The 60,948-nt window shown below is 45.6% G+C and overlaps 1 protein-coding gene across 1 annotated transcript; it reads right to left on the bottom strand.

The window, feature by feature from the left end:
- Positions 1-28,237: 28,237 nt before the first annotated feature.
- Positions 28,238-40,320, bottom strand: E2F1 (E2F transcription factor 1). Its single transcript, XM_069751957.1, has 7 exons — positions 39,257-40,320; positions 36,069-36,159; positions 34,552-34,771; positions 33,708-33,862; positions 32,059-32,171; positions 31,463-31,670; positions 28,238-29,898 (listed from the first exon to the last, which is right to left on the bottom strand). Exons 1-7 carry the CDS (start codon positions 39,494-39,496, stop codon positions 29,663-29,665), a joined length of 1,263 nt encoding a protein of 420 aa, XP_069608058.1. The 5' UTR covers positions 39,497-40,320; the 3' UTR covers positions 28,238-29,662.
- Between the last annotated feature and the right edge of the window lie 20,628 nt (positions 40,321-60,948).

Below are 60,948 nucleotides of genomic sequence, written 5' to 3' on the forward strand. Positions count from 1 at the left end.
ACTACGGAGGACAGAGAATGAACTTCAGTCCAATATTGCAGCCAGCATGCAGCCAGCGGGTAAGGAAAGGGTGAATCAAACACCTGAAAACTCCGCCCATATGACCCAAAACCAGTCCCGCCAAATTCAGGTGACAGGCTCCCTTTAATGGTGACACCCAAATATGTTTCAAATGCTGTGATGTCGCTAAAACTCACTAATTGATCATCAGGGATGCCCAGTGCGGCGTGTATGTTTTTAGAGCGGCTCAGTAAAACAGCATCAGCGACATCCGTGTCGTCCATCAGGGCGCACACACTAGCAGCCAGACACAGATTTGTTGTGTAATTGTTAAAATCATACAGCCATTGTCTCTTTTGTTTAATGATCTGACTGCTCGCTATAGATTTCAAGCGCCTTTTTACACCACCGCGTCGGTTTTTAATGATGGTGACGACTAGCTTTAGCGAATTGGATGATATGCATTCATTGTTACTTTGAAGTGCGCTGGCAACAGCTTTAAAAAAAGATTCAGAATTAAAATCTTCACGGGTTTGTTTTGTAGTGAAAATAGGGTCTAAAGTATCGCCGGCATCAAACCTTAACTGTACAAAGTCGCCAGGTTCAATGTCCCTGATGATTCTATCCAGTAATGCCTGAATGCCTTTATGAACAATATTCATGCCCTCTTCAAATGATCGTACACGCTCCAAGTTTACAAATCTAAAATGATCTGTATGTATATGGCCGTTGAAATTGCGGAGGGCTCTTTCATGATGATGGATGTGTTGCAAAAATACTGCATGATCGGGGCGCCGCACATTACCAGCAGCGTCAGCATCTGAGGCTTGTGAATTTTGTGCAGATGCATGTGCGTCATCTGCAGAGTTGTCTTGACCAACAATTTTAGAGCCCTCTTTATAACTCTAGACCTATTATACCTGGGTAGTGTTAGTTTAGGTGGTTTATGCATGCCGTAGCCGACCATATTTAGTCATAATGGGGTCGCTGTAGTTGTTATCTCGCCATCCAGTAGCAGGCTCCGGAGTGCGTATAGTTCGGCCTTATTAGCCTGTGTTGGGCTTTGTGTTGATAATAATTTTTCAAAAGTATCACAAAAAAACATTATTTTGGGGACCCAGAGTTTGTAGCATAAGTAGCGGGCGAAGTGTTCCTGAAACACAAGCATTTCAGCGGTACCCCAGCTGCGGGATTCATGCGGCAGATTTGTAGCTGGCGCATGAATCCTTGGCTTTTTACACACCTTAACATCCGCCGGCAGCACCCTCTTTGGCCGTTTCTTAACATTAACAGAGTTAGATACACAGACATGAGATGGGGCGCCCAAATTAGAGGCTCCTGAGGGACCGGACCCAGAGGCAGTACAGTTAGACATGTCGCTGCCGCTTGCATAGTGTGGGGCTTACGTATAATGAGCGGTTCTACGGATGCTTGCTTACCATCAGCGAGCTGATCAATCTCGCGATCATGCTCTTCACGAGTCATCGTGGCTGTGGCACCCACGGCACAGGATGTGGTTGGTGGCTCTGTAATATGCTTTCTTTATCGCTTATGTTTTCGGGGTGCCTCGACCACTTCTGGATATAGTAGCGCGGGGTCATTCACCCGGTTGGTCGATGGCTGTCCGGTACTTGAATGGAGTATTTCACGATGGTACGACGGTACAGGGTTTCCTGCGCCCTGCACCACGCAGATCGGTGATAGCGGAGATGTTCTAACAGCTCCATTAGCAGTCTGTATTGCCGGCCACACTGGTACTGCGCCATTCTCGGAGAGCTGTAGCGGCTGTAGAGGTGCTGGAGGTGTTTTTCTCATGACTTTGCGTTTAGCTGCAGGGAAGATTATACATGTGTCAGATATGTGTGAGACCGCCGCAGGTCGCTGCGCCTAGCTGCAGGAAAGATTATACATGTGTCAGATATGTGTGGTCCCTGGATCTCAATGGTGAAGCACGTGTATCATTGATTGTACAGAGACTGTGCATGTATATCAAAATATACACTTACGGGCTAGCGGTGTGTGCTGAATGATTGCCGTGGCGTCTTCTGTAGCTTCTGTGAGGCTCTCCATTAGCTGCGGTATATTCTCTTTTGTGAAAATTCTTCTAGGCTTCAGTTTACAAGCTATAAATAAAGATATAGGTCTTAGTAGAGGCGTGGTGGATTTTCTCAGAGCGGTTGTGCAAAAACACGTTTCACACGATTACCTTTTCCTTTCTTGCCCTCCGGTCCGCGCTGCTTTTTAGGGGCTCTAGAAACAGAGCTGTTTCCCGGTGTGGGGGTCGGATAAAACAGGTCCTCAACAGGCATCTGATTGTGTTCCGAGGTGGTTGGTTCTGGAAACATGTCAACATCTGTAAAGAATTAATATATATATTTTTACACGTCTAAATACTTAAAAGCTATATACACACACACACACACACACATACACGCAGACACACAACGCACCTATGATGTCCTGAGTCAAATCCCACACAGCAGCGTCACCTGCATTAGTGTTACTATACTCAGCTCCAGGTGTATCACACTCCAGAGTAGGCACGCTGAAGCTGTTTAAAAAATCATCGGGAATGTTCCTGATAAATTCATCTACATCATCGGGAATGTGGAAACAGGAACACATGGGCTACTTGCACAGTGAACAAGTCTGTATGATCATGTTCACACACCACCAAGAAACCTGAAGACACAAAAGAGAATAGTAAAACCAAAAACACTCAGTTTGAAAAAATGTTGCAGTAATCCGCAAGTGCTAGTAAAAGATGTAAAAAACAGGGTATTTGGTTGATACGTTTTTTGCAATTATGGAAACAGGAACACATGGGCTACTTGCACAGTGAACAAGTCTGTATGATCATAGAACAATTATGGAAACAGGAACACATGGGCTACTTGCACAGTGAACAAGTCTGTATGATCATGTGGAAACAGGAACACATGGGCTACTTGCACAGTGAACAAGTCTGTATGATCATACAGACTTGTTCACTGTGCAAGTAGCCCATGTGTTCCTGTTTCCATAATTGTTCTCTTGTGTCTACAAGACTGGGGAGTTCCACCACTCCTCTTGGGCTATCTGCACAAAAGCTGTTCTACCCTGTATGCACACATGGATTTTTCCTCTCTGAACCCTGTTCACACAGGTTATATACAGATGATCAGGTTTTTAAATACATCAGATAGGGATTGCATACATTAGTTAGGACTGCTCTGATAAGGGTATACCGTGAAGATTGGTAGAGCAGCTCAGTATACATTTTTTGCAAAAAACGTATCAACCAAATACCCTGTTTTTTACATCTTTTACTAGCACTTGCGGATTACTGCAACATTTTTTCAAACTGAGTGTTTTTGGTTTTACTATTCTCTTTTGTGTCTTCACATCATCGGGGATGTCCCTGATAAATTCATCTTAAACAAGAAAGAATAAACAATATAAAGATAATATATAAAACAGTCCTTACTTAGAATGGGACACTAACAGATACATGTATATAAATCTTGAAACATACCTAATACCGAATCCTCAACTTGGCTGGAAAAAGTCGAAAAATTTTGGGATTCCATCTAAAATAAATTATCTGTGTAAATTTTTTGTGCAATCTATATTAACCACACACCACCACTCGTCAAACTCATTTATATACCCCAACAAATAAAACTGCGCCCCGTGTATAAATATGCTTATACTAAGCAAATCATGGGTAATACGGCTAAGTCTTTCTATATTAATTATGTACCACAAATATGGTTTATGCAGTAAAACTATATTATACAGCGCAACTAAATATGCCGCTACTGTATAAATATGACTATAAATATGTCTATGTTAAACAAAACATAGGTAGTAAGTAAGCGATGAATACGCTAGTTAGGCTGTATTAACAGTTATTAACTACTGTATTACACAAATTATGTTATAATAGCTGCCCGCGGATAAGTCTTTCTATATTAATTATGTACCACAAATATGGTTTATGCAGTAAAACTATATTATACAGCGCTACTAAATATGCAGCTAGCGTCCAGTATAACACTAACTTATTAAACAAATAACATCCTTAATTATGGTTTTAGAGATGCATAGTTAAATATAATTAAGCATTTGCGAATAATAAGACAACTGTCTTATATACTTACATTTAGAATAGCACTGCTTTTAGTCCAGTCTGTCTTCTGTGGATGTCTGCTGTACTGTAGTGGTACAGCCAGCTGTATTTATCCTGAGTGTCAGAAAACAAGTCAGCTGTTAAAACCCAGAAACACACCCAGTTACACCTCATCACACGCCTTCTGTTAACACCCAGAACACAACCATACATGCAATTAATGCATGTATTAACGCACGCATGATATAGCCGGATTAAAACCGGAATTTTTATACAGCTGAATTTCTGAAAGAAGCAGTCTGTTGATTAACGAGACACAATCATTTTAATCAATCATGACGTCTAAATCTTACGATGACATATTAGAAAAACAATATTTTACAACAGTGGCTCCCGGATCATTCTACGGAATTGACAAATTATTTAGAGCGACGAGAGAGCGCGGAATAAAGAAATCTGATGTGATTGCTTGGCTGAATAAGCAAGACGCCTACACGCTACACAAGCCTGCTAGAAAACGCTTTTTGACAAATAAAATTTACGTCTCGGACATTGATGCGCAGTGGCAGGCGGATCTCGTAAGTTTAATTGACTATTCAAGGGAAAATGATAATGTCAAATACATCCTGACGGTGATTGATGTTCTATCGAGATACGCATGGTGCGTGGCCTTGACAAACAAGACAGGCGCTAGTGTCGCCAGATCGTTCGAATTAATATTTCAAAATGATAAGCGCATACCGAAGAAACTGCAGATGGATCGCGGCAAAGAATTTATAAATTCACCACTCAAGCAACTATGTAATATGCATAATATTCATCACTTTTTTACAAACAATGATGTAAAAGCCGCTATGGTCGAGTGTTTTAATCGCACATTAAAAACCCGTATGTGGCGCTATCTTACGCAGCATAATACTGTCGGGGTCGTCACGACAATACCCTTCATCCACCAGTCATTCCAAATCAGATTTAAAGCATGTTTGTACCGGATAAGAATGAGTCAGACACAATGCTGGTTCAAACTCATAGCATGCTCGTGTGTCCACACGTAGTGGGAACGTCACAGCAACTACTGAACTTTATTTCCTAAAACACAATATTACATGATCTATTGGGGGAAGGTGTGCAGAGGGCGGGGATAGGCAGGGGTTAAGCAATGTATCTAGTATTCAGTCCTTCTGATTGGCTCTGGCATCTTCTGATGAATCTTCCTTTGTCTACATCTTGTCCAGATTCGAATTCCAGAGAAATGTTACTTGTCCTTCTGGAATGTGCAACTTGTTCCTTCAGCCTGAAAGTGGGGCAAAGGTGAATACTGGCAGCCATCTTAAATACAGTTAAATTTGCATTTGGCAAGCAAAGGGGAAAAACTTATTGTTTCACAGCATAAGAGTATATAAAAGTACAAAAGTGTATAAAGACATATATTTTTACCTTGACAATCCCCCCTAAACACTAAGTTTTTCCCTAAGAAGAAAGATCCTTTGAGACTGTCCATGTGATGGGGAAAGGGGAGGTGGATTTCTTCATCCAGACACCTCAGAAGCTCTCCCCTTGTGAGAGGCCTCCAGGCAGCTGAACCCTTCACTAGCTTCACATGGAGTTCTCCTGCTGTCCCTAAACTAACTCTCTTAGCATCATCTGAGAGTAAAGGGTATTGTCTATCTTCTTGAGGGGGACGTACTTAGGGATCTCCCCTGGATCAGTGCCATCGTACTCAGGTGAGTCTACTTCTTGGTTGAGAAAGGTGCCAGTCAGAGTTGCCTTAGTGATAATCTTTTTATACAGGGGAATAACACAACAGAGAATTATTGATCCAACTACAAGAAGGGCAATCAGTACCAGACAAGCTTGTTGAAGGAATCCTTTGAGCCCACCCAACCAGCCAGAAAAGAAAGATGTGTCTACTCCAGCATTAGTTTTTAATTCTGCTGCTAACCCATTTATCTTTTTGAGAGCTATCATGGTCTTTCCATTTACCCCAGAGTTCTGAGGGATATAGGTACAACATTCCTCTCCCACCATCCCACAGACTCCTCCTTTCTCAGCTAAGATCATATCAAGGGCTAGTCGGTTTTGGAGGGTCATTCTAGTGTTAGGGCCCAACTCCTCAACTATACCCTGGAAAGCATCACAGGTGAAATTGACAAACCTTTGTTCACTGTAATATATGTAATTGATCCAATCAACATTTTTATTAATCTGCACCTGTGGGATTAAAGAAACAAAGCCAGCATAGATCTGGTTCTGGGCTTTAAATTGGTCAGGCACCCCCCTTGGCACTCCAATGCCATCAATGTACACCAATGGATCTTCTTCATAACTCATATGAAGCTGATCGAGACTTCTCTTCTATCTGGTATATTCATCAGATGTCTCCGGATCCCAAGGTAAAATCTTGAACTGCATAGCTAGTTTAACAAGGGTACATTGACCTGTCCAGGTATTAGGCAACCTAGGATGGAGCTTACCATCTCCACATAACCAATAAATGTCGTACATATACTGTGTATGATTAGCTAGCAAGTCAGTATCCAGGGAACTATTCTCTTTGCAGAAACCTGTCTCGAAGACCCCTACTGGTGTACCTGTAGTGTCGTGGGAATTATAGCAGGTATAATTATCAGCTAATACGGTTATCCCTCCTGGGACCTTTAGTTTAGGTGCTTCATGAATTAGTGGGACATAATCTGAGCAATCAGTGGACTTTAGACCCTTCAACAGATTCATAACACAGGCAGTAGTATTGTCATCAGGAAAAGACAATGCATGTGTGTATAGATGTGTATCCGCTGCAGCACAAGCAATACATCCTACAGAGATATTCTGGACTCGTACATTGTATCTTACCCATTCTAACCATATATATTTTTCCTTGGGGCTGTTCGTGTTTCTATGGAGAAGACTTCTTGCCAACTAAGACCTGGAATGGGGATTGCTTCGTTAACTGTTTTAGCTGTACTGGTAACGGGGGCCTTGGTTGGTCTGAAGCTAATATCCTGGAGCTGTATATGGCCTAAATTCCCATAGTATCCGATACTAAATACACTATGAAAATGCCTTCCCAGTACAAACGTCTGCAGGTCAGCTGATTGGGGACTTTCAAGATTTAGGAGGAGGGGGTGACAGTTTCTACCCCATGTACAGCCTCTAGGTGGTTGTAACAGGGCTGTTAGATGCATTCTCCCACGAAGACTCCTACCCATCCCATCCTTAGGGAATATGGCTTCGCTAGGTCTATATCCCCAATCATCCCCCGTATTCCAGGCAGCATCTGACCAATAATAACAATTATTATTGTTTTCTCTGGTAACACACATATAAAACTGGATAATTCCCTCTACCACCCACCGAGTCTCGGGGCACTTGACAACATCACAGAAATCAAATCTCCAGATATTTATCGGGGCCGTTAGATTTACCCAGAGAATAGTGGCACCGGTATTCTTATTTACAATAGGGGCCGGGGAGGTAGGGTCGAGGATGGCCTCCAGCCTCAGGACCAAAAACAACAGCAACATTTTCCTTTGATCATCACTGTGACTAAGCGCTGGTCCGGTCTCTTTTGCAGTGTGAAGCGTAGATCCAGGTGCTCTTTCCTTCAAGTTTTACTGACATAGCTTTTCACGACCATAAGACCACCAGGCTTCAAATTGTGACAAATATCGGTTTCTGCTGAATCTGGAAGGGAAGAAGAAACTAAAACATGGGTGTTAGCAACATTTTTTTTACAAAGCTGAATAACATATTGAACAGCATGGTCAGTTTCCTCTGACAACTACTGAGACTGAAAATTTACAACTGAGAACCTAGCACGAAACAATATCTCCTATGGGGACAGGCCATGTTTTGCAATAGGGGTAGCATGAATATATAAGAGCCCTGGCCATGGAGCCGTAGTCTCCTGCATCATTTTGGTCAATTGTCCCTTCAGTGTGCCGTTCAGCCTCTTAACTTTCCCACTAGATTGTGGATGGTACGGAGGGCTACAGTGGATCCAAGCATTGTCAGAACCTCCTGATACACATGAGAAGAAAAGTCCGGGCCTTGGTCACTTTCAACAACTTCTGGAACACCATATCTGCATATAACTTCCATCACCGGTTTCTTTGCTGTGGTCTTTGCAGTCACGTTGGTAACGGGGAATACTTCTGGCCAACTGGAGAACATATCGACAACCACCAGACAATATTCATACCTTCCAGACTTAGGCAACGTGATGTAGTCCACCTGGAGCCTTTGGAAAGGATAGTCGGGCTTAGCAAGATGCTTCGGGGGTACACGTTGAAGTTGACCGGGATTGCAGATCTGACAGATACCTCGATGTGTGGGCCCATGCGCCCACGTGGCAATAGCAGGGTACATCCGCTTAGGGAGACACACAAGTTGGTCCTTTTTCCAGCGACCATTGTCCATACGTGCTCCATCAGCTTTCCACTGCTTCACTTCTTCCTTTGGAGACATTCTCTGCATCGTCATTAAGCGGTCTTGCGGGGTCTGGCAGAAAACCTCAGTCTGTCATAGATCATCAGGTTCCTGTAGAGTCAGTGTTTCTTGTAACTGTTTACACTGAGAGCGTGTGGTCACCATAGCTGGTATGGTCAGTTCAACGGGTAAGAAAGCAGCAGCTTTTTGCTTGCATATCTGCAGAGGCGTTACCAACAGTCTGTGGTCTGTTCCTAGGACCGTGCTCCTTAACTTTGATAATGGCCACCTGAGTAGGTAATTTGATTGAGTCCATGAGGGCTTTAACAGCTTCAACGTTCTTCACTGAGTCCCGGCGGTAGTAACAAATCCTCGATTGGTCCATAGAGCTCCGAAATCATGAGCAATACCAAATGCATACTGTGAGTCCGTGTATATTAGCCCGCCTGTCTTTGGCCAGAGTACATGCAGTAGACAGAGCCTGACGTTCTGCTTCTTGTGCTGACAGGGTGGGAGTGAGTGAGTGCAGCTCCGTGCACTACAGTGTCTTCCGTAATAACAGCGTATCCAGTGTGGAGTCTGCCAAAATCATCAGCACATCTTGAACAGTCTTTCAGGGCCTTGTAGAGAAATTGCATTATGCGGGATGCGTCCGGTATCCACTGACAACAATAAGGACATAGTCCAAGGAAACGCTGGAGTTCAGTCTCATCCTTTGTAGCTGACGGCTATTTTCCTTTCTTCTGTGAGGTGTCTGGCACCCTGAAGGAGACAGTGACCCAAAAATATCACTTGACCAAGGCAGAACCGAAGTTTCGAGGCCGAAGCCCGACAGTTCAGATCTGCCAGATACTTGCGAAAACTAACAGTGGCAACAATGGCTTCCTGCTCTGTCTGTATACACAACAAAAACAAAAAAATTACCCACATACTGAAGTAACGTGACATAGGCATAGTCTAACTGACAGGGTTAGAGACACTATCCCCCCTATTTTTTTTTTTTTTTCAAACTGATTGGGAAAGGACATGTGAGATACACATCTCATTATACTCATCTACATAGGGGTTATATAACATAAATACCATCTGACCATCATCTTGGCTCACCAACTCTCTAGGTCTGCTCAGGTGCACTTATACGTCCATCATATTATCTTTGTCTGTAAAATGGGAAAGGTTTGTTCTCAGGGTCAGCCAATTATTTCAGCGTAGCTAGCTAGTCAGAGGGCTTCCAGGGATAATACTCCTGTATCTGTCTTACACTACCTGATGTGGTTAGTTCTCTGGTGGTGGGGGTGACTAGATGACCAGTTGGGGGTGACATGACATGCTGGTCTACAACTCCTTCCCAAAAGGATTACTGTCAGCCTACTCCCAAAATTAATGTCCCCACTAACCACAATCCTGTGTCAGCTTCTTACGTCACTACATGTGATCTTATCTGGACAGGAATCATTGTAATTCACTTAGATTGGGTTGCAGCACAGATTATACAAGTATTTCTCCAGTCTGGGTTTGTCTGACCGCAATATTTACAAATCCATCTGTCCTGTCTTGGTCTGAGAATTAACATGGCGAGGGAGATTTCCAGACACAGGGTTAAAATGAATATTGGAGCGTAAGACTGGATTTGTGTAAGGGAGGGGGAGCTGGAGCTGAAGTCTTCTGCTTCTTGGGCCACTGATAAGGAACCGAGCTGCGAGCCGTGTGTCCTTGAAGCTGCGGGGGCTAGAGAGCGAGTGAGGATCGCTGCAGCTGCTGATACAGACTGGGTTAAGTTCTTCTGGAAACTTTGGCCCCCCTTTCTCTGGCCCGCAGCACAAAGAGGAGAAATCAAAAAACAATTCGCGCAGGGGTTCACCCCTCCCATCAGCTTCAAACACACAGATAAGATTTTACAGCATTCCTCAACACAAAAGAAGAAAAAAAAACAACGCAGCTATTTGACTCCCCCCCCCCCCCATGGGGTGTTTTGGAAAACCACAGTGACGGAATACAGCAATTCTCAGACTCAATTAATTTCTACAAAACCTTCACACAATTCATATACCAAAACACCTTAGAAAAACCAATGATTGAGATATTTTATAACCAAACACGGGCTCTGCATCCTATGATCCTCCCTCTCCATCAACCTCTTTCCATTCCTCGTTCTTTAAGCCTCGCGCAACTCGCAGATGAGCTTGCGCTTGTTCTAACAATCCTTTATCTTTCAACATTCTTGACTGCCTTCTTGCCCTCCCGTGACTCTACTATTGTCTTGACTTCCACAGCATCCTCATCTAACTCGTGGGGCACGGACTTCTTCTGCCATAAGAGACGCAACATGACTCACAGAATACTATGCCCTGCTGCAGCCCAGGATCACTGACAGCGGTAACAACACAGGTTTCCCATCAAAAAAACAACACTGAGCCTCGCGTTCGACGTGTTATGAATAAAGAGCCTCGCGCTCGATATCCTGTCCCTAACCCCTGAACACCCGTGATTAACAGTCTACCCTGTCACGATATTCTAACCAGTCGGGAGGCGGTCTCCTAGTGAGAGCCCTCCACAGAAAAACAGGTGGTCCCCTCTCGGGACATCTTAATTACCTAGTTGGTACAATATCACAGAGGCTACGTCTCCTATCCCTTCCTCAAAGCCGCCCCCAATCCACAAACTTCTCAATCTTTCACTCTATCACTACTAGGCAACAGTCACGGGTAGGGTGGTTGAATGGAGTACAATGACCGGTGGAGGAGGTGTGGTGTACACGAGGACGTGCAGAGTGCGACGTCTCTCAGTTGCTGGTTCGAAGCGTGGCACAGGATCGCGCTCGGTCTCACCACTCGACCGGTCACTCCCCAGACCCAAGGAGACCACAGACTAACCAATAATGGCTGAAACACTAGCAAGTGTGACACATACATAGTATGTGATCTCCACTTACCGTGTTTGGAGGGTGATCAGTCCTCGAGGTCAGCCACTACGGGTGTCGTCCACGGACGTCCAGGTATGGGTCCAGAGGGTCTCGGATCTCACGGGCCACGCCCCACGTTGGTTGCGCCAAATTGTCGGGGTCGTCACGACAATACCCTTCATCCACCAGTCATTCCAAATCAGATTTAAAGCATGTTGGTACCGGATAAGAATGAGTCAGACACAATGCTGGTTCAAACTCATAGCATGCTCGTGTGTCCACACGTAGTGGAAACGTCACAGCAACTACTGAACTTTATTTCCTAAAACACAATATTACATGATCTATTGGGGGAAGGTGTGCAGAGGGCGGGGATAGGCAGGGGTTAAGCAATGTATCTAGTATTCAGTCCTTCTGATTGGCTCTGGCATCTTCTGATGAATCTTCCTTTGTCTACATCTTGTCCAGTTTCGAATTCCAGAGAAATGTTACTTGTCCTTCTGGAATGTGCAACTTGTTCCTTCAGCCTGAAAGTGGGGCAAAGGTGAATACTGGCAGCCATCTTAAATACAGTTAAATTTGCATTTGGCAAGCAAAGGGGAAAAACTTATTGTTTCACAGCATAAGAGTATATAAAAGTACAAAAGTGTATAAAGACATATATTTTTACCTTGACAATACCTTTAGGTATATTGATATTTTACCGGATTTGCTGCATAGCTACAACCATACGTACCACTCAACGATCCGCTGTAGTCCCGCGTCTGTGTCAGAGAGAAACGTGATGCAAATCTGGCGCAATATTTACAGTTCTACTATTACTAATAAACCGATTAAACCGTCTTTAAAGGTTGGGTCTCATGTCAGAATATCGCGCAATAAGGGGCCCTTCTGTAAGGGCTATGAGAAAACGTACAGCGAAGAGATTTTTTTAATTACAGCCGTCTCCAATAAATTTCATAAGCCCCTTTATAAAATCAGTGATTTAGCCGGAGAGGCTGTAGAGGGGTCATTTTATAAGGAAGAGCTGCAAAAAATACCTATGGATGAGGATCGTGTCTACAGAGTAGAAAAGATTTTGAGAAAAAAACGTGTCAGGGGTGTGAGTCACTGCTTTGTCAAATGGCTGGGCTACCCCGAAAAATTCAATAGTTGGGTCCCGGCCTCGGAGTTGACAGATATATAACCATGGAAGCGGGCTCGTTTTTTGTGACATTACCCAGTAATTCTTCAATTAAAATGTACCCCGAAAACACCATATCGGACTACAATACCAAGTTAGCGAGGGCCGTTCATCTTTCAGCAGATTATGAGGTGGCGTTAACGGAAATACAGTACCCCCATACGTGGAACACGTTTGATGCTTTTGAAGGGAGCTTCTACGCGGCTAAACACGACGAGCCGTTAGTACAGTATCACATAAAATCAGGATTTTACTCGACCATTCCTAAGCTAGTTGGCGCGGTCAATGCCCGAATAGAAGCACTGTATTTATCTACGCCTGCCTACAGAATACGGTATGATGAGCTATGCCGAGAGGTGATCCTGCCCGACCCATCCCCTATACAGTTTGCTCTGGGTACTAAGCTAAAATTTATTTTCGGCCTGCAGACCGTCGATGACTCCCCCGTTGCTTTAATGCCGTGGAATCGCTGCTTTTACCCCGATTCAAAAGCTAGTTTTTATTCGCTTTTTGCATACACTGATATAATTCAACATCAGCTTGTAGGTGACAGTTACGTTCAACTGTTACGAACCGTAGAAGTTAGCGGCGATGATAATATTGTCACGGTGCGCTACTCACGGCCCGATTACATACCGCTGTGCAAGCAACACTTTGACTCCATAAACATTACAGTCATGTCAGACCAGGGCACGCCGGTTAAATTCAGATACGGCAAGTGTATAGTGCGATAAAATGGTGTCTCAAAGGGTGTATGGAGATCCTGCTGTTTATGCCCGCTACTATACTGCCCAGTCGGGGCATGGGCTAGAGGGGTTCCGCGGGAGCGAGTACATGTATGGTTCTGGCCTGGCAGGGCTATTTAAAGGCTTATTTCGCCGCGCCGTACCGCTTTTCAGAAAAGGCTTAGAATTAGTAAAACCACACGTTCGGACGGCTGCACGGAACATCGCTGCAGATGCCGTGACATCAGCATCGACGGCCCTTATGAAAAGGATAAATACACCAACCCAGCAAGACGGCTCTGGGATAATCTATGTCGCTAAAAAAGCCCAAAAAAGAAAGGCGCGTTTGCCCGCCTTTACAGCCGATGCTCATGAATAAAACTACATCCAAGAGACGACCCCGTCAGAAACGAGTAAGACGCTCTGCGGACGACATCTTCTAATCAGTTATCATGGCTTTCCTGCATGACGCTTCTGTAGAGTGCGCAAAATCTGAACTGGATATTTTTGCCGTACCACCGACTCAAACAAGTATCGAGAAATCTCTATTTGTAGAAGTACAGCCGGTTGCGGCTCTGTCAGACAATGGCCCGTTGGAATTTTACATATCTGGTAGCGGCGATTATTATTATGATCTGAACAACACGCTGCTGTACATAAGCTGTCGCATCGTGAAGCAGGATAATACGGCCATCGCCGATGGTGCGCGTGTGGCGCTCATAAACTACCCTCTAGCCACTCTTTTTAACCAGGTCGATATTACTCTGGGAGACCGGCTTATCTCACAATCGGACAATCTCTACAGCTATAGAGCGTACATAGAGACCCTTTTAAATTACAGTTCACAGACGCTGGCATCACAATTTACAGCCAGTTTGTTCTATAAAGACACTGCGGGGCATCATAATGACAGGCGCCTGGATGGGGCAAATGCGGGATTTATCAAAAGAGCCAGTGCCGCTTCTCGCTCAAAACACATCGACCTTTTGGGGCCCATTTTTGGGGATATATTTAACCAGCCAAAGTTAATATTGAATGGCCTTGACCTTAAGGTTAAGCTGTCAAGAAATAAGGATACTTTCTGCCTCATGTCCGCAGAAGCCGAGCCGCTGAAGGTGCAAATCTCGCAGGCGGCTCTCTATGTGAAAAGAGTGCAGGTATCTCCGGCTGTCCGAATCGGCCAGAGCCAGGCCCTCCTAGCCGCAACAGCCAAGTACGCTGTTGACCGAACATGCCTGAAAGTGTACAGCATCGCCGCAGGGACACGGATCACGAACCACGAGAACCTCTTCCTAGGACAGATACCAAAAACTGTTATATTGGGGTTTGTAGATAATGAGGCCTTCAGCGGTTCTTATACAAAAAACCCACTGGACTTTCACCACTACCACGTCAACCACGCAGCATTATATCTGGATGGTCAGCAGATACCCGCGAGACCTTATAATCAGGGGCGGATTATCAGAGGGTCAATATGGGCGGTAGCCCAGGGCCCAGTGGTCTGGGGGGGCCCTGGGCTGCCGCACAGATTGACCCTCCACTAATCGTCTGTGATTGAATGCCCACCGCCGGGCCGGCATGTATGTGCCCCCGGATCCAGTGGGCAGAGAGAGGGGGCCCGCATTGGGCCCCTTCTCTTCTGCTCACCGGGCCCCTTCCGGCGCTGCGGCGGTTTCCTATTGATGTGCGGGCGCGCGCCCGCACATCAATAGTTAACAACAACAGCCGCCAGCCAATTGGAGGCTGGCAGCTGATGTCGGCCGCAGCGCACACGTCGCCGGCGTCTGACGTCATTGTCAGTCGCCGGCGAGTGTGCGCTGCTGGAAGGAGCTCGCCGCCTGGAGCGCGGACAGGTGAGGAGACAGGTTTTTTTTTTTGTTTGTTTTTTTGATAAGCTAACGGTTACGGTGGACACACTGGGGGGCAATGCTGGAGGACACACTGGGGCAATGCTGGAGGACACACTGGGGCAATGCTGGAGGACACACTGGGGGCAATACTGGAGACACTGGGGCAGATTGCTGGAGGACACACTGGGGGCAATACTGGAGACACTGGGGCAGATTGCTGGAGGACACACTGGGGGCAATACTGGATACACTGGGGCAGATTGCTGGAGGACACACTGGGGGCAATACTGGAGACACTGGGGCAGATTGCTGGAGGACACACTGGGGGCAATACTGGAGACACTGGGGCAGATTGCTGGAGGACACACTGGGGGCAATACTGGAGACACTGGGGCAGATTGCTGGAGGACACACTGGGGGCAATACTGGAGACACTGGGGCAGATTGCTGGAGACACTGGGGCAGATTGCTGGAGACACTGGGGCAGATTGCTGGACACACTTTCTGGGGGCAATGCTGGACACACTGGGGCAATATGCTGGACACACTGGGGGTAATATGCTGGACACACTGGGGGTAATATGCTGAACACACGGGGGTAATATGCTGAACACACTGGGGCAGATTGCTGGACACTGTCTGGGGCAATGCTGGACATACTGTGGCAGATTGCTGGACACACTGGGGGTAATATGCTGGACACACTGGGGGTAATATGCTGGACACACTGGGGGTAATATGCTGGACACACTGAGGGTAATATGCTGGACACACTGGGGGTAATATGCTGGACACACTGGGGCAGATTGCTGGACACACTGGGGCAGATTGCTGGACACTGTCTGGGGGCAATGCTGGACACTGGGGCACATTGCTGGACACACTGGGGGCAATATGCTGGAGTCAGACACTGGGACAGATTGCTGGACACACTGGGGCAGATTGCTGGACACACTGTCTGGGGGCAATGCTGGACACTGGGGCAGATTGCTGGACACACTGTCTGGGGGCAATGCTGGACACACTGGGGCAATATGCTGGACATACTGGGGCAGATTGCTGGACACACTGGGGGTAATATGCTGGACACACTGGGGCAGATTGCTGGACACACTGGGGGTAATATGCTGGACACACTGGGGGTAATATGCTGGACACACTGGGGGTAATATGCTGGACACACTGGGGGTAATATGCTGGATACACTGGGGCAGATTGCTGGACGCTGTCTGGGGGCAATGCTGGACATACTGTGGCAGATTGCTGGACACACTGGGGGCAATACTGGAGACACTGGGACAGATTGCTGGACACACTGGGGGCAATGCTGGACACACTGGAGCAATATGCTGGACATACTGGGGCAGATTGCTGGACACACTGGGGGTAATATGCTGGACACACTGGGGCAGATTGCTGGACACACTGGGGGCAGGACTGGAGGCATGGGCAGAATGTAGACACGTGGCATGATTGGAGACACGGGGCAGGATTGGATCATGGGGCAGGATGGATACGATGGAGACAGATGGGGCAGGATGGGGAGATCATATGGTGTAGAATGGATAGTCATGAGTGCAGGATGGGAGAACATATGGCTGGAGCCAGGAATGAGACACACGGGGCCAGGGTGGGGAATATTATTACCATAGGGGCTAATTAAGGGATATTATTACTGCAGTGATGTATTTATTTTATTTTTTTGAGTATACTGTTTTAAATGGGGGGGCGGTCCTGTTACTGTGCAGAGTGACACTGTCGCCTTTTTTTCTTCGTGTTGTAATGTAGAAGTTGTGAAAAATTAAGTAATGTGTTCTGCAAGCGGAGCTCGAGATAACTGTGTTATTTCCTGCAGAAACGAGTCCTGGCTAGAAAAAATGATGGCGGTCTTTGCTGGATGAAAGATGAAGGACTTCACCTAGAGACGTCACTGGTGAGTCAGTGTTACCTATACACTGACACTATACACTGTATACTATATACAGAGCTCCTGTGTACTATGTCACCAGTGATCACTGTATTCCATATACATTATATACAGAGCTCCTGTGTATAATACCACCAGTGATCTCTGTATTACCTCTACACAGACACTGCATACTAAGTACAGATCTCCTGTGAATACTGGCACTTATAGTGTTATAGTATTGTGTTTGTTTGTTTTTTGTTTTCTTTTTTATTACTGATCAGTATTGTAGTATTCAGTCACTATGTGGTGGTAATATGTGGTCTGGAAATGGTGTTGTGGTATTTGTCCCTTGTATGTGCTATTTAGTCACCAAATGGTAATATGTGGTCTTGACATGGTGCGGTGGTATTTGTTCCTTGTATGTGATATTATTCGATCACTGTGGTTGTAATTTGTGGTCTGGTCATGGTGCGGTGGTATTTGTTCCTTGTATGTGATATTATTCGATCACTGTGGTTGTAATTTGTGGTCTGGTCATGGTGCGGTGGTATTTGTTCCTTGTATGTGATATTATTGGTCAAAATATACCTAAATTGTATTGCAGATTTTAACAAATATTTAATAGGTTACAGTAGAGTTGGGCCCGGCCATTTTTCTGGAATAATCTGGCTCGGGTATGGCACATGACCCCCGTCACATGACCCCCGTCACCCGTCACATGACCCCCGTCACATGACCCGGGGGGCCCACAGTGTCTGAACAGCCCGGGGCCCTGGCTACCCTTAATCCACCCCTGCTTATAATCCTAATTTGAATGATGATTTAGCCATCAGAGAATATATGGCGCTTGCCCATATATCGGGCAAGCAAAAGGCTGATTGTGCCATGGCGATAGATAGTGAAGGATTTATGGCTGGCTTCACGCTATTTGCTTTTGATTTATCGCCTGATCAAGAGCCTGGAGGCCATTTCTCGCTCATTAAAACAGGTAACCTGCGTGCTGAAGTCCGCTTTGCGCTAGCGACACCCCACACGATAAATATGATTGTCTTTGCAGTCAACCACACCATTCTGGAAATTAATAACAGGCGAGAGATCTTGTACGATTTTAATTAAGCAACGATGGACAGTCTGCAGCTTACAGTTGTAGCGCGGGCCGATAATTATACAGACCGCATATTCGCCGGTGTGTTTCCGTGTGATTTGCTTCCGGAAGAAAGAGTGACTCAGAGACCCGCGGCATATATTGTGAATACAGACCCGGCGAATCAAGCTGGACGCCACTGGATATTAATCGTACTCTGCGATGAAAAGACGGGCATATTTTTTGACAGTTACGGCTTCCATGCAGACAATATTATCTTTCCACGCGCTTTTGTTACATTCCTGAACAAGAATTGTTATTCTTATTGTTATCAGAGCGCGCAAATTCAAGATTTGTATAGCCGTGTATGCGGTCATTATTGTATATATGTATTATACCATTTAGCGTGCAGCTTTCCATTTAAGAAAGTTTTACAACATTTCACGTCTGACTTGCAGAATAATGATCGAATCGTATCAGATTTTCTGACATCAAGATTTTCAGGCTCAACCCTTTGTTCATCGTGTTGTTATCAGATTCCGCAAAGATGCATTTGTCAGCATCATGCTGTTAGCTAACTTAAAATGTGTTTCCTTTTTTTCTGATTGTGTAAAATGAGTGCGGCTAGCTTGAAATGTGTTCTTTATTTCCAATTAGTTCTGACAATAAAACATTTTAATGAACATAACACGCTGTACAGAATGCCGTATGTAATCGTACAGATCCTAGGATATAATTATATACCACGGTCATCTAATAGGGGCTTATCAAAAAGCTAATTTATTTTGTAAGAAGTGTAATGATGTATGTTCATTGTACTATTAAATGTTTTTACTTTTTATATTCTGTAAGAATTTTTATAGTATTGAAATGTCTTTGAGATGTATTAATGTTTTTACTTTTTATATTCTGTAAGAATTTTTATAGTATTGAAATGTCTTTGAGATGTTGTTTTATTGTGAGAAATAAAATCTTTTTAAATTTTACAATAACGTGTCTTTGGTTTTATATTCGTATAAAACACACCGCTTCTTACTTGCGTGTGTTGTAACATTGGGGCATATTATATATATATATATATATATAGGGCCCCATATAATGAGAGAGGTGTTATAAACCAGTGACCCTCAGATAACACCTACAGGCACAAAGAGGAAGCAAATACAAAAAACAAATGACCCTCAGATAACATCTACAGGCACAAAGAAGAAGCAAATACAAAAACAAATGACCCTCAGATAACATCTACAGGCACAAAGAGAAAGCGAATACAAAAAAGGGGATCAGCAAACAGCATGGATTTGTACAAAAATAAGCCTGAGACATTAAACATGTGTTATCCCTGAATCAAATTAACAATATCAAACATGGTGCGTTATAAAAACATAAATAAAACACACTGCCCGGGCAAATGACCCTCAGATAACATCTACAGGCACAAAGAGAAAATCTGTCTTTTCTGTTTGTGTAAATAAGGTGATCATCATTTAGTTAATGGTCAGTAGAGACACAAATAAACAGCTGGGTGTGTTATAAAACAAAGTTCTGCACTATATGTGTACACTGTGAATAAAACACAGCTTACAGAATCAAGCTCAAGCTACGTATAAATTCTAATATAAAACAAATACGGGAATAATATCAAACTGTATCAAACAATATCAAAAGGGGGAAATCAAACAAGGAGGAGACAGCTGGCTACCAGCTGTCAGACAAGGGGAGGGGAGGGGTTACATTTTGATACACTTTTGATAGGGGCGTGTCCACCTGTCAGATTGAGTTTGACGAGACATATGCCTTATACACTACTAATCCTTTTTGGAGAAATTCTAGTATTAGGGACTAGCTGACTTTGGGTGGTCAAGTTGGAGCAATCGCTTTTAATTTTGGGATCCCACAGTCCATAAAAACAAAGCCACATGAGGTGGGCACACCAATCTGTTGGACTGACATCCGTGGTAATCACTACTGGATTTCGTACTGCCCATTGGACCCCTTTAAGAGGTTTGCTGTATTTGTCCACCAATATAGCGAGTCTAGAACCCTCGTAGATAGTTGAAACTTGTAATCCAGCTGATCACCTATTGCAACCTGCATTGTCAGGATCTCCCACTGTAGACTTCTTGTGTAGAATTGATCCCACTGCACAGCTGGAATTGTGGCAGTCAGGGACCCTAACAAGGACATGGCTTCTCTAAGACACACTTTTTTCTGAACATTTAAGATTTAAAAAAAAAAATTTCTACTGGGGGGAAGCATCGCTGGTGGATAGCGTCGAGGCTGATGCCCCAAAAAATAGAATTAATCTTACCGGTAATTCGGTTTCTAGTAGCCCACCACGACAGCACACCTGAAGGATGTTACCCCTTTCCTAATAGGGACAGGAAATTACAAAGAGGTTAAATAACCCCTCGATCATCCTCTCCTCAGTGTTATTATAAAGGACCACAGGAGAAGTAATGCTTCAAATTATATTTATTCTAACGTATATTAAGCAAAGGGAGGGATTACTCCTGCTGTCGTCGTAGGTTACTAGAAACCAAATTACCGGTAAGACTAATTCTATTTTCTCTAGTAACCCCCACGACAGCACACCTGGAGCAGTACCCAAGAGTATTATTTAGGGAGGGACTTTAGCTCTAAGGACTTTTTCTCCGAAGGCCAAGTCTTCCTTTGACTTCAGGTCTAGACTGTAATGTTTAGAAAATGTATGGACTGAGGACCATGTAGCAGCTCTGCATATTTGCTCGATGGAAGCACTGGCTTTCTCGGCCCAGGAGGCAGCTGTTGCTCTGGTAGAATGAGCTGTGAATTTCTCTAGCGCTGGAAGGCCTTGGATCTAAGAAGCCTCCAAGATTGTTCTCTTGATCCTGTTGGCAATTGTAGATTTGGAAGTCGTCTTCCCTTTATTCTGGCCGTGAAGATGAAGAAACAAATTCTGATCCTTCCTAATTTTGTCTGAAACTTGAAGATAATAAAGTACCATTCTCCGAACATCCAAAGTATGGAATTGTTCTTCTCCCTCATTCTTTGGTTCCTGATAAAAGGAGGAGATAATTATCTCCTGCGACTTGTGGAAGTCAGTGACGACTTTTCGGAGAAAGGATGGATCCAATCGCAGAATAAGTATGTCTTGTAGAATCCTCATGTAGGGCTCATTGATTGACAGGGCCTGTAGTTCACCTACTCTCCTGGCTGTAGTTATTGCTACCAGGAAGGTGGTTTTCCAGGCGACTCTATCCATTTTTATTGATGACAAGGGCTCAAAAAGTGTAAGTGTAAGTCCCTTCAGGACTATATTGAGGTCCCAGGATGGGACTATATTTATGGATCTTGGAGAATCTGGATGAAGTATTGGCCCTTGATAGAGAAGGTTCTTGACAGGAGGTAGTGCCATCGGTCCATCTACTTTTAGGCTGATGAGGGTCCCAAACCAGCTTCTTTTGGGCCAAAATGGAGCCACTAGGATTACCCTGACCCTTTCTGTCCTTATATTTTTGTAGGACTTTCTGGAAGATAGGTAGGGAGGCTAGAATATCTTCTCTGGGAGTGCCTGAGGACCGCTGCTCTTCTAGTTGTCCCAGCCAGCGGTGCATTGACCTAGCCACACAGGTAGATACAGAATTGATGTTCAGTAAGGACGCTGACGTTTCCCATGATTTCCTTAGTAGCCCGTCCATTTTACGTTCCAGAGGATTTTTCAACTGGGAGGCATCCTCAAATGGTAGCGTGTTTTTTTTAGCTACCCTAGCGATCTGGACGTCCACCTTTGGAATCTCCGACCAGCATGAAGCAGTGTCGTCATCTACCGGAAACCGGTCCTTAATCTCTGCTGATGTGGTCAGCCTTTTCTCTGGGGATTCCCATTCTTCTAGGACTAAGTCACGGATATTTTTCTGAACGGGAAATACTTGTTTTTCCTTAGAACGGAGACCCCCGAACATCTCTTCCTGTACTGACTGAGCCGTTTTTTCTTCCTCAATCTCCATAGTCTCCTTCACTGCTGTGAGTTCTTCTATGTCACTCGAGGAGAAGTAATATCTCTCCTGCTGGGAAGTCTCTGAGTCTAAAGATATTTCACCCTCTTCTGGAGGTTCATCCGACATCTCCCCCTGAGAATCCTCATGTCCTTCATCCTCTGGATTAAGCCTTCTTTTCTTAGCCTCCGGAGGGGCATTAGGGGAGGGTGTGGGTTGGGAAAAGGTGGCCAGAGAGTTTTTGATCTCGTGCTGGATTAAGCCTTTAATCTCTTCCATGAGAGATGGCTGCTCTTCCCTAATAATTTTCTCTGTGCACTCTTTGCACAATGCCTTCTTGTATGAAGAGGACAGTTTTTTTTTTACACAAACTGAGCATTTGCACATAGCTTTGGATTTGCCTCCTGATGCGGGTTCCTTGTCCCCCTGAAATAAAGGGGAGAACATAACAGTTATTAAGGTTGAAGGAAGACTTTAAGTCCATCTAGTTCAACCCATAGCCTAACCTAACATGCCCTAACATGTTGATCCAGAGGAAAGCAAAAAAAACCCATGTGGCAAATAGTAAGCTCCACTTTGGGGAAAAAAATTCCTTCCTGACTCCACATACGGCAATCAGACTAGTTCCCTGGATCAACGCCCTATCAAGGAATCTAGTATATATACCCTGTAACATTATACTTTTCAAGAAAGGTATCCAATCCCCTCTTAAATTTAAGTAATGAATCACTCATTACAACATCATACAGCAGAGAGTTCCATAGTCTCACTGCTCTTACAGTAAAGAACCCTCGTCTGTTACTATGCCTAAACCTTATTTCCTCCAGACGTAGAAGATGCCCCCTTGTCCCTGTCTCAGGTCTATGATTAAAAAGATCATCAGAAAGGTCTTTGTTCTGTCCCCTCATATATTTATACATTAAAATAAGATCACCCCTTAGTCTTCGTTTTTCTGAACTAAATAGCTCCAAGTGTAGTAACCTATCTTGGAATTGCAGACCCCCCAGTCCTCTAATAACCTTGGTCGCTCTTCTCTGCACCCGCTCTAGTTCAGCTATGTCTTTCTTATACACCGGAGACCAGAACTGTGCACAGTATTCTAAGTGTGGTCGAACTAATGACTTGTATAGAGGTAAAATTATGTTCTCCTCATGAGCATCTATGCCTTTTTTAATGCATCCCATTATTTTATTTGCCTTTGTAGCAACTGCCTGACACTGGCCACTGAACATGAGTTTGTCATCCACCCATACACCCAGGTCTTTTTCATTGACGGTTTTGCCCAGAGTTTTAGAATTAAGCGCATAGTTATACATCTTATTACTTCTACCCAAGTGCACGACCTTACATTTATCCCCATTAAAGCTCATTTGCCATTTATCAGCCCAAGCTTCTAGTTTACATAAATCATCCTGTAATATAAAATGGTCCTCCTCTGTATTGATTACCCTGCAGTTTAGTGTCATCTGCAAATATTGAAATTCTGCTCTGAATGCCCCCTACAAGGTCATTAATAAATGTTAAAAAGAGGGCCCAATTCTGACCCCTGTGGTACCCCACTGGTAACCGCGACCCAGTGCGAGTGTGCTCCATTAATAACTACCCTTTGTTTCCTATCCCTGAGCCAGCTCTTAACCCACTTACACATATTTTCCCCTATCCCCAGAAGAAGAAATCATAAGTTTGCAACCCGCATCAGGGAGAGGACACCCTGGTCCAGACTACTTACTGGGGCCGGGATGGTGCTGGGATCTGCAGGAGCAGAGCGTGAGGCGGCGGACATCTCCATGATTTTCACCACACAGTGGTCCTACCGGAGATGTCTTCTTGTCCGGGGCTCTTAAATAGGTGACCGGACCACAGCACCTGTCCTCCTGGTGAGAGGACCTCCTCCTCCAATGTCCGGATGTATGTGGGGGGAGGCCGCCGACACCATCCACGCCGTTCTATCATGCGTACCAGCGTAGAATCCAAAAGGACCTTCCTAACCGCTGAAGCCGGCAGGCTTCAGACCGGAAGTCCTCATGTGGAGGAGAGGGGCTGGAGAGCTCAGTGAGGCCTCCAGCCAAAGAATGCCCCTCAGACCTTGCCCTGCAGGTGCGAACTGGTGGCGAAAGTCCCGAGTCCAGAGGAGAAGGGAGCAGCGCTCGGGGAAGAGAGGTAAGTCTGCTCCCCGGCGTTAGAATTAATTTTTTTCCGGCACAGTACACCTGGGATGACCTCTTCATCCCTAGTAGGGACAGGAAAAACACTGAGGGAAGGATGAGGGAGGGGTTATTTAACCTCTTTGTCATTTCCTGTCCCAATTAGGAAAGGGGCAACATCCTCCAGGTGTGCTGTCGTGGGGGTTACTAGAGAAAATCTGAATCTGGATTGGCTCAAGCCTTGATTTCGCTTTGTTCACTATCCACTCCAATCACACTAGGATGGATAACACCTGTTTGACTGCCATTGCACAGGTCTTTTCTGAGTCTCCAACTATTAGAAAGTTGTCTAAGTATGGTACTAATAATAAGTCTCTATTATTTAGGATGTCATCTCCACCACTATCTTGGTAAATATTCAGGGCGCTAGAGGCACGCCAAAGGGTAGGCACTGAAATTGAAGATGCAGGAGGTCACCATGGAACTCTACTGCCGCCCTTAGATATTTCTGGTGGTCTGGGTGGATCGGGATATGATAACACGCATGTCTTAAGTCTATTACTGCCATGAAACAAAAGGGTTATAGAAGCTTCACTGTTGATCTTAGTTTCCATTTTTAACTTTTCTGTTTTTATATAACAAATTTAGGGCTTTTACATTTATTATGGTTCTGTAGGAACCATCTGTTTTTTCTATTAGAAATAAATTGCTGTAAAACCATTTTCCTGCTCTTGTACTCGATCACCCGTTTGTTTATTAATTGTAGGACCTCTGTTTTTAATACAACTTGGTCCTTCTTTCCTAACAGAGTTTCTATCATCCAGAGCGGGGAAAAAAGAAAAATTTTAAGGCCTCTGAAGAGAGTATCTAGTACCCATCGGTAGTGGTCAGCAGAGCCCTCTGATCGCAAAACATTTTTAATCTTTCCCCCACTGGTAGTCTGGAGTCATTAATATTTGGGTCCCCTTTGTAGGTGGTGGATTTATTAAGTAGGAACTCTTTTGTCTGACCTGTCTTTCCTCCAGGTTCGCCCACCTCTTCCGCTATCCCCTCTCTGGCTTCTTCCCCTTCCTCTGGCTGCTGAACTCCACAAGGATTTTCTATATCTCTGAAGGGGAGGGAGAAAATTCCATTTTTTTTTTTTATATGCTGCCTTCTCTAATATCTCATCCAGAACCGTACCAAATAGTCCCCCCAGCAAGGAATGGCGCAGTTTCATTTACTACTGGAAGTCAGCTGACCAATTCTTGAGCCAAATGCCTCTGCGTGCTTAGGTTTTTCTACCCAGGCCTGTGGTCTAACACCATCTACTGATGCGTCTGCTAGAAAGTCAGCTGCTTTCTGAATAGTGGCAAGTGCTCCTAAAAATTGTTCTCTAGGGAATTTATTCCTTATCTGGGACTCCAGCTCCTGAAGCCATTTAACCAGGGATCTGGCGGTACACATGGCTGCTATACTTGGTTTAAATGAACCAGCTGCCATCTCCCATGTTCCACTAAGGAATATGGCAGCCTTCCTATCTAATGGATCTTTTAGAGATCCTAAATCCTCAAGGGCCACATCCCTAGAAACACTGGCAAAAGCTACATCAATCTTTGGGAATTTTTCCCAAACAGTCAATTCGTCCCCAAATGGGTATTTCCGTTTAAGAGTATTGGGAACTGCCACCTTCTTAACTGGTTTCTTCCACTCTTTTTGGATTAAAGAAAGTAAATTTTTATGGACTGAAAATACTTGATGTTTGCACTCCTCCAGATTACAGAACATGGAATCTTGCACAGATGTATACTCTTTCAGGGTCTCTACTCCCATAGTAGACCTAATTTTTAGCAGTTTTGCGGTTTCCTTCACTGGAAAACATAGTTGGCCATATTCTCTTTCAGATGATGATTGTTCGGATCTGTTGGGAGTCAATCAATTCCCCAGATTGCTTTTTCTCTTCCTCTGATGGCGTTCAATGTAACCCCGAGAAGGGCCCTGGGTATGCCGAATTTCTCTTCTTACTATACCTTTAACCTCATCTTTGATTAAGGTTTTGATTTCCTGAAACAGGGACAGGGACAGGATTCCTCCAGTACAATTTTTCTATATGGGAACGGTAAAGTTTTTAAGCATGGTGTTTTGGCAATGCTTCCCTGCACAAGGCGTATTCATTGTTTTTGGTCTTGGTCACTGCTTTCTTGGGCCTATCCTAAAACAGGTAATAACTAGTGTTGATCGAATCGCTTCAGCTAAGCACTTATCTAAATAGTTGCCTTGCGAACCTGGAGCGTTCCCGCTGCATGTGTTACAGCTGTGTGACAGTCACAACACATGCATGGAGAGCCCAACAAATAGGTTCTCCATGCATGTGCTGTGACTGTGAGGTACACATAAAATTGGCCATTTTTGTGCGCTAAAAGCTCTCATTTTTCATATTTCTAGTGCAGTAATGCAGTTCAAATTTCGTTTTTTCAAGTTTGCATGTTTTGGCGCTGCAGTGTGCTGCCCTATTTATTTAACTATATACGAGTTGGCGACTCTGGGTTCAGCACCTGTTCACACTCAGTCTATGTTTGGATGTGCAGATCAGGTTTTTTGAAATGTATTCTCTAGCCTTCTGATCGTGCACTCCCCGCCTCCTAGCTTCAGGTGTTTTAATTATAGTAGGTCCAATACCCCTCCACATAGAGAGAGAATTTGAGTCCAAGAAGAGGTTTTTACATGTACCCATTCAGATGGAGACGTTTATTCTCAGTGAGGTAGGTCAAACGTAGGACCTCGTATAAGAGAGATGCCTTAACGTGGCTACGAGGTACACATAAACTTGGCCATTTTTGTGCGCTAAAAGCTCTCATTTTTCATATTTCTAGTGCAGTAATGCAGTTCAAATTTCGTTTTTTCAAGTTTGCATGTTTTGACGCTGCAGTGTGCTGCCCTATTTATTTAACTATATACGAGTTGGCGACTCTGGGTTCAGCACCTGTTCACACTCAGTCTATGTTTGGATGTGCAGATCAGGTTTTTTGAAATGTCACACAGCCGCAACACATGCAGCTACGGCGCCGGACACCTGATTATCGGGAGCAGGTATCCAGATTCCCGATGCAGCTATTTGGTAAGCACTATAGCTATTCGAATAAGGGATTATCCAAAGCCATTTAATCAACACTAGTAATAACACCAATCAGTAGGCGTTTGCAAAACCCACCATGTAAGGAACAGGCTTTGGATCATCACCACAAGGTAAGCGTGGATTCTCCCTGTCCATTTCCAAGCACATCTTGAACACCTGCAAAGGGATCCACACCTCCAATCCTTTTATGTGAGCAGGTGTAGGAGGAGCTATGGGTGCCTGGGTTTGCAGTGTATTCTGGCTGCTTATTTTCCAAACCAGGAAGTGGCTGCTCAATGAACCTGCCCCACAGTCATCTCCAGCTTCACCTCGGACCCGGAAGCAGCCAGGCCACGCATGTGCCATCGGTGACCCAGCACCATTTTTTTTTCTCAAATTCGCTCCTTTCGACCCCAACCTACAAATCAAGAAGCGACCTGTCAACATTCCCAAGTGCTCCAGTTGGAGTGGTCCTCCGGAGATCAGTGCCCCTACCCTCTACTGGGAGAAATATCCCCAAGTAATCTTCACCGGCACCATAGGTAACCCCTTCCTGTAACAGGAAACCATACTGGGGAGGTATAGAGGTAGGGTCCCTTTTATTTTGGTAGGTTTCCTGTTCCTGTGGGCGAATACTCTCTCTGTGTGCAGTGCTATCATGGTGAAGGGAAAATTGTGCAAAGAAATTTTATCAAGTCAACTGTGCCATTGCTTCGGAAATCTGATTAAACCAGATATTGTCCAGTAAGATCTCTTACAAAGAGCCTGGAACGAGTGCCCATTATATGTGGATATACATTTATATTTAACTTCTCACACTGGAAACAACGTTGAGCTGAAAATCTCTTTATTGCAAAACGATTTACAGATAACTTAAGCAGAGATATTTACCAACACATTGGTCATTTCCGTTCTAAGCAAACATCCATGACAAAGTGCTCTCCTAAAGGGCCAGGGAGGGAAGGAAGGTAGAAAAAACACACTTATAAATACTGCTTAGAGAGGGTCTAGAGGAAAAGTAAGTGCAGAATACCTTGCACCCTCAGGTTTTTATATACATCAGGAAAGTATCCTTAGGACAGGAACAAAGTTGTTTCCTGCATTTTCTTTGTTTTAATTTTTGTAGAATAGGCCTCAAGTATAAGAAAAAAAAAATCATTTTCCAGTAATTTGATTGCTGTGAACAATGACATTTCACACAAATAGTCCAGAAGGCAGTGGGTTATTCGCCATCAGCTTCGGAGACTCCAATTCCGTAGGTTATGATAGGAAAATTAGCGAGTAATGCAGCATTGTTTTTCCTACAAAAACAATGGCCCCCAGTGCAAGTCAATGTGGACCATTCAGACACTGCGTATACCAGAACCCACAGCGCAGATGTGGACAGAGCCCAAGACGAAAGTTAAAAGATGACCAATTCTGCATAAGTCAAGGCACCTGCATTCATACTGTAACATAGGACTGAACTGTACAGTGTTGGCAACATGAATCAGTAGGAGGCATACCCTTACTATGTACAATATTGAGTGCTGTCACCATAGCGGAAAACTTTGCTTTAGGCCACTATATTCCTTATGCACGCTTCTTCCAACAGAAGTGGCTGTTCCCTAGAGAAAGCTTCTCGTTGGTGTCACCTTGATGGTGAAGGACAAGTCTAATTCTTCTGCTACCGACTATTAACAAATAGCTTTATAATTAAATAAATTATAATAAAACAAAATCAGAACGCTGGAGACATTAAGGAACAATTAAAGCAGATGGACATAAAGCACCCCCAGTAACCAGCAGGTCAGTTTATGTGGAGTTCATCATTTGACAAACTATTGAGTAGCTCGAAAAGCCAGCGTTGAATGTTCCTGGGTCTGTACAAGTCTTTAAGAATCAGCATAAAAACACAACTTCATAGTCACGTGGTGTATGCGGAATACTTATGGTTACATTACTCAGCGTCTGGTACATCCATGCTTAGGTCTTCAACAACTCAATGCAAGTGCTATGATTGTGCTACTGGTGCGCACCTTCAGAAATTAGTAATAAGTGCTGATTTACTTGCTCATTATGTATAAGCAATTTACAGGGAAAAAGCATTAGGGTGCACGACATGTTGCAGCTGGACAAGTGGCCAAAATTCTACCCATCCACAGTAAGCCAATGGTCGCACCCTTAATCTACACAGACAGATCACATAGTGCAACCAGTACAGGTTAATGCAGGGGAGGAAACAGGTGCTCTTCTTGCTAAATGTGAAGGCTGCTTCAGTATTCACTGCATAAATCCAGAGATGTCAGGTCACCAAAATCACAGTCAAAGAGTTCGCTTACACCCTCGCTGTTCTCCAGCCCAAAGTGGTACTCGTGAGAGAGAGGAGGAGACAGACTGATGAACTCGTCAGGGAGAAAATCAGGCAGGACACCATCAGTGACTGGGGACAGGTGAAGGTCTTCTGCGGAGTAACCCAAGGGGAGATCTGTCTCCGGTGATAGCAGTGACTCTGGAATCAAAAAATATACATTAAAAACCACCAGTTATAGCCAAAAAAAATAAGGCTACACACTGGTTAACGCAATACTCCTATTCAAATATGTGCTACCCTTTTTCAGTAAGGGTACCGTCACACTATAACATTTCGATCGCTACGACGGTACGATTCGTGACGTTCCAGCGATATCGTTACGATATCGCTGTGTCTGACACGCAGCAGCGATCAGGGATCCTGCTGAGAATCGTACGTCGTAGCAGATCGTATGGAACTTTCTTTCATCGCTGGATCTCCCGCTGTCATCGCTAGATCGGTGTGTGTGACACCGATCTAGCGATGCGATCCAGCGATGCGTTCGCTTGTAACCAGGGTAAACATCGGGTAACTAAGCGCAGGACCGCGCTTAGTTACCCGATGTTTACCCTGGTTACAAGCGTTAAACTAAAAAAAAAAAACAAACAGCACATACTTACATTCTGGTGTCCGTCAGGTCCCTTGCCGTCTCTGCTTCCCGCACTGTGACTGCCGGCCGTAAAGTGAAAGCAGAGCACAGCGGCTGTGCTTTCACTTTCACTTTACGGCCGGCAGTCACTGAGTGCGGGAAGCAGACTGCAAGGGACCTGACGGACACCAGATGTAAGTATGTGCTGTTTGTTTTTTTTTAGTTTAACGCTTGTAACCAGGGTAAACATCGGGTAACTAAGCGCGGTCCTGCGCTTAGTTACCCGATGTTTACCCTGGTTACCCAGGGACCTCGGCATCCTTGGTCGCTGGAGAGCTGTCTGTGTGACAGCTCCCCAGCGACCACACTACGATTTACCTACGATCACGGCCAGGTCATATCGCTGGTCGTGATCGTAGGTAAATCGTATAGTGTGACGGTACCCTAAGGGAAGGGGGAATACAATGCTCATTCCATTCAATCTTTATGCACCACCCCAGAGGAAGAATGTAAGCTATGAACATTACTACACAGAAAGGTCATAAATCCATTGACAGCCATAAGTAAACCTTTCCATAAAGGAACAGATTGTGCATTAGACAAAACCCACGATACACATGTTCACAGAGTTTGGCCCTGGGGTACTTTTAAGATGTCACACAAGTGAATGTCTAAGTCAGTATTTTCCATGGGCATAAAGCCCATCACCTTTATGATTCCCACTGTGATCACTGCCCAATCACTACCCTTTAGAGAGGACCCAAATTCTTTCCAGCAAAATATAAAAGTCCAGCAGACAGGAGGTGGCTATGATGGGCACTGAAGGACTCGGACAGAGCAGCATTGTCACCTCGGAGGCACACATTGGTGATGACCAGCACTTTTTCTACTGGAATACATCACTTGCCTCCAAAGTTGGGTTAGAATATATAAGTCTTTTCTCATCGCATAATTTACATCTACTTACCCAAGCATGCTTCACATTCTCGCACACCGATAACACAAAAGCACATGTGTGGTGCAGATACAGACATGTACGGTTTCACAGAAAAATGAATCATGCCTGCATAGGAACATGTACCTCACTTAGGAGACTATAGATTACTCGTCCACCTAGAAGAGCAGGATCCTCACCTTGGTCACAAGAAAGCAGGCCTATGCCAATATCCTGAGAAGATTCCAGAACTGTGGACTCATTTCCACTCTGTTTGCTTGGCGAGTTGTCAGAAGAACTAGTACCTTTGGTCGGAGTTTTGACAGGACTGCAAACCCCTGAAGTGTCATCTGGGCAGAGGAACACATCAATGGGTCCACGGGTACTTTTAAGAGAAATCTGCAGACCCTACAGAGAGAAGAAAAAAAAAAATAAAGAAACCATACAAACTGGAAATAATTCTCTAACGTTACAGAAAGCTTGCATTTTAAAATACACTTGTCTACAGCACTGACTATAAAACCCATTTCACTTCCATATTAAAGCGCTGTACAACTCAAGACTTCTCAATGGCAGGACCAAGCTTGAAAGAGCAAGCAAAACACTTATTTTTTAGGAATCAGACACAGTATAGCTGCATTTTGGTGTCACAGTGTCTGGACTGAAAAATGCTTCCATTGACACTAAAGGGCTCTATGAAGACAATGAAGCAACATTAGGGCGGCCTGAAAGCCTTTACGAAGGCACTTCTACTTTCCATACCTCCCAGGTTTCGGCCTGTCAGACTCCTGCTTACCTCTGTGGGATCAGAAACTTGCATCTGTGTTTCTGGAGGAGCTTTAATCACCATCAACATGCGTTCTGAGGGGTCAGCGATGCTACGAAGGTCCTGGCAAGTTACATATCCCAATGTACCATCAGTTAAGGAAAGTCAATGCTTACAAAAAGAAAGGTTTTTAGCCAATTTTTCAAGTATGGCGGCACCAAGTAATTACATGTATACTGCAACATTCTGCAGAATATAATCAAGCAATGCAAAAACTTTATAGGAGTTTTCAAGGAATATCAATAGATTGCTCCTAAATATCTGCCATCAGTGTGATCAGTAGGAGCCCACCAACGCACTGTGCCTGGATAAACATGAAAGGGAACACGTCAGCTGATTCATGCTCCCCAAACTAAAAGCAGCATGAATCAGGCAGACGCTGCATTACTGCTGTCGTGTATGTGGCTCATTCTGAAACGCTGTGGCGAGAAAATGTGTTTTAAAAGCAGCCATGGACTATGCAGCCATCATGGACAACTAGTCGGAGACATGTCCTCGGCAGCTTCTCCCTGAAGGATCTGTCGCTAGGTTTGTGTACAGGGTGAAGGGTGTCCATCTAGGAGAGCGGGACAAGAAGGAACGGACAGAGCCTTGCCACGGTCTTGTCATCTGAGACTCACACTCACCTAGGCTGGCTTTTCAATGTTTTCGTGTTTCAGGATAAGACACGTGGCTGAAACAAGCATGAATCAGCTTACAGATTCATATTAAGTGAAAGAGCGCTTACTTAAAGGGAATCGGTCATGTAAAAAAATGCCATTAATCTGGAGATCTAGGGTTAATCTGCATGTTAACAGCTCTGAAGCTGCCTGGTGCCTGCACTGAGAGCCCCGCTGCCATGAGGATATTAACGTTATTCCAGCTGGCGATGCTTGACTTCCAGTCATAAGGGTGGTGCCACCATGGTAGCGAGTGGCAGCTGTAACCGCATCCCCGGCACTGACTGACATCCAGCTCAGCAGAGCATAAGTGCCAAGCTAGCTGTCAGTCAGTGCCGGGGGTGCAGTGACAGAAGCCATGCAAGGCCCCCCCATCACTGAAAGCCAGAGCCTTCCCAGAGGAATAAAGTTAATTTCCTCCCAGCAGCAGGGCTCTCAGTGCAGGCAAGTTTAGAACAGTATTACTTACATATCTACTGGTTAAACGCGTTTTTTTTTTGTTTTTTTTACATGACTGATTCCCTTTAAGCAGTTTTGCCCCCTTCATTCGGTGGATTGTGTGAGTTGGGTTCCAATTAGTGACGATCAAACGTGCTTGAATAAGGTGTTATCTGAGCATGCTTGTGTGCCAACAGTGTCTTCAGAGTGCTCGAATAATAAGTTTGACTCATACCGGTTAGGTAATCCTTATACATGTTGTGACTGTCGAACAGCCGTGAGACATACAGCCTCGGGGACTCAAACATATTATTTGAGCACGCCAAAGACACTCATAGCACCCGAGAATGCTCCAACACCACCTTATCCCAGCACGTTCGCTCATCACTAGCTCCAATCAATGACGCACTTACCGGTTATCTCAAAACAGCTATTCTGGAAATAAGTTAATATCTGAAAACTCAGAATGATACAGTCTCCAATCTTTCCAGATCTCCATTGTTGTAAGACTACAGAAAGGATATTGTTGGCTCTCGGACTCCTCGGTGAGCAGTTTCAGCTGTGTGGTGCACATGTGGAGCAATTCATCTAATTGCTGCTCCGCTGCTACAAGATCCTGACAATCTTTCGCCAACATCTGGCATCTACTGCTAGACTCCACCACCGATCTGTTCCCGCTACAAAGAGAAGAGTACAGATAGGTCATTCAGAGATCTAATGAAATTAGCCCTCCCCACAGTAGCCAAAGAAATATTACTGCAACTGTCAAAATGTTGGAAACCAAAGTCTTTTTAGAAATCTTGTCTATGGAGACTGCTGACCAGACACAGCCAAGATGGCGTGAAGAAATTGGATCCATAGGGTGCTTTCACATTGCATTTAGGGACACTCTCAGTCGCCCTGTCGGGGGAAAACATCTCAACTCCCCGTAAAACAGGATTTGGACATATGGGCTGATGGGTCCACGACTAATGGTGGCGGCAGAGCGAACGTGTGCTGTGACGTGCATCATTTTCGGGAGTCTACACTTAACTGAGGCAGACACTCACATGTAGTAGACTGCGTCAGAGCGTCCATCTCCAGTAAGCTTACGCTCCCGAAAATGAAGCACCTCAGAGCGCACGTTGGCTCTGCTGCCACCATTAGTCATCGTCCCTTTTGGCAAATATGTCCAAATCCAGTTTGCGCAGGGTTCGGACATATGCCCCGACAGGGCCACCAAGGGTACCCCTAAACGTAATGTTAAAGTACCCTTACGAAATAACGGAGGGGCACGGATAGAAGGCAGAGGCACATGTCGTAAGAACATGTCTTTCTGAAAGTCGTCCCTGATTATCAGATGGAAATTCACATTTTTAACACTCACAGCCATTGGATGTGGTTTTTGGATTTTTTGGTGATCAGGTGGATCCCTTCCAGCACATTGGTGATGTCATAGATCCGCCTCTTTTGCACATTCAGGACCTGGGCGGCCCAGTTTAAGTCCACCACTCCATCCGCAGACTTGCTGAGAAGCTCCAGAAACCTCTTGGTTGTAAGATTCAAAGATGTCTCATAACGTGACCTCTCTCCTGGAGACTTCACGCCTAGAAAAAAAAAAAATATATATATATATGACAGAGTATGAATTACACTCAGGAATTAAAATATTACAGTAATTATTGGCCAAGGCTCAATCGTGCTGATGAATAAGGATTATAGATCCAAAACATAAATTACATATCCAACGCCAAAGGGGAAGTACCCGTATATACTCCAGTATAAGCCGACCCGAGTATAAGCCGACCCCCCTAATTTTGCCACAAAAAACTGGGAAAACTTATTGACTCGAGTATAAGCCTAGGGTGGAAATGCAGCATTTACCGGTGAATTTCAAAAATAAAAATAGATCATTATTTCCCCATAGCTGTGCAATATAGTGCTCTGCACCGTTCATATTTCCCCATAGCTGCGCCATATAGTGCTCTGCACCGTTCATACTGCCCCATAGCTGTGCCATATAGTGCTCTGCACCGTTCATATTTCCCCATAGCTGTGCTATATAGTGCTCTGCACCGTTCATACTGTCCCATAGCTCTGCCATATAGTGCTCTGCACCGTTCATACTGTCCCATAGCTGTGCCATATAGTGCTCTGCACCGTTCATATTTCCCCATAGATGCTCCACATAAATCTGTGCCGCTGCTGCAATAAAAAAAAAAAAAAAAAAAAAAAAAAGCCATACTCCCCTTTCTTGCTTGCAGCTCCCAGCGTCCGGTCCCGGCGTCTCTCTGCACTGACTGATCAGGCAGAGGGCGCCGCGCACACTATATGCGTCATCGCGCCCTCTGACCTGAACAGTCAGAGCGCAGAGACGCCGGGAAGATGGAGCGGCGCCCGAAACGGGGACAGGTAAATATGGCATACTTAACTGGTCCCGGCGTCCGGCTCCTTCTCCCGGACAGCTGTCTTCGGTGCCGCAGCTTCTTCCTCTCGCTGATTAGAGAAATGAATAGGCGGCTCCACCCCTATGGGAGTGGAGTCCATATTCATTTCTCTAATGAGCGGTCCCACGTGACCGCTGAAGAGGGGGAAGAGCTGCAGCACCGAAGACCGTGGGATGGCAGGGGGAGCGTCAGGACCGCCGGGACTAGGTGAGTATGCCTAAGCGCCCTCTCCCCCTCACCCGCCGACCCTGCCACCCACCTTGACTCGAGTATAAGCCGAGAGGGGCACTTTCAGCCCAAAAATTTGGGCTGAAAATCTCGGCTTATACTCGAGTATATACGGTAAGTTAAGGAGACCTTTATAAAACAGCATATAATAGGTCGGAGCTCAAAATAAGCAGACTGGCTCGCAATAGCTCGAGTGCGGCGTCCAGCAACTGCAATCCAATGTGCGAACCTCTAGCGGGATTTCTCGCCTTCCCACGTGGTGTCTGAAGTCCTTGTGGAATATACCGGTGTCCGGCCTCCAAATCCAGTTTTCTCTTCACCTGAAAAAACAAAGAAGACCAGGCATTTAAAAAGGGAACAAGGAAAGGTTTTTATCAACAAGACTAGTAAACCTGCTGAAAGGTAGTCCTGAATATTCATGAGCTCGCCCCGCCCCCACCAATGTACCAGCTTTCTGCCCATGTATAGTACACAAATCAACAACTGTGGTGTTGGCGGGGTTCTGCAGAGCTCAGCACTGGTAGATCTGCAGCAGATAAAATGGGGATTTTATCAAAATGACAGCAAGGAGCCCAGTGGCACATGCCTGGAATCAGTGTCTCTGCACTACATCATGCTGCTCTCAGATGTGGTAGCAAAAACCTGGTGACAGATGTCCTTTAAGCAAACAGAAGCAGATGGGCCTCCATTGATTATTACAAAGTCTATCTAGGTTCTGTTTTTTTTAGAACATTAGAAAAAATTCTGTATTCAGATACCAAACAGAGCCAATAATCAATGCAGCCCCTCCGATTCCATCCATATAACTGATGCACCAGAATAGACCAGGGGAAAGGTCCACATGGACATGCAAACCGAGCCTTACAGGGGAACATTGCACACCATAAGCCAGCCACGTATAGCATGGAGTGCCCAGTGGGATTCGGAATGCCGCCATGAGGATCTGTGCAGGGCCAAACGTTATAGGATTAGACTTGCAAAAAAAAATAAAGGGACAGTAGCTCTGTAACGTGGTATTGAGCTAAATTAGTGGTCCACAGTCAGAAGCCACGCCTGTCCGGCTCCCCCAAAGCCGCGCGCGCCCGGCTCCCCTTCCCCCCAACCAAGCGCCCGTCCGGCTCCCCCCCCCCCCAAGCCACAGCTTGCTAATGATAGGTGTACACGAGCATCTGGAAACTGTGAGGGTGACTGCAGCCATGCTTAGATCCATGCACCCGATATGTTGCGGATGGGTGCCCGTGATATGCCATTTGGCACATTTTTAAACAGAGACTTCTCCCCAGAATAGAGAGAGAATACATTGGTGGGAATCGGATTCCTCCCCACTCAGACCCACTGTGCCTGTAAGAATTCGCTCATGTGATGTGGCCTATTAACTTATCAGTTTGTGTGCGGTCTGTTGTGTACAGAAAACCGCAAAAAACGTGTGCAAAGTAATCTCCTTCAAAGGGGTATTCCGTTTGGAAGTTATCCCCCATCCATTAGATAAAGAATAAACTTTCCAATCAGCCCTGATTCTGAAGGCAGCGGTCAATGATGATCAGTGCCACGCCATTCATTCTCATGGGAGTCCTGAAGACAAGCAGAGGGCAGCTCTTTGCCCTCTCCGGCACACCCATTAAGAATGAATGGAGCAGCAGTCCGCACTCTTGACCACCACTCCATTCACACAGAACCCTTCGGAACCCATGTTTTTGGGATCAGTGGGGGTCCCGGCGGTCGGGAAGTGATCCCCTATGTATAACTTTAAGACTGGCAATTGGGAGGGTGCATATTTCAGCGGTAGAGCAATGACCGCTTAGTGCTGCCTTGCTTCCTCACAGCAGGCCATGGCTAGTACATGTCTGCCTCTCCTGAAGCCGCACCTTGGGTCACATCTGCTGAGTGAATTTCCCCACCACAGCCCATGTCAGGAGCGTGGGTGAGCCTGACACCAACCTATCCCATACTTGTAGGGGAGCGTCTGCTAGATGTGGAGAAACAAGTATTTCTCTGCCAGAGGGAGATGCATCACATTACAGACATGTGAAACCCCGTCTGGGGGGAGACAGACCGCGCTCGCCCATCAGATAACAAAGTGAGACAAATCTCTGCTGAATCTAACATAATCTCACATATTTCATGCGTCGGTGGATGGTAATTGGGTTGTAGATGAGAGAAACATGGCTGCTTTCCTCCACAATCTGTCCATTGGTGTGACTGGCATTACAGGTCAGCCTGACGGAGGTGTAATACCACACACAACCTGTGGACAGGTGTGGCACTGTGGAAAGATGTGACCATGGAACCCTACAGATAGAATATCACCTTAGGGAGAACGGCCATATATCTCTACATTTAGGGGCAGTGAAGGCCTCCAGGGTCACAGACCTTCCCCCCAATAAAGAGGCTCCTCAGTAAGAAAGCCCCGAGGTTCAGGGTTTACTGCCACAGTGTGATTATATTGCGGGACAGTCGTGGGCCCCATTCTCATGTCTGAGGCTTGTGTACGGCTTTTTCACGGATAAAGCACCGACCTGTTGTAGTATATGGACCTTATTCAGTGTCAGGTTTATTGTATATAGAAGGTGGCAGTCAAGAGATTGGTCCGATTTGTGGAGCAAAAAGGGGGAAACAAAAAGACCGTACACAGATCCCTGTGCGGCCTGTAAGTCACGGACTAATGCTAGGGCCTTGGAAACCTCCACGGGGAAAAACCAGGACAAGGCTAGTAAGAAACTGGAATCCAGTACACTGGCAAATGTGTGCGTGTGTGAACTCGGCCTTACAGGAATGACACGTACTGCTTCATGTAGCGTGCTGGGAACGCTCCTGCCGCACGTAGCCATACACAGGCCAGGCTGGATATATTCCCCTGTGCAGTGTGAACATCGCCCACACAGAGACTGGCAATAGGGGACAGATGACAAGAGGGTGGAGATTGTTCGCAGCCTTAACATGTCAAACTTGACCCTTTAACTCTGCTAAAGTGCGGCTGCAGCTGATAGATAAGACCAGGCCCAGATCTGACGTGGTAACCCTACCCACCACCAGACAGCGGAGCGTCCTCGGCCCGACATCCCTGCAGACAGTGTACACTTACCATCATGGCCACAATATGGTGCTTCCGACAGGACATCACTCCCCAGATCTACATATCAACCTGTGCGAATGCCTGCCATTACAGGCTGCCATAGCGGCAGCCACCCAGCTTTACCAAACTCCTGAATGGCAAACTATAGGGGTATCACTGTAAGTAGGCAGACGTGATGACCTCCGCAGCCATCGTCACACAGCCAATACAAGGGTCCCATCCCATATTACACTGGTGTATTACTAGAGCCGGAGAAGTAACACCCCAAAAACAAGCCCCTAAAGATTATAAGTGCCCTCTCTAGATAAAGGTTTCAAGGAAAAAAACAAAATAAGGGGGATTACCGGAGGACGTCCAAGGGTGGGCTTCTGTCCCGCACTTCCTGGGCTCGGTCCTTGTGGGGTGGTGAAGAGCATCAGCTCGGCCTCGCTGAGGCCGGAGTTTGTGGGTCCCTCTCCTGGAACATCTGGGGTGGATATAATGACGATCTGCTGCTCCGCCACATGGATGGTGCCACCGGCGTCCCAAAGTGCCCCTAGCTCTCCATCAATGCAGCCGTAAGTGACCCCAAAGTCCTGGGACATGATCAGAGGGGTTACTCCCTCAGGTTGCCACGAAGCCCTACTTCCATGTCCACGACTAAAGCCAAGTCTACAGAAGGAACCTCAACCCAAGGGCGGACGACCAACCTGACCCAAGGGCGGACGACCAACCTGACCCAAGGGAGGACGACCAACCTGACCCAAGGGAGGACGACCAACCTGACCCAAGGGAGGACGACCAACCTGACCCAAGGGAGGACGACCAACCTGACCCAAGGTCACTGGGCAGAATCCGCATCACCAGGACTCGGGAGAGGGGACGCCGGAGCCCTTCATTGACCCCTCTGTGGTTACACGCAATGGTGGTCCTCCAGCCAATGTCACAGAGCACAGTTCCCATACATGACTGCCTGTAACCATGCCAACTCTGGACGGAGGGGCCACAACTGGGACGATTAAACGGCCATCAGGGCCAATCACAACAATAACCCACGGAGTTAAAGGGATCTGAGGGGAGAAAAACAATCCGGCACCAGCTAATAAAAGGGGGAATAGGAACCATGCCTACAGCAACAAGGGGGGCAGGGACTCAGCACATACAATGGTCAGTCATGTCACAGCCACCGACCAGAGCCCACATCTATGCTCCAAGGGCTAAAGACCGCAGGAGGGGAAACCGGCCGATCCGCATCTGTTTTTCAGGTCCCCGCACTGCTAGACCAGTCCGTGCCTCACACAGACGGGGATTCCGTGCCGCGGGGATCGGGGGTCGCGTCCGCAGTCAGTGGTCCCGGGATCGCTATTGTTGTCTCCCCCCAGCTGATCCCCGGATCTCCCAGTTCTCGCCCATTTGCGCGCCAATTCCTTTTTTGCCGCGAAACTTCAGCCTACGTCATCAGCTACTTGCTATTGGCTGCTGAGATCTCATGAAAATGTTCTGATTGGTTGAACGAACATTCGAAATAGGCGGTCAGGAAAAGAGGGTTTGATTGATGTGTGCAGAAACCAATGGAGTGATAGAACGGAACAAAACAAGGGCAGTGATTGGTCACATGCTCGGCGGTGGGCTGGGTCCTGTCAGGAGCATACAGTTCTGTGTAGAGAATGTATGAACTAGGAGGATGAATGGGCAGTGTGGAGGAGGGCTGTGCCCGGGGCAGTGTGGAGGAGGGCTGTGCCCGGGGCAGTGTGGAGGAGGGCTGTGCCCGGGGCAGTGTGGAGGAGGGCTGTGCCCGGGGCAGTGTGGAGGAGGGCTGTGCCCGGGGCAGTGTGGAGGAGGGCTGTGCCCGGGGCAGTGTGGAGGGGGGCTGTGCCCGGGGCAGTGTGGAGGAGGGCTGTGCCCGGGGCAGTGTGGAGGAGGGCTGTGCCCGGGGCAGTGTGGAGGGGGGCTGTGCCCGGGGCAGTGTGGAGGAGGGCTGTGCCCGGGGCAGTGTGGAGGAGGGCTGTGCCCGGGGCAGTGTGGAGGAGGGCTGTGCCCGGGGCAGTGTTGGAGGAGGGCTGTGCCCGGGGCAGTGTGGAGGAGGGCTGTGCCCGGGGCAGTGTGGAGGAGGGCTGTGCCCGGGGCAGTGTTGGAGGAGGGCTGTGCCCGGGGCAGTGTGGAGGAGGGCTGTGCCCGGGGCAGTGTGGAGGAGGGCTGTGCCCGGGGCAGTGTGCATGTTTCTACGGGGAGCTAATGGCATCTTGTGATAGCAGTGGCGACAAGAAGCAGATATCTGAGCACACTCATGCTATACATGTACTCCCAGAAAGACGTAGAAATAATTCGGTTTTTATTTTAAACCCTTTCATGACCCAGCCTATTTTGACCTTAAAGACCTTGCTGTTTTTTGTAATTCTGACCAGTGTCCCTTTATGAGGTAATAACTCAGGAACGCTTCAACGGATCCTAGCGGTTCTGAGATTGTTTTTTCGTGAGATATTGGGCTTCATGTTAGTGGTAAATTTAGGTCGATAATTTCTGCGTTTATTTGTGAAAAAAAACGGAAATTTGGAGAAAATTTTGAAAATTTTGCAATTTTCATATTTTGAATTTTTATTCAGTTAAACCAGAGAGATATGTGACACAAAATAGTTAATAACATTTCCCACACGTTTTACTTTACATCAGCACAATTTTGGGAACAACATTTTTTTGCTAGGAAGTTATAAGGCTTAAAATTTGACCAGCAATTTCTCATTTTTACACCAAAATTTACAAAACCATTTTTTTTAGGGACCACCTCACATTTGAAGTCAGTTTGAGGGGTCTATATGGCTGAAAATACCCAAAAGTGACACCATTCTAAAAACTGCACCCCTCAAGGTGCACAAAACCACATTCAAGAAGTTTATTAACCCTTCAGGTGCTTCACAGCAGCAGACGCAAGATAGTAACATAGTAAGGCCGAAAAAAGACATTTGTCCATCCAGTTCAGCCTATATTCCATCATAATAAATCCCCAGATCTACGTCCTTCTACAGAACCTAATAAGGGTATGTTCACACGTTCCTGATTTCCATCCTTTTTTTTTTCAGGACTGTTTTTTAAAAAACTGCAGCTCTTGGCAGAAAACGCAGGTCCTTTTTTTGGTCCTTTTTTGATGCATTTTTTAATGCGTTTTTTGATCCTTTTTTTGATCCTTTTTTTATGCAGTTTTCTATGCAGAGTCTGTGTTTTCTAGGAAGTTTTTAAGGGTTAAAATGGCTGAAAATACCCTAACCCTACCCCTAACCCTACCCCTAACCCTACCCCTAACCCTACCCCTAACCCTAACCCTACCCCTAACCCTATTCTAACCTTAGTGGAAAAAAAAAAAAAAATTCTTAATTTTTTGTTATTGTCCCTACCTATGGGGGTGACAAAGAGGGGGGGGGGTGTCATTTACTATTTTTTTTTTATTTTGATCACTGAGATAGATTATATCTTAGTGATCAAAATGCACTTTGGAACGAATCTGCCAGCCGGCAGATTCGGCGGGCGCACTGCGCATGCGCCCACCATTTTGCAAGATGGCGGCGCCCAGGGAGAAGACGGCCAGACAGACACCGGGACGCCGGGTAAGTATAAGGGGGGGAGATTAGGGCACGGGGGGGCATCGGAGCACTGGGGGGGCATCGGAGCACGGGGCGGTGGGATTGGAGCACGGGGGGGCAGCCACACTCCGCCCACGCACTTCCGCCCGCTTCCCCGCACTTCCTGCTGCTGCGGTTCTGCACCACAAACCGCAGTAAAACCCGCAGATATTTTTTTCATCTGCGGGTTTTACTGCGGGTTTGACCTCACAATGGAGGTCAATGGGTGCAGAACCGCTGCGGCTCCGAAAAAAGAAGTGACATGGTACTTCTTTTTTCCCGCAGCTATTCAGCGCGGCTTTTTTTTTTTTTTCCGCATTGTGGGCACAGCAGTTCCTGTTTTCCATAGGGTACAATGTAATGTACCCTGCATGGAAAACAGCTGCGGACCCGCAGCGGGAAAATCGCGGCAATTCCGCATGAAAAAAAGGATCGTGTGAACATGGCCTAATTGTATGATACAATATTGTTCTGCTCCAGGAAGACATCCAGGCCTCTCTTGAACCCCTCGACTGAGTTCGCCATCACCACCTCCTCAGGCAAGCAATTCCAGATTCTCACTGCCCTAACAGTAAAGAATCCTCTTCTATGTTGGTGGAAAAACCTTCTCTCCTCCAGACGCAAAGAATGCCCCTTTGTGCCCGTCACCTTCCTTGGTATAAACAGATCCTCAGCGAGATATTTGTATTGTCCCCTTATATACTTATACATGGTTATTAGATCGCCCCTCAGTCGTCTCTTTTCTAGACTAAATAATCCTAATTTCGCTAATCTATCTGGGTATTGTAGTTCTCCCATCCCCTTTATTAATTTTGTTGCCCTCCTTTGTACTCTCTCTAGTTCCATTATATCCTTCCTGAGCACCGGTGCCCAAAACTGGACACAGTACTCCATGTGCGGTCTAACTAGGGATTTGTACAGAGGCAGTATAATGCTCTCATCATGTGTATCCAGACCTCTTTTAATGCACCCCATGATCCTGTTTGCCTTGGCAGCTGCTGCCTGGCACTGGCTGCTCCAGGTAAGTTTATCATTAACTAGGATCCCCAAGTCCTTCTCCCTGTCAGATTTACCCAGTGGTTTCCCGTTCAGTGTGTAATGGTGATATTGATTCCTTCTTCCCATGTGTATAACCTTACATTTATCATTGTTAAACCTCATCTGCCACCTTTCAGCCCAAGTTTCCAACTTATCCAGATCCATCTGTAGCAGAATACTATCTTCTCTTGTATTAACTGCTTTACATAGTTTTGTATCATCTGCAAATATCGATATTTTACTGTGTAAACCTTCTACCAGATCATTAATGAATATGTTGAAGAGAACAGGTCCCAATACTGACCCCTGCGGTACCCCACTGGTCACAGCGACCCAGTTAGAGACTATACCATTTATAACCACCCTCTGCTTTCTATCACTAAGCCAGTTACTAACCCATTTACACACATTTTCCCCCAGACCAAGCATTCTCATTTTGTGTACCAACCTCTTGTGCGGCACGGTATCAAACGCTTTGGAAAAATCGAGATATACCACGTCCAATGACTCACCGTGGTCCAGCCTATAGCTTACCTCTTCATAAAAACTGATTAGATTGGTTTGACAGGAGCGATTTCTCATAAACCCATGCTGATATCGAGTTAAACAGTTATTCTCATTGAGATAATCCAGAATAGCATCCCTCAGAAACCCTTCAAATATTTTACCAACAATAGAGGTTAGACTTACTGGCCTATAATTTCCAGGTTCACTTTTAGAGCCCTTTTTGAATATTGGCACCACATTTGCTATGCGCCAATCCTGCGGAACAGACCCTGTCGCTATAGAGTCCGTAAAAATAAGAAATAATGGTTTATCTATTACATTACTTAGTTCTCTTAGTACTCGTGGGTGTATGCCATCCGGACCCGGAGATTTATCTATTTTGATCTTATTTAGCCGGTTTCGCACCTCTTCTTGGGTTAGATTGGTGACCCTTAATATAGGGTTTTCATTGTTTCTTGGGATTTCACCTAGCATTTCATTTTCCACCGTGAATACCGTGGAGAAGAAGGTGTTTAATATATTAGCTTTTTCCTCGTCATCTACAACCATTCTTTCCTCACTATTTTTTAAGGGGCCTACATTTTCAGTTTTTATTCTTTTACTATTGATATAGTTGAGGAACAGTTTGGGATTAGTTTTACTCTCCTTAGCAATGTGCTTCTCTGTTTCCTTTTTGGCAGCTTTAATTAGTTTTTTAGATAAAGTATTTTTCTCCCTATAGTTTTTTAGAGCTTCAATGGTGCCATCCTGCTTTAGTAGTGCAAATGCTTTCTTTTTACTGTTAATTGCCTGTCTTACTTCTTTGTTTAGCCACATTAGGTTTTTCTTATTTCTAGTCCTTTTATTCCCACAAGGTATAAACCGCTTACAGTGCCTATTTAGGATGTTCTTAAACATTTCCCATTTATTATCTGTATTCTTATATCTGAGGATATTGTCCCAGTCTACCAGATTAAGGGCATCTCTAAGCTGGTCAAACTTTGCCTTCCTAAAGTTCAGTGTTTTTGTGACTCCCTGACAAGTCCCCCTAGTGAAAGACAGGTGAAACTGCACAATATTGTGGTCGCTATTTCCTAGATGCCCAACCACCTGCAGATTTGTTATTCTGTCAGGTCTATTAGATAGTATTAGGTCTAAAAGTGCTGCTCCTCTGGTTGGATTCTGCACCAATTGTGAAAGATAATTTTTCTTGGTTATTAGCAGAAACCTGTTGCCTTTATGGGTTTCACAGGTTTCTGTTTCCCAGTTAATATCCGGGTAGTTAAAGTCCCCCATAACCAGGACCTCATTATGGGTTGCAGCTTCATCTATCTGCTTTAGAAGTAGACTTTCCATGATTTCTGTTATATTTGGGGGTTTGTAACAGACCCCAATGAGAATTTTGTTACCATTTTTCCCTCCATGAATTTCGACCCATATGGACTCGACATCCTCATTTCCTTCGCTAATATCCTCCCTTAAAGTGGACTTTAGACAAGACTTTACATAGAGACAAACCCCTCCTCCTCTCCGATTTTTACGATCCTTTCTAAACAGACTGTAACCCTGTAAGTTAACTGCCCAGTCATAGCTTTCATCTAACCATGTCTCGGTTATTCCCACTGTGTCAAAGTTACCTGTAGATATTTCTGCTTCTAGTTCTTCCATCTTGTTTGTCAGGCTTCTGGCGTTTGCGAGCATGCAGTTTAGAGGATTTTGTTTTGTTCCAATCTCCTTGCTGTGGATTTTTTTAGAAATGTTCTTACCTCCCTTCTGAGTATGTTTTCCTGGGTCTTCTTTGGTCGAGTCTAATGTTTTTCTTCCCGTCCCCTCTTCTTCTAGTTTACATGGAAGAAAACATGGAAGAAAAAAATGAACATTTAACTTTTTAGTCACAAAAATGATCTTTTAGCAACAATTTTTTTTATTTTCCCAAGGGTAAAAGGAGAAACTGGACCACGAAAATTGTTGTACAGTTTGTCCTGAGTACGCTGATACCTCATATGTGGGGGTAAACCACTGTTTGGGCGCACGGCAGGGCTCGGAAGGGAAGGTGCGCCATTTGACTTTTTTAATGAAAAATTGGCTCCAATCTTTAGCGGACACCATGTCGCGTTTGGAGAGCCCCTGTGTGCCTAAATATTGGAACTCCCCCACAAGTGACCCCATTTTAGAAACTAGACCCCCCAAGGAACTTATCTAGATGCATAGTGAGCACTTTAAACCCTCAGGTGCTTCACAAATTGATCCGTAAAAATGAAAAAGTACTTTTTTTTCACAAAAAAATTCTTTTAGCCTCAATTTTTTTCATTTTCACATGGGCAACAGGATAAAATGGATCCTAAAATTTGTTGGGCAATTTCTCCTGAGTATGCCGATACCTCATATGTGGGGGCAAACCACTGTTTGGGCGCACGGCAAGGCTCGGAAGGGAAGGCGCGCCATTTGACTTTTTGAATGGAAAATTAGCTCTAATCGTTAGCTGACACCATGTCGCGTTTGGAGAGCCCATGTGTTCCTAAACATTGGAGCTCCCCCACAAGTGACCCCATTTTGGAAACTAGACCCCCCAAGGAACTTACCTAGATGCATAGTGAGCACTTCAAACCCCAGGTGCTTCACAGAAGTTTATAACACAGAGCCGTGAAAATAAAAAATAATTTTTCTTTTCTCAAAAATGATTTTTAGCCCGGAATTTTTTATTTTCCCAAGGGTAACAGGAGAAATTGGACCCCACGTGTTGTTGTCCAGTTTGTCCTGAGTACGCTGATACCCCATATGTGGGGGTAAACCACTGTTTGGGCGCACGGCAGGGCTCGGAAGGGAAGGCATGCCATTTGGCTTTTTGAATGGAAAATTAGCTCCAATCATTAGCGGACACCATGTCACGTTTGGAGAGCCCCTGTGTGCCTAAACATTGGAGCTCCCCCACAAGTGACCCCATTTTGGAAACTAGACCTCCCATGGAACTAATCTAGATGTGTGGTGAGCACTTTGAACCCCCAAGTGCTTCACAGAAGTTTATAACGCAGAGCCGTGAAAATAATAAATACTTTTTCTTTTCTCAAAAATAATTTTTTAGCCCAGAATTTTTTATTTTCCCAAGGGTAGCAGGAGAAATTTGACCACAAGAGTTGTTGTCCAGGTTCTCCTGAGTACGGTGATACCCCATATGTGCGGGTAAACCACTGTTTGGGCACATGCCGGGGCTCAGAAGTGAAGTAGTGACGTTTTGAAAGGCAGACTTTGATGGAATGCTCTGCGGGCATCATGTTGCGTTTGCAGAGCCCCTGATGTGCCTAAACAGTAGAAACCCCCCACAAGTGACCCCATTTTGAAAACTAGACCCCCAAAGGAACTTATATAGATGTGTGGTGAGTACTTTGAACCCCCAAGTGCTTCACAGAAGTTTATAACGTAGAGCCGTGAAAATAAAAAATCATTTTTCTTTCCTCAAAAATAATTTTTAGCCAGCAATTTTTTATTTTCCCAAGGGTAACAGGAGAAATTGGACCCCAAAAGTTGTTGTCCAGTTTCTCCTGAGTACGCTGATACCCCATATGTGGGGGTAAACCACTGTTTGGGCACACGTCGGGGCTCGGAAGGGAGAGAGCACCATATGACTTTTTCAACGCAAGATTGTCTGGAATCAATGGTGGCACCATGTCGCGTTTGGAGACCCCCTGATGTGCCTAAACAGTGGAAACCCCTCGATTCTAACTCCAACACTAACCCCAACACACCCCTAACCTGAATCCCAACCCTAACCACAACCCTAACCCCAACACACCCCTAACTCTAGTCTTAACCCTAATTCCAATCCTAACTCTAATTCCAGCCCTAACCCTAAGTCTATGTGCCCACGTTGCGGATTTGTGTGCGGATTTTTCCGCACCATCTTTGAAAAATCTGTAGGTAAAACGCACTGAGCTTTACCTGTGGATTTCCAGTGTTTTTTGTGTGGATTTCACCTGCGGATTCCTATTATGGAGCAGGTGTAAAACGCTGTGGAATCTGCACAAAGAATTGACATGCTGCGGAAAATACAACGCAGCGTTTCCACGCTGTATTTTCCACACCATGGGCACAGCGGATTTGGTTTTCCATAGTTTTACGTGGTACTGTAAACGTGATGGAAAACTGCTACGAATCCGCAGCGACCAATCCGCGGCGGATCCACAGCCAAATCCGCACCGTGTGCACATAGCCTAATTCTAACCCTAATTCCAACCCTAGCCCTAATTCTAACCCTAACCCTAATTGCAACCCTAACCCTAATTGCAACCCTAACCCTAATTGCAACCCTAACCCTAATTGCAACCCTAACCCTAATTGCAACCCTAACCCTAAGTGCAACCCCAACCCTAAGTGCAACCCTAAGTGCAACGATATCCCTAATTGCAACCCTAACCCTAATTGCAACCCTAACCCTAAGTGCAACCCTAACCCTAAGTGCAACCCTAGCCCTAAGTGCAACACTAACTAAGTGCAACCCCAACCCTAAGTGCAACCCTAACTGCAACCCTAGCCCTAAGTGCAACCCTAGCCCTAAGTGCAACCCTAGCCCTAAGTGCAACCCTCACCCTAAGTGCAACATTAAGTGCAACCCTAACTGCAACATTAAGTGCAACCCTAACCCTAAGTGCAACCCTAAGTGCAACCCTAGCCCTAAGTGCAACCCTAACCCTAAGTGCAACATTAAGTGCAACCCTAACCCTAAGTGCAACATTAAGTGCAACCCTAACCCTAAGTGCAATCCTAACCCTAAGTGCAACCCTAAGTGCAACCCTAGCCCTAAGTGCAACCTTAACCCTAAGTGCAACATTAGGTGCAACCCTAACCCTAAGTGCAACATTAAGTGCAACCCTAACCCTAAGTGCAACCCTAAGTGCAACCCTATCCCTAAGTGCAAAGAAAAAGAATATGGCAGCACTCACCGATCTTCTGATGCAGGTGTGTTTTATTAGTTAAAAATCTTCACGGGACGGGGGGGGGGGTGTAACATAGGAATGCGGGATCAGAACGACGGCCGTTTCGCGCCGGTCTGGCGCTTCAACGGGTACTATCCCTAATTGCAACCCCATCCCTAAGTGCAACCCCAACCCTAAGTGCAACCCTAACCCTAAGTGCAATCCTAACCCTAAGTGCAACCCTAACCCTACCCCTACCGGAAAAACAAAAATAAATATATTTTCTGTATTTTATTATTTTCCCTACCTATGGGGGGGATAAAAGGGGGGGTTATTTACTATTTTTTTTATTTTGACCGCTGTGATAGATCCTATCAAAGCGATCAAAATGTACAGGGAATGAATCTGCCGGCTGGCAGATTCGGCGAGCGCACTGCGCATGCGCCCGCCATTTTCCAAGATGGCGGCGCCCATGCGAGAAGACCGAGGACACCGGGAGGGACACCGGGACTAGGTAAGTATGGGGGGGTGCGATCGGACAGCGGGGGGGGGGGGGCTTTCAGGAGGACGGGGGAGGGTCGGAGGGGAGAGGAAGGCACTTAGGACAGGACGGAGGGGTACGGAACACTGACGGCGGCTGCAGATCGCCGCCGTCAGTCGGTGGGGGGGCCAGATCGGGGTCTTCAGCCATAGCCGATGCTATTGCAGCGTCGGCCATGGCTGGATTGTAATATTTCACCAATTTTCATAGGTGAAATATTACAGATTGCTGATTGGCTGTTTCACTTTCATCAGCCAATCAGAGCGATCGTAGCCACAGGGGGCAAAGCCACCCCCCCTGGGCTGTAGTACCACTCCCCCTGTCCCTGCAGATCGGATGAAATTGTAGTTAACCCTTTCACCCGATCTGCAGGGACGCGATCCCTCCATGACGCCACATAGGCGTCACAGGTCGGATTGACACCGACTTTCATGACGCCTACGTGGCATCAAAGGTCGGGAAGGGGTTAAAGGGAGATTTTTATACTAAAATATTATAATATTGAGAATGTGTGCCAGATATATATCTTTGTACCGTGTTAGCCAGTAGATAGAAAAATATTTATAATTGAGTACTCTCAATTCTTAATATTTTTTCTGCCAGAACTAAGATTATTATTATTATTACTAGATGGTGGCCCGATTCTAACGCATCGGGTATTCTAGAATATGCATGTCCACGTAGTATATTGCACAGTCCATGTAGTATATTGCACAGCCCACGTAGTATATTGCCCAGCAACGTAGTATATTGCCCAGCCACGTAGTATATTGCCCAGCCACGTAGTATATTGCCCAGCCACGTAGTATATTGTCCGGTCACGTAGTATATTGCCCAGCCACGTAGTATATTGCCCAGTTACGTAGTATATTGCCCAGCCACGTAGTATATTGCCCAGCCCACTTAGTATATTGCGCAGCCACGTAGTATACAGCACAGAGCCACGTAGTATATTGGCCAGTCACGTAGTATATTGCTCAGCCACGTTTGTCACAGGTAAAAAAAATAAAAAATAAACATATACTCAGCTTTCCGAGGGCCCCTTGTAGTCCACGGCAGTTTCTGGTCCCAGGGTTGGTATGAGCGCAGTACCTGTGATGACGTCGAGGTCACATGACCGTGACGTCATGGCAGGTCCTTCTCCTATACCATCTTTGCCACCGGAACCTGCAACGGAAGATGGCGGCCGGCGCGAGCGGCTCAGCGAACTACGGAGGGTGAGTATAGCAGGTTTTTTTTTTAATTATTATTTTTAACATTACATTTTTTTACTATTGATGCCGCATAGGCAGCGTCAATAGTAAAAAGTTGGGGACACACAGGGTTAATAGTGGCGGTAACGGAGTGCGTTACCCGCGGCATAACGTGGTCTGTTACCGCCGGCATTAACCCTGTGTTAGCGGTGACCGGAGGGGAGTATGCGGGCGCCAGGCACTGACTGCGGGGAGTAAGGAGCGGCCATTTTCTTCCGGACTGTGCCCGTCGCTGATTGGTCGCGGCAGCCATGACAGGCAGCTGGCAAAACCAATCAGCGAATGAATATCCATGACAGACAGACGGAAGTGACCCTTAGACAATTATATAGTAGATTTATATAGCACCATTGAATCCATGGTGCTGTACATGAGAAGGGGTTACATACAAGTTACAGATATCACTTACAGTAAACAAACTAACAATGACAGACTGATACAGAGGGGCGAGGACCCTGTCCTTGCGGGCTTACATTCTACAGGATTATGGGGAAGGAGACAGTAGGTTGAGGGTTGCAGGAGCTCTGGTGTTGGTGAGGCAGTATCTCCGGTAGTGATGAGGCAGCGGGGTCAGTGCAGGCTGTAGGCTTTCCTGAAGAGGTGGGTTTTCAGGTTCCGTCTGAAGGATCCGAATGTGGTTGATAGTCAGATGTGTTGGGGCAAAGAATTCCAGAGGATGGGGGATATTCAGGAGAAGTCTAGGAGGCGGTTGGGTGAGGAGCAGAGAAGTGTGGAGGAGAGAAGGAGGTCTTGGGAGGACCGGAGATTACGTGAGGGAAGATATCGTGAGATTAGTTCAGAGATATATGGAGGAGACAGGTTATGGATGGCTTTGTAGGTCAGTATTAGTACCGTATATACTCGAGTATAAGCCGAGATTTTCAGCCCAAATTTTTGGGCTGAAAGTGCCCCCCTCGGCTTATACTCGAGTCACGGTAGCGGTGGGGTCGGCGGGTGAGGGGGTGAGGGCGCTGGGGTATACTTACCTAGTCCCAGCGATCCTCGCGCTGTCCCTGCCGTCCCACGGGCTTCGGCGCTGCAGTTTCTTCCTCTCTTCAGCGGTCACGTGGGACCGCTCATTACAGAAATGAATAAGCGGCTCCACCTCCCATAGGGGCGGAGCCGCTTATTCATTTCTCTAATCAGCGGTGCCGGTGACCGCTGATAGAGAAAGAAGCTGCGGCACCGAAGACAGGAGGGGACAGCGCGAGGATCGCCAGGACTAGGTGAGTATAGCATATTCACCTGTCCTCGTTCCAGCCGCCGGGCGCCGATCCATCTTCCCGGCCGGCGCCTCCATCTTCCCGGCGTCTCTGCTCTCTGACTGTTCAGGCAGAGGGCGCGATGACGCATATAGTGTGCGCGGCGCCCTCTGCCTGATCAGTCAGAGCGGAGACGCCGGGAAGATGGAGGCGCCGGAACGAGACGCCGGGAGCTGCAATCAAGGGAGGTGAGTATGTGTTTTTTTTTCTTTATTGCGGCAGCGGCGGCACAAATTTATGTGGAACATCTATGGGGCACAGTGAACGGTGCAGAGCACCGTATATGGCACAGCACAGCTATGGGGTACAGTGAACGGTGCAGAGCACCGTATATGGCACAGCACAGCTATGGGGCACAGTGAACGGTGCAGAGCACCGTATATGGCACAGCACAGCTATGGGGCACAGTGAACGGTGCAGAGCACCGTATATGGCACAGCACAGCTATGGGGCACAGTGAACGGTGCAGAGCACCGTATATGGCACAGCACAGCTATGGGGCACAGTGAACGGTGCAGAGCACCGTATATGGCACAGCACAGCTATGGGGCACAGTGAACGGTGCAGAGCACCGTATATGGCACAGCACAGCTATGTATGGGGCACAGTGAACGGTGCAGAGCACCGTATATGGCACAGCTATGGGGCACAGTGAACGGTGCAGAGCACTATATGGTTCACACCTATGGGGAAATATGAACGGTGCAGAGCACTATATGGCACAGCTATGGGGAAATAATGATCTATTTTTATTTTTGAAATTCACCGGTAAATGCTGCATTTCCACCCTAGGCTTATACTCGAGTCAATAAGTTTTCCCAGTTTTTTGTGGCAAAATTAGGGGGGTCGGCTTATACTCGGGTCGGCTTATACTCGAGTATATACGGTAATTTGAAATGGATACGCTGAGAGAATGGAAGCCAGTGAAGAGATTTGCAGAGAGGGGAAGCGGAGGAGTAGCTAGGAGAGAGATGAATTAGTCGGGCAGCAGAATTAAGGATGGACTGGAGAGGTGAAAGGGTGTTAGCAGGGAGGCCACAGAAAAGGATGTTGCAGTAGATCAAGGTGGGAGATGATCTACTGCAACATGCACAAGATGAGGGCATGCACAAGCATTTTAGTAGATTGACGGTTGAGGAAAGGACGGATTCTGGAGATATTTTTGAGCTGGAGGCAACAGGAGGTGGAAAGAGCTTTGATGTGTGGTTTGAAGGACAGGGCAGAGTCAAGGGTTACTCTGTGGCAGTGGACATCTGGTACGGGGGAAAGCGTGATGTCGTTAATTGCGATAGATAGGTCAGGTATGGAAGATCTATGAGATGGAGGAAAGATGATGAGTTCAGATTTGTCCACATTGAGTTTGAGGAAGCGAGAGGAGAAGAAGTATGATATGGCTGATAGAGACTCCGGGATTCTGGACAGCAGAGAGGTGACGTCTGGGCCAGAAAGGTAGATCTGAGTGTCATCAGCATAAAGGTGGTACTGGAATCCATGGGGCTTCACGAGTTGTCCCAGGCCAAGTGTGTAGATTGAGAAGAGTAGGGGTCCTAGAACAGAGCCTTGGGGGCTCCAACAGAGAGAGGGAAAGATGAGGAGGTAGTGTGGGAGTGGGAGATGCTGAATGTGTGGTTGGAACGGTATGAGGAGATCCAGGATAGGGCGAGGTCTTTGATGCCAAAGGAGAAGAGGATCTGTAGTAGGATGCAATGGTCAACTGTGTCAAAAGCAGAGGACAGGTCTAGAAGGAGTACAGAGTATTGTCCATTAGCTTTGGCTGTAAGTGGGTCATTAGTGATTTTGGTCAGGGCTGTCTCAGTTGAGTGATGGGGGCGGAAACCAGATTGTAGATTGTCAAAGAGCAAGTTAGACGAGAGGTGGGAGGAAAGTTCAGCTTGGACGTGCTGCTCCAGGAGTTTGGAAGCGAATGGGAGCAGCAATATTGGGAGATAGCTGGACATAGCTGTTGGTTCGAGGGTTGGCATTTTAAGGATAGGCGTGAATGTGGCATGTTTGAAAGCAGAAGGGAAGGTGCCAGAAGTTAGTGATAGGTTGAAGAGGTGGGTTAGGGATAGGATAAGTGTGGTGGTGAGGTTGGGGAGGAGATGGGATGGGGTCAAGCGCACAGGTGGTGAGGTGCGATTTGCAAAGGAGACAATTAAGCACCCCTTCAGTGATGTTGGATAGGGAGGTTATGGGGTTTGGGCATTGGTCTGGTATACAAAGGGGTTGTGGTGGTTGAACAATGAAGACTTGCCTTGTTTGGTCGATCTTATTTTTAAAGTGTGTGGCAAAGTCCTCAGCAGAGATGAGGGAGGTTGGAGGGGACAGTGGGGGGCGGAGGAGGGAGTTAAAGGTTTTGAATAACTGTTTGGGGTTGTAGGATAGGGAGGATACGAGGGCTGTGAAGTAGGCCTGTTTAACAGAGGTGAAAGCAGATTTAAAAGCGAGTGTTGCCTGTTTGAATGCAGTGAAAGATCATAAAAATATTTAGTTTAAAAGTTAGATTTTATTGAATTATATACAAATTATAAAAAAGACGTAAAAAATGTCCCAACATACAGACACAAAGACAAATTGGTGGATGAGCCCTTTGGAGACCCCAGTAGTGAAGAGACCCTGACAACAAATGTAAGAAATACACAACTACATACAAGAAATAAATATACAATTTCAATTGTGCCCTTTGGAATTCTCGCTCTGTGTGTAATAGACTCCCTTTCATCCATGACTTCTTTCTTTCTAATTCTCTTAACCTCCTGGCTCTTACTGAAACCTCGATCCAGCAGGCAGACACCACCGCTGCTGCTGCTCTCATATGGTGGACTACACTTTTCTCATACCCCAAGATCAGACAATAGAGCAGGTGGAGGCGTTGGTCTACTCGTATCACCCAAATGGACCTTCCAAGTTATCATCCAAGTACCCTCGATTGTCTTCCCTTCTTTTGAGGTCCATGTGGTCAGACTCTACATGCCCTTCTCCATGCGAGTGGCGGTGGTGTATCGTCCTCTCGATCCCTCTCATCAGTTCCTGGATCATTTTGCCACCTGGCTTCCACACTTTCTCTCCTGTGACATCCCCACCCTCATCATGGGTAATTTCAACATCTCCATTGCTTTTCCCCTCTCACCATCTGCTTCTCACCTTTTATCTGTAACCTCCTCTTTCGGCCTCTCGCAGCATACTAACTCTCCAAAGCATGAAGACGGAAACTCCCTCGACTAGGTCTTCTCTCGGCTTTGCTCAGTGGATGATTTCACAACCTCCCCTCTCTGACCACAACCTTCTTTCAGTCTCTATCAAGAACTGCCATCCCGCTAAGGTCATCTCCACTTTCCACACTTATAGAAATATACAGGCCAATAACGTCCAGAAACTTATGAAGAACTTGCAGTCCTCATTGGCCTTTATCTCCTCCCTCTCATGTCCTGATTCTGCACTGAAGCATTTCAATGAAACCCTGCAAAGTGCCCTGGATGAAATTGCACCTCCTATACATAGAACAACTCGGTACAGATGGCGACAACCATGGTACACGCTGCAAACAAGTTTCCTGCAGCGGTGCTCCAGGTGCGCCAAACATCTGTGGAGAAAATCTAATCTACCTGAAGATTTCATCCATTATAAGTTCATGTTTAAAACATACAACATTGTCCTTCATCACTCCAAACAAACCTATTTTAACACCCTCATCACCTCACTGTCCAATAACCCTAAACGTCTCTGACACTTTTTATTCCCTACTCAACCCAAGAGAGCAGGCCCCAACCACGTATCTCCATGCTGACAATCTGGCCAATTACTTCAAAGAAAAAATTGACCACATCCGACAGGAAATTATCTCCCAATCCCCTCATACCATGCACTGTCCTCCCTCCTCCACTGCATCTAGCTCACTCTCTGACTTTGAACCAGTCACGGAGGAAGAAGTGCTCCTTGCATCTTCTCGCCAAACCACTTGCGCCAGTGACCCAATTCCGTCACATCTCCTCCAGTCCCTTTCCGTGGCTGTCACCTCTCACCTAACAAAAATGTTCAACCTTTCTCTCTCTTGCGGTATCTTTCCCTCATTTCAGCATGCCATCATACATCCATTACTTAAAAAACCATCCCTCGATCAAAACTGTGCCGCTAATTATAGACCTGTCTGTAATCTTCCTTTCATCTCTAAACTCCTTGAATGCCAGATCCACTCCCGTCTTATCCGCTATCGCTCAGATAACTCTTCTCGTCCCTCTACAATCCAGTTTCCCCTCTTTACACTCTACTGAAACTGCCCTCACTAAAGTCTCTGATGATCTACTAACAGCTAAATCTAATGGTCACTACTCCATGCTAATTCTCTTGGATCTCTCCGCAGCATTCGATACTGTGGATCATCTGCTCCTCCTCACTATACTCCACTCCATCGGCCTCAAGGACACCATTCTCCTGGTTCTCCTCCTATCTCTCTGACCTCTCCTTCACTGTATCTTTTGCTGGTTCCTCCTCCTATCAATTTCCCCTTACTGTTGGGGTTCCTCAAGGAGCAGTCCTAGGTCCCCTCCTCCTCTCTTTGCATACTGCCCCTATTGGACAAACAATCAGATTTGGTTTCCAGTACCATCTCCATGCTGATGACACCCAATTATACACCACTTCTCCTGATATCACGCCTGCCTTTTTAGAAAACTCCAGTCATTGTCTTACCGCTGTCTCTAACATCATGTCCTCGCTCTATCTGAAACTGAACCTGTCAAAAACTGAACTCCTCGTGTTCTCTCCCTCTACTAACCTACCTTTGCTTGACATTGCCATCTCCATGTGTGGTTCCACCATTACTCCCAAGCAACATGCCCGCTGCCTTGGGGTCATACTTGATTCCGAGCTTTCATTCACGATTTATCCCCAATTAACAAAGTTTTAAGCGTGCCCTAATAACGCATTTGTTCAGACTGGCCTACCGCCTCAACGCATTAACCTAACTATCCCTGCGTGGCCCATTCAAAAAACTTAAACCATAATCAGGTTCCTGGCATCATGTTCTCATACACTTTATGAAGTTAATAGCCCTCTGTGTCTGTACTGTTAAATATTACGCTGTTTAACTGGTGCATGCAGCTTTACATTAACACCCGATCCTTAGACTATGGCTGGTCCGAACAACGAAAGCAATTGTTACCATCCACCTCTCGTGTCTCCCCTTTTTTCTCATAGTTTGTAAGCTTGCGAGAAGGGCCCTCACTCCTCTTGGTATCTGTTTTGAACAGTGATTATTGTTATGCTGTAATGTCTATTGTCTGTACAAATCCGCTCTATAATTTGTAAAGCGCTGCGGAATATGTTGGAGCCATATAAATAAAATTATTATTATTATTATACAACCTAATAAGGAGCTCATCCAATAAAAGGAGCTCACCCAATAATAAGGAGCTCACCTAATAATAAAAAACTCATGCAATAATAATGATCTCACCCATAATGAGGAGCTCCCCTAATAATAATGAGCTCACCCAATAATAAGGAGCTCACCTAATAATAAGAAGCTCACCCAATATGAACACACCTAATAATAAAGAGCTCACCCAATAATAATGAGCTCACCTAATAAGGAGCTCACCCAATAATAAGGAACTTACCCAATAATAAGGAGCTCACCCAATAATAATGATCTTACCCAATAATAAGGAGCTCACCCAATAATAATGTTCTCACCCAATAATAAGGAGCTCACCCAATAATAAGGAACTTACCCAATAATAAGGAGCTCACCCAATAATAATGATCTCACCCAATAATAAGGAGCTCACCCAATAATAAGGAACTCACGCAATAACAAGGAGCTCACCCAATAATGAGCTCACTTAATAATAATAATAAGCTCACTCAATAATAAGCAGCTCACCCAATAATGAGCTCACCCAATAATAGTGAGCTCACCCATAATAAGGAGCTCACCTAATAATAAGAAGCTCACCCAATATGAACACACCTAATAATAAAGAGCTCACCCAATAATAATGAGCTCACCTAATAAGGAGCTCACCCAATAATAAGGAACTTACCCAATAATAAGGAGCTCACCCAATAATAATGATCTTACCCAATAATAAGGAGCTCACCCAATAATAATGTTCTCACCCAATAATAAGGAGCTCACCCAATAATAAGGAACTTACCCAATAATAAGGAGCTCACCCAATAATAATGATCTCACCCAATAATAAGGAGCTCACCCAATAATAAGGAACTCACGCAATAACAAGGAGCTCACCCAATAATGAGCTCACTTAATAATAATAATAAGCTCACTCAATAATAAGCAGCTCACCCAATAATGAGCTCACCCAATAATAGTGAGCTCACCCATAATAAGGAGCTCACCCAATAATAAGGAACTCACCAATAATAAGGCGCTCACCTAATAATAATGAGCTCACTCAATAATAATCAGCTCACCCAATAATAATGAGCTCACTCAATAATAATGAGCTCACCCAATAATAGTGAGCTCAGCAAATAATAGTGATCTCACCCATAATGAGGAGCTCACCTAATAATAATAAGCTCACCAATAATAAGGAGCTCACCTAATAAGGAGCTCACCCAATAATAATGAGCTCACTCAATAATAAGCAGCTCACCCAATAATAAGGAGCTCACCCAATAATAAAGAGCTCAATAATAAGGAGCTCACCTAATGATAAGCAGCTCACCCAATAATAGTGAGCTCACCCATAATAAGGAGCTCACCTAATAATAAGGAGCTCACCCAATAATAGGGAGCTCACCCAATAATAGGGAGCTCAGCCAATAATACTGATGTCACCCATAATGAGGAGCTCACCTAATAATAAGTAGCTCACCAATAATAAGGAGCTCACCCAGTAATAGGGAGCTCACCCATGTGGTTGTGCTCATACATCATGCTGTCTGTAGTTGTGCCCATACACCATGCAGCATGTTGCTGTGCCCGTATACTATGGGGCCTGTGGTTGTGCCCGTACACCGTGTGGCCTGTGGTTGTGCCCATACCCCGAGCGGCCTGTAGTTATGCCCATACACTGTGCAGCCTGTGGTTATACCCATACATGGTGAGGCCTGTGGTTGTGCCCATACACTGTGCAGCCTGTGGTTGTGCCCCTACATTGAATTGTAGGGGAAAAAAACGATGTTTGGGGGGGATTTTGGATTTATGAAGCTCACTTCACTGTAAAAATGTTAATGTTGACCTACGGGTTATGGTGATGCCACATTTATGTAAGGTTTTTTTGAGGACTTCATAAAATAAAAAAAAATAAAAAGTTTTTTTGTCGCCATATCCTGAGCAATATTATTTCTATTTAGGTGAACAGAGTAGTTCCAAGGCTGTTATTTTGCACTATGAGCTGTAAGTCTTACCGTTATGATTGTGGGGTCCATAAAACTTTCAGGTTTCTTCCATTTTTTGGAAAGTTACAAAAGAAATAGAGAATTCACCATGTAAATATTTTTTGCATTTCGGTGCTCACCGTATACGATAAATATGGTGTTTTCTTCAGCTACCAACATGTCAATACCAAATGTGTAAATTTATTACATTTTTCTTACATTTTGGCAGCATATTGCAAAGTTACCAATCTCCTATGATGCCCAGCTACAGTACAAGCATGGCAGACATTAGGCCACTGGCTGCAGTGATAGTGACATCACCAGGCTGGGAGGGAAGGGTCAGTATGGGGGTAAAAATGGACACCTTCCCCCTCATGCTTCCATTTCCATTGCCCATGATTGACAGCATACATGTAGTGGACACATGCATTGTACATGTACGGTGGGCTTCACCAATGGAAATCGGGTCACATGTTTGCTGGCTGCCTCCACAGCATCGGTTATGAATGCAAAACCTGTAAGGCTATAGTCACACATCCTTGTGTGAATTAACGGACTGATTGTTTTCAAAGGTATCATTCTAGTTGCTCCAGAATTTTTTTTCATCCCCTTTATTCGCTGAAACAAAGAAACTGATTTTTTTTTATTCATTGACTCTTAACAATAGATCAGTTAAAAATGGATGAAACTCGTATGGAAGTCGGAAATTCAAAGTCTGCCTTCACTGTGTCACAGATCCCCATAGACAGGCTCGGACTGGCCTGCAGGGTAACAGGGCAATCCCCCGATGGGTCCCTGTGCAGATCTGGGCCTCCTACTCCCCTGTATGGGCAGTACTGAGCATGATTCACTTGATTCACTCTGTACAGAAAAAAGCAACAAATCATCATTCATTAACCAAACTACCCAGTTTATTATTATATAGAGATATAGGTCAATTTGAGAATGGAGAGAATGTAATATTTGTATGCAGGTGAAAAGTGCGTCCGACCGATATCCAAGAAGTATCGGTTCTCCTTGCGGAGATTGACATGCTAAGCATGCTGAGATGAGGAGACTTAAAGGGAACCTGTCACCTGAATTTGGCGGGACCGGTTTTGGGTCATATGGGCGGAGTTTTCAGGTGTTTGATTCACCCTTTCCTTACCTGCTAGCTGCATGCTGGCCGAAATATTGGATTGAAGTTCATTCTCTGTCCTCCATAGTACACGCCTGCGCAAGGACATTGCAGAGTGAAGAAGACTGTAATTGGGGACTCTAGACTGGTCATGTGCCTTTAAGACCATGGAGTACACTAACCATAGTAGCCAAAACAATATTTCAAGTGTCTGCAGTTTGTAAAGCCCCATTAATGTCAGTGCGGCGAGAGTTTACATAGCGGCACCCCTGCAGTTACATGGAGATCTTCGCATAAAAAACAGCTAAAGAGGAGCTGTCACTTGGGCAGAAGTGTACAGTTTTTGCCCTCGCTTCATTTCTCTACCGGATGTACTGCAGGTAGGGGGGGGTGCGGGGGGAGGATACAGCGCGTCCTTTCCCTTATCCTGAGTCCCTTGAGTCCGCATTGGATTAGCGCTGCCCCCAGCGCTGAATGCCGCCGGGT

The sequence above is a fragment of the Ranitomeya imitator genome, chromosome 2 (genome assembly GCF_032444005.1).
Source record: "Ranitomeya imitator isolate aRanImi1 chromosome 2, aRanImi1.pri, whole genome shotgun sequence".
Taxonomy (NCBI): Eukaryota; Metazoa; Chordata; class Amphibia; order Anura; family Dendrobatidae; genus Ranitomeya; species Ranitomeya imitator.

Excerpts from the sequence above, each read along its gene's own strand:
- E2F1 (XM_069751957.1), bottom strand. The coding sequence starts at position 39,496 with ATGTCCCAGGACTTTGGGGTCACTTACGGCTGCATTGATGGAGAGCTA. Across the intron at positions 32,172-33,707 it reads GGAGTCCGAGAGCCAACAAT|TGGGATATGTAACTTGCCAG; the intron begins ATCCTTTCTGTA and ends CTGATGGTACAT. Across the intron at positions 29,899-31,462 it reads CCTGCTTTCTTGTGACCAAG|AGTCACTGCTATCACCGGAG; the intron begins GTGAGGATCCTG and ends TTTTGATTCCAG.